Raw genomic sequence first — 70,728 nt, 5'->3', positions numbered from 1 at the left:
CCCAATAACAAGTGGTGGTACTGTTCCTTTACCATTGTCGACAACTGTTGGGTAATTGAAACAGTAAAATTCATGCGTTCTCAACTTTGTCAGAAATCTTTGACAAAGTTGCTTGTAATGTCTGCAGAGTTGAGGTTACATGTGAAAGGTACTGACAAGTTTTGATCCAGCAAATCCGGTTTTTTTGAAATTCAAAGAGTGATGACTCTTCGATCCTTGAATAAGCGGCCCAGCTTTTGAGGTTGACGAAAGTGTGGTAGTTGGGATAATGACCTCCACGCGTTTTCAACTTTGTCAGAGATCTTTGACAAAGTTGCACGTGTTATTTGAAAAGCCGAGATTGTGTTTGAAGAGCGTTGCCGAACTTTATGCAGGAAAATCCGGCTTTTAAGATTTGAAGAGTGGTGTCTCTTCAATTTTTTTTTAATCGGTGGTTGTGTCACCTCTCCTTTTATAGAGGTATCGATCACCTCCAACATGCACACTTTGAGGATTGCCCATTCGTGAAAATCGTCTCCGGTGTATTTTGTTTTAACGGTCCTTTGAGATTTTACTCCATCCAACCCTTCTCTTTTAACACCTTTGAAAATGGCTAACCCATCTAACATTTGCTTAGATTTGAGTCTCAGCAGTGATACGGGTGCGCCGCGTCAAGGTAATGTATGGCGCCCGTCTTTCTTATCTTCTAGTGGCCCTCTTACAGGTGAAGACTCCGTGATGAAGGATGCAACAACAGCTACAATAGTAGCTAGGAACGTCCTCACTCCTAGAGATAGTAGGCTGCTTTCAGGACGGTCCGATGAGTTGGCCGTTCAAGAGTCCCTAGCTCTCAGTGTTCAGTGTGCGGGCTCCGTGTCCAACATGGGCCAACGCCTACTTGCTCGATCCCGTCAAGTTGAATCATTGATGGCGGAGGTGGAAAATCTTAAACAAGAGATCCAACAGCTTAAGCGCGATAATAGAGGTTTGCACGTGCTTGCAAATAATTATTCGACGAGCATGAAGAGGAAGCTTGATGAGCTGCAAGAATCTGAAGGTCGAATTCAAAGTGACCGTCACAGGCTTGCGGCTTTCTTCCAGAGGCACCTTTTTCCTGCGTCATCTAGCGTTCTACCAAGTATTGAGGCCTCGAATGATCTATCTTCGATGCCTTCCGCTCATGGAGTTTTGCCAAGTAGTGGGGCTTCACGTGAACAACCTTTGTGAAAGCTCCATCTTTTTTTCTTTTTTTTTTTTTTTTTTTTTTTTTTTTTGTACGCACTTGTAATTTGTCGGAGATCAATGGACATGCTTTATTTTATTCAGTGTATTGTGCTAAATACAGATAAAACATATATATCACCAAGATGTGTTATTTCCCTTTTTTTCTTTTTTTTTTCAATCAGACTTTTGCAAGTGGTGCCATGCACCACCCTCTTCTTATTTTCTTCTTTGCAATAATTATGTCGCCCTCCCTTTTTTTTTTTTTTTAATCAAACTTTTGCAAGTGGTGCCGTGCACCACTTTCTCCTTATTTTCTTCTTTTCAATAATTCTGTCGCCACTACCCTTTTTTTCTTTTTCTTTTGACTTGCTAATAGTAGCATGCATCATCTTTTTTTTTTTTTTTTTTTCTTCTTCTTCTTTCTGTATAATTGCTCTCGGTGCGCCTGACACCATCAATACTTTTCTTCTTTATTATCATTTTGTTTATTTATTTATTTTATTTTATTTATATATATATATATGGTGCTCTGCAAGGCTAGGTTTGTGGGTGAAAACCCAGGCCGAGTCCGAGAAAAGACGAAGGAGCAAAGGGTGTACGTGCTGCTGAAGCTGATCGGTAGAAGGAGATGGCTCGCAGAGGAGGACGAAGACGGACAGAGAGCTGGAGTCGAGCTTGGAGGTAGTGCAAAGCGTCGAGCTTCACGATCGGCTAGTCGTTTGACAGCGGTCACTGAAGTTCTTCGCCGATTTTGACCACGGTGGCCGGAGTGAGGAGCTTGAGGTAGTTAGTGGATGCTGTTGTTGCGGCTATGGAGTTTGGAGAGCTGAAGCAGTGGAGTTCGGAGAGCTTGAAGATGGAGCACAGCCGTGAGGAGGTCAATGATCGAAGGGAGAAGGCCGCGCTGCTCAACCTTAGAGAGAGACAAACTGCCCATACAGCAGCATGAAGATCTTACTGGGGTAGATGGGCAGAATGGAGAGCATGGACGAAGAGCTCAACGAAGACGCTGCAGACGACGTCGCTGGAGAGCTATTGAACTGCTGTTGCTGTTTGCTACAAGGGACACCGCTCGCTGCGGAGGGAGTGCGCTGGAGCTTGTACCTGTGCAGCTTCCATGGCGTACATAATCTGAAGCAAGTTGCTGTCTTGTTGGTCAGAGACGAAGATTTTGACAGAGAAGTGAAGAGGCCGCCTGTGAAGTTGTTCGAAAACAGCATCGGCTTAAAAAGCCAGCCAAAACTCTCGAAGTCAACTTCAACTTGCATTTGATGATGATTGTGGACTTCCATGCAACTGTTGCCGCTGTGCTGGTGGGCAGAAGGGGATGAGCAGCTTGGAGTCGCAGGGAGACAGCTACAGTGCCGCTTCGTTGAAAGGAGTCCTTGGAGGCGAAAGCAACTCGAAGGTGAACCCGTCAGACTTCTTCACCGTCGTGTCCGTGCACGACAAGTAAACGTTGTTGTTGTTGCAACTGTTGATTAAACGTACCGCCGTCGTTACCGTCATGATTGTGATCATCAAGGTCGTCGTCCATGGGGAAACACCGCCATGTTTGATTCGGCGATTGAGAACCGACATGCTGGAGCCGGAGCTGCAGAGTGAGGTGTTAAGTGACGTGAAGTTTGGTGGCTGGCCGAGTTGGCGGGCGACGAGGAAGCTGGCCTGGTGGGCGCGGGCGTTTTAGCGAATTTGATGATGGATTTGGCGATGGAGGTGCGACACATCCAGGAATCTCGCCGGTCCTTTCAGTTGGCTAAAACGAAAGTGGTGAGACGGCGACTTAGGATGAGATCGAGGAGAACTTCTCAAGACACCCAACTCCCCCTGCACAGGAAAACCATGGCGAACAGAGACGGCGGTCAGAATATGCGGAAGTAAGCTTGACGAGGAGAACATGAAGAAGGCGGGGCGAATCAACAGGAGGAGGTACGGGTCTCGCAAGTGATGATGATGATGAATCGAACGGCGCGGCAACAGCAGAGGCAGCGGAGGTGAAGAGAAAGATGGGTAGAGGGACGGCAGCTTTTGGGACCTTGACGCGTCGACTCCGAGGACCCTTGACGGACTTGTCGGATCTTCACCGAGTGTTGGTCAAACTTGCCAGGAGCTTCAAGGCCGAGGCTTTGATGTCTTTCTTTGTTGGTCTGAGGCAATCCAAGCAGAAAGCTCGGCGCGCCGCTTCTCTTCCAGCCACCGCTCCCCGCTCTTCACATTGATGTCGATGGAATCAGGCTCTCTGCCATTAGAAGAGAAGCATGTAATCGTAGACAACCCAAACCTTCCTCTCTGTTTGGTGGGTCGGAGCTTGTTGGAGTGGAGCTTGGCCTAGAAGGTTTTGGCGGAAGATCGGTCTTGGTTGAGCTGCAGTTGCGTCTTGAGTGACACCATCTGGGTATTTCCAGTGACTAATTTCCGAGCTCGAAATTGAATCGGGAAGATTCAAGAGAGACAGACGGAGACAAAGGCTTGGAGCCGAGTAACGATGGGCTTTGAGAGCTGGGCCCGGATTTGTAGCTGGGCTCGCTGGCTTTGGAAAGAGGAATAAAAAGTTTTGGAGCCGGCCCTCTCTCTTTTTTTTTGCTCTGTTTTTTTTTGTAATCAGACTTTTTCCTTTAAAGAAATAAAATGTTTGCATTCTTGAATTTGCTCTTTATTCTTCAAAGTGTTTTTTTTTTTTTTTTTTGATGTGACTGTACTTGAAGTTTTGAAGTTTCAAGTTGCCTACGTACCCTTGGTTGAGGAGGGATCAAGTCATGACGTAGTTCAAATGAGTGATGGTTTTGATGATGATTTTGCCGTACACAGTTTATGCTCTTGCGGGCCAGGAGCGTGGTGCGTTTGCTTTAGGAGTAGTAGCGCTTCAAAAATCTGCCGTTGATGGGGCCGATCTTCAACCCGTCTTCTGCCATGATTAAGTAGGCGCCATTGGTGTAGATCTCTTGTATTACGTAGGGTCCATCCTACTTTGATGTGAACTTGCTTTTTGTCTTATGAGTTGTAATGATAGGCCTACGCAATGCCAGCACGAGATCTCTGGCTTGGAAAGACCTTGGGCGGACTTTCTTGTTGAATGCCTTGGATAACCGTGCTTGGTAGCATTCCAAGTGTTGTTGAGCTTCGAGCCTTCTCTCATCCAGCGCTTCCAACTCCTGAAGGCGCAACTTTGCATTTTCTTCATTAGTCAAGCCTTCTTGTATAGCCATCCTTAGTGAGGGAATTTGACTTTCGAGCGGTAGAACAGCTTCTACGCCATATACGAGAGAATAAGGTGTAGTTTGGGTAGGAGTCCTATGTGTAGTCCTATATGCCCAAAGTGCTTCACTTATTCTTTCATGCCAGTCTCTCTTTGTTCGGCCGATTACCTTTTTCAGGAGGTTGCACAGCGTCTTGTTGAATGCTTCCGCGAGGCCGTTGGCCGGAGCATGATACATGGAAGACTTGTGCTGCTTGAACTTGTATTTGTCGCAAAGCTCGTCCACGAGTCGGTTGGAGAACTGCTTTCCGTTGTCAGTGATAATGTAGCGAGACACCTCATATCGGTGGATGATATGCTCCTTGATGAAACGAACAACAGTTTCCTTTTTTACTTCCCTTAAAGGTATGGCTTCAGCCCACTTGGAGAAGTAATCTGTTGCAGCTAGGATGTAAGCTTCCCCTGCAGATAACTTTGGCGTAATTGGTCCTACAACGTCCAATCCCCATGTGTCGAACGGCCATGAAGCAACTGTATGGTGTAATGGTTCAGGCGGTTGATGTATGAAGTTGGCATAGAATTGGCAGGCTTGGCACCTTTTGGCGTGTTCCAGGCAGTCCTTCACCATGCTCGGCCAGTAGTAACCCATTCTTTTAAGCTGGAAATGTAGCTTTGGTCCAGATTGATGTGCCCCACACACACCTGAATGTGCTTCTTCCATGGCTTGATTAACTTCTTCCTCACCTAGGCATCTCAGAAGCACTCCTTCAAAAGAGCGTCGGTAGAGTGTTCCTTTGTAGTAAAGGAAGTGAGGTGCTCGTCGACGTATTTCGGAACGGTGTCTAAGATCATCTGGAAGCTTTCCGTGCTCTAAGTAGTCGATCAGCGGCTGTCTCCACTCTTCAGCATCGACTGGAAGTACTGAGATGACATTTATATCATCTAGTGACATTTCATTAACAAGCGGAATCACCCATCTTTGGCAAACTGGCATGTCTGCAACTTCATCTTTTCCTAGTGTCCTACTCGAGGCTAGATTGGCGAGAGCGTCTGCCATTTGATTTTCCTTTCTTGGCACATGTTCTAGTGTCACAGCTTCGAACTTTTGTAGTAGTTGGGTCGCTAGCCGGAAGTATGGGACGAGATCATCTTTCCTCACCTCATATTCAGTTAAGAGTTGATTGATTATGAGCTTGGAATCGCCATATACCTCAAGAGCTGTGATTTCCATGTTGATCGCCATTTGGAGCCCGATGATCAATGCTTGGTACTCAGCAACATTGTTGGAGCATAGCTCATTCAGTTGGAAGGAGTAAGGTAGTATTTGCTTTTGTGGCGACATGAATACTACTCCTGCCCCCGCTCCGTCTGCTCGTGCGGATCCGTCGAAGAACATCGTCCATGTCGGGAAGATGTCGATGTAGAACACCTCCTCGTCAGGCAAGTCGTCTAAGATTTTCCAATCAGCCGGGATTGGATGATCGGCAAGGAAGTCTGCTAACGCTTGTCCCTTGACGGCTTTAGCTGGGACGTAGATGATCTCATATTGATTAAGAAGCAAAGCCCATTTAGCGAGTCGCCCTGTCAAGACTGGCTTAGTCATAACGTATTTAAGAGGGTCGGCTTTAGCAACCAAGTGGATGGTGTAAGCATGCATGTAATGTCTGAGTTTCTGAATGGCAAACACCAAAGCGAGGCACATCTTTTCTATTGGGGAATAGTTCAACTCAGCGCCGGTGAGAGTTCGACTGAGGTAGTAAAGTGCTCCTTCTTTTTGGGATTCATTCTCTTACGCCAAGAGTGCTCCGATTGAACTTTCCTAAGCAGCAATATACAATATGAGTGGTTTCCCGGGCACAAGTGCCCCCAGGACAGGTGGACTTGACAAATATTTCTTTATGCTTTCAAAAGCATTATGGCATGCTTTGTCCCATACGAATGGAACATCTTTCTTCATAAGGCGACTAAACGGTTGACAACGCCCTGCGAGGTTGGAGATGAAGCGTCTGATGAAGGCTAACCGTCCTTATAGACTTTTCAGCTCGTGCAGGTTTCTTGGCTCGGGCATGTTTTGAATGGCCTTGATCTTTGATTGGTCTACTTCAATACCACGGTGCTTGAGGATGAAGCCGAGGAATTTTCCAGAGGTGACGCCAAACACACACTTTAACGGGTTCATCTTGAGGTTGTATTTTCGCAGCCTCTCGAACACTATTCGCAGATCCTTCAAGTGGTCTGATCTTTTCTTCGTCTTAACCACCACATCATCTACGTAACATTCTACGTTTTTGTGTAGCATGTCATTGAAGATTTTCTGCATTGCGCGTTGATACGTAACTCCAGCGTTCTTTAGACCAAAGGGCATCACCTTGTAGCAGTAGATACCTTTTGGAGTACGAAAGGCTGTTAGTTCCTCGTCTTCGAGGGCCATGTGAATTTGATTGTACCCAGAAGAGCCATCCATGAATGATAATGCCTCATGGCCAGTGGTTGCATCCACCATGATTTCAATGATTGGCAAGGGGAAGTCATCCTTTGGGCAAGCATCGTTGAGGTCTCGAAAGTCTACGCAAACACGTATTTGTCCTGATTTCTTAAGGAAAATGACGATGTTGGAGATCCACTTAGGGTATTGCACTTCTCGAATAAAGCCTGCTTCGATTAGCTTGTCGATATCGACCTCGATTTGTGGGATAAGCTCAGATCGATAGCGTCTTTGAGTTTGCTTTATCGGTCGTGTTTCAGGCTTGACCGCAAGATGATGAACAGCGATGATAGGGTCCAGGCCGGGCATTTCTTTGTAGGTCCAGGCAAAGACGTCTTTGTACTCTAACAACAGCTGATAATACTCCTCTATCTCATCTGTACTTAATAATGCACTTACGAAGATAAGCTTTGGTTCCTTGCTTGTACCTAAGTTGAGTTCCTTGAGATCATCGATCGTGGCTTGCCCCCCATCTTCGAGCTGTGGTGGTGCAGCAGTGACATCTTCCTCGGGGATTTCGTCTTCTTTACCTTCTTGAACCGTGATGTGGAAAACATCTTGGATCTCCTCTTTAGCGCTGTCTTCTCGAGCTTGTTGGCATAAGGATTGTCTGGTGTTCTGGGAGAGGCGTTCATCGCAATCTTCATAGGAAGGAGCCTTGACCGAGTAATTAAAGAAGTCTTCTGGGAAGAGGTCGCACATTGTGATGGGGATGGACGATCTTTGTGTCGAAATTTCATTATCTCCAACACTTTCACATTGTTCTGGAGGTTGGCGAAAGCTGTTTTCCCTCCTTTCTGATTGGTGCACTTGTGGAGAAGACATATGTTTCTCGTGCAGTTTCTTCGGAGTGACATGAGTCCATCCTTCAATTTCTCTTGACTTGGAGCATGCCCCCAACAGTCGAGGTGAAGACTTTGAGTCGAAAGAGCCAGAAGTAACATCTTTCTTAGGGATTTCATCTTCAGTGCCGTTCTCTTGGGTTTGTTGGCATGAAGATTTGCCAGTGTGGACGATGATGCGCCTCCTTACCTTCAGTGGTCCTTTTGTGTCGACCTCTAGGATTGCTTGGCGCTTCATCCTTGAAGGAATCAAGCTTCGAACATCGTCTTTTTCTCCTAACCCATCGAGCTTTTCTTCCTTTGGTGTTGTCTTCCTCTTTCCAAAAGGCTTCTCATTATCTTCAAATCTTTCTGAAGCTGATCGTCGCAGAGGAGAGATAACTGTGTTGCTTTGTTTCTTAAGCTTTAACAACCTTTCAAAAACAGAGCTTTGGGATGTCGGCGCGTTAAGCCTCTTGAAGACAGAGGTTCGGTCTTGACCACCAATGCGATTAAGCACTGAAGTTCTGGAGCTTGAATGGCTCATCCTATCGAAGACCGACGTCCGAGGGGAGGGTTTAGGCTCTTCTTGGTCTTGTTCAATGCTCACGCTGACGTATTGAGTGCTAGTGTTTTTCGCTTTGTTTGAAATCAACACAGGTGCATTTGGTGTGAAACCAAGTCCGGCTTTGTTGTTGTCAACTCCGTAACCATGCTTCTTCAACTTCTTTTGAGTTTTGGTGAGGTAACGTTCTTCGTCATTGACAGTGTTTGAAACCTTCTTTCCAGCCACCGCAGAAGAAGCGAAGTCGTACCCGGCCTTTGACATGAGTTTGTAGGCGTTAGGGTCGAAACCTTCCTCGGTCCTCTTGGTTGGAAGAAAGCTTGATTCCACCTTCTTTGGTAGAGCTTTTATGAAGCCTTGTGGTAGTCTTGCGACCTTAGCACCCCCTAGCTGTGTCAAAGGCAAAACTGCATTTGTCTTGAGCAACTTCACATTATCCGTGTGCCACTGTGTGTCGGCTTTTCTTGTTCCAGTTTCGAATGGAGATTGACCATTCTTTCTTCTTGACATCGGGATATACCGAAATATGGGTGCGTTCGGTTCTTCTGACGGCATCCTACTCCCTTTGGTTGTTGCAGGTTTAGCAAACTTGTCATCGTCTTTGCTTGAAGATGGCATAGTCTGCTCTTTTTGCTTTTTAGGCATGACTTGCCACTCCTGTTTTTTAGGTGCTGCTTTGCCCGTGGATCTGATATCTTCCGGAAGGGCTTCAGGTACCATGTCTTCATCCATGTAGAACTTGGCGTCTGCAAAGTGTGATCCGGCTTTGGTGAATGGCTTGGTATCACCTTGGATCACCTTCACTCATTCTCGGTAAAATTTTAGGCATTGGTGAAGGGTGGACGGCACTACCCCATTTGTGTGGATCCAAGGTCTTCCTAAGAGCAAGCTGTAGGAAGTTCTTGCATCAATCACGTGGAATATCGTGCTTGATTTGAGCTCTCCCATGGTCATCTCTACTCGGATCATGCCCATCGCCCTTTGTCCTCCTTGGTTAAAACCCTGGATCAGCAGACGGCTCAAGGATAGTTCATTCACCTTGATGCCGATTATGGTCATTGTTGATTTTGGCATGATGTTTATGGCCGACCCACCATCCACAAGCATGCGGTTGACTTTGTATTCCCTTATGTACCCGGAGACGAAGAGAGGACGGTTGTGAGGCTTTGATCCCAACAGTAGGTCTTCGTCAGTGAAGTTAATTACGTCATGGGTGGCACAACATGTGGCACATTCATGTGGCTGAAGCTTCGAGCCTTCGTCGTTACTTTCTTGCACTTCGTGGTCGCCGGGACCTGCCAAGACTGCTGCTAGTGCTCTTCGCATTTTTTTTGGCAATGGTAGCGCTTCCTCGATGCTAAAGTGTGTTGGCAGACCTTCCTCAGGTGTGAGGGTCTTTTCTACCTCAGTGGCGATAGCTTTGCCTTTTGAGGGCTCTTCTATTTCTACTTCAACCATGTGACAGGCCACGGTAGTGCACTGTTGGAAAAAGTCATTCGGGAAGTACTCACGCAAGGAAACGGGAATGCGTGGCTCCTGCTCCATAGGTTCCCTAGCATATGTTGTTTTATTATGCTTTATGTTTCTTTTAGGCTTCGCATTGTTGCGGCCGTGGTGATTTCTTCTTTGTTCCACATTTGGCTGTATGACTCGTGGTCTTGGTTTCCTTGTCTTTTTGTAGGCTACCAATATCCATCCTTCTTCATTATCAGCATGTGCATCTTGGTCACTTCCCTCTAGTGATGGTTGTGTAGGAGGTGCCGTGCAGCTTGAGCATTCACAGGAATGGTCAGGTGTCGCTTGGAGAAGCACAGGATTAAACGATCCAAACGCAATTGTAGTGGTATGCGTTGCGGCCGTGTCCTCAAGGTCGAGCTCGATTTGCCCTTGTTGTGCTAGCTTCATGATGAGTTCTTTAAGGACGAAGCACTTGCCAACAGGATGGCTCACAATACGATGGTACTTGCAGTACCTAGGATCGTTTGTGCGATTCATTTCTTCAGGACGCTTGCATTCGGGTAGCTCAATCACCTTTTTTTCCAGCAAGTCATCTAACATGGCAGCCATGTCAGAGTCAGGAAAAGGGTACGTTTTCTGTTCCAACTCTCTCAAGGTGCTCTTGTATCTGTCTTGGGTGCGAGAAGGCTCACTTGTCTTTATCTCCTTCGCTTTCTTCTTGGAGGAGATCTTGATGGGCGCTGAGGAGGTCTTGATGGGGGTAGTGTTGACGGTGAAAGCTTCCTTAGCGGGCTTCTTCCCGGTCTTGTCTACATTTGGGGCGAATACTTTATCCTTATTGAAGTTAGTAATCGGCTCCTTTTTCCCGTGATTAGCGATACTCAGCTCCATGTTGTGGGAACGAGTTGCTAGCTCTTCGAATGTTCTTAGTTTTATGCCTTGGAGGATGTAATGTAACCCCCAGTGCATGCCTTGAACACACATCTCAATGGCAGAGGTTTCAGAAAGCCGATCTTTGCAATCCAGACTTAAGGAGCGCCATCTATTTATGTAGTCGACGACAGGTTCATCTCTCCACTGTTTCGTACTGGTCAGCTCTAGCATGCTTACAGTACGACGAGTGATGTAGAAACGGTTGAGGAATTCCCTTTCTAGCTGGTCCCAACTGTTGATAGACTCAGGTTCGAGGTCAGTGTACCAGTCAAAAACATTACTTTTCAGCGAACGCACGAACTGTTTGACGAGGTAGTCTCTCTCTGTCCCAGCATTGTTGCAAGTTTCAATGAAATGGGCGACATGTTGCTTCGGGTTGCCTTTTCCATCGAACTGCATGAATTTTGGGGGCTGATAACCCCTTGGCATCTTCAAAGCATCAATCTTCTTGGAGTAAGGCTTTGAGTACAGTACGGAGTCATGCGAGCTTCCTTCGTACTGTGTCTTGATAGTGCTTGCGATCATCTCCTGTAGCTGCTGGATAGAGAGAGATCCCATGAATGCCGTTGCTTGGTCTAGCTTCGGCTTCTCTTCAACTTTCTCCGCTGGTGGCTCCTCTTCTTCGTCGACTTCTTTCTTTAATAGGCCAACGTTTGGGTCGACCTTCACGTCGGGCAGCGCATCTAGTTGGTTGACAAGTGCGGCAATCTGCAAGTCCTTCTCTTCCACAGTCTGTGTGAGCTTTGCGATTGCTTCATTCATCTGAGCTAGCTGCTCCTCGATTGAAGTTGCTCCAGTGGTCATGACTTGCATGGTTGTACTGCCGCTCGAATCAGCGTTGGAGAGTAGGGACTCTGAGTATTTCCTCGAGCTTTCCCCCCTTGATGCCCTTAGCGAGGCTAGGGTGATCACAGGCTCGTACCTCAGGTGCTCTTGTTCCTTTGACAGAGTTAATGCAGGGGTGGAAGCTGCGGCAAAAAGATCTCTTGCCTTACTTCGGGTTATGATGCCCGAAATATCACCACTTGCGGCGATGATGTTCTTGTTTTTTGCTTTGATTGCAGGAACAGCTTGATCCTTTCTTGATGCCATTTGCGTTTTTCGATGATTTGAGGATAAAGATGAGAGGTAGAGAGTATCCCACCGGGCGTGCCAAGTTTGTAAACACGAAAAATTCCTGAAACAAGAAACAAGAATACGTGTACAAAATAATATTTTTTGTGTTCAATGATTTTGGGGTTACGATCTCTCTCAAATTTGGTCCTCTGATTCTATCTTCGTAGGGTGTAGGTTTGTGGATGAGTTGTTGATCCAAAGGGCCGTCGGGGCTTGATCTAAGGATGAACAGTTGATGAACGGATCTTCAAGGGGCGTTGGGCTTGATCTTGAAGAATGGGTGTATGGGTTTGTTGAGGTTGTTGATCCAAAGGGTCGTTGGGGCTTGATCTTAGGATGAACGGTTGATGAACGGATCTTCAAGGGGCGTTGGGCTTGATCTTGAAGAATGGGTGTATGGGTTTGTTGAGGTTGTTGATCCAAAGGGCCGTTGGGGCTTGATCTTAGGATGAACAGTTGATGAATGATGAACATTTTCTTCAAGGGGCCGTCGGGGCTTGATCTTGAGTCGGTGGAAGTTCTTCAAGGGTCGTTGGGGCTTGACCTTGAAGGAGGATTTGACGAAGAACGAAGAGTGTTTTCTTGATTCTTCGGGATTTGCTTGAGAGCTTTAGAGTTTCAAGGCTTCAAGGTTTTGGTGTGATGTAAATTCCCTCTTTTCTTTCTTCCCCAAAATGAATGTCTTGGCTTCCTATTTATAGAATTCCAAAAATTGATTTTTGGATTTAAATAATCAGATGAAATAAATCATTTCTGCCAGGTATTGACACGTGTCCTATTTGATGACTTTTCCAATTTATTTCGATTTTTCGTTGAGTCACACGCTACATGTAAAATTTATGTGACACGTGAGTGTTGAAATTTTAATTATTGGTCAACATTCATTTCACCGAAATTTTGATGTCTACAATAATTATTTTGCAACTAAATCAGTATGCTGAGACATGCAATGCAAGGATGCATACCAAGTTTACCACTAAAATGTATGCCTTGAAGATTATAAAACCAATAAAAAAATGAACAGCCAGCAGATAACTGATGTTTAAAATAAGATGACATTTCCCAAAGTTTTAAATTCCAGTGAAATTATAATATGTTACACCCTGCAATAGATCTTCTTTAGCATTAAAATCCTTGACATACAAAGTGCACTTACTCCAGTAAAGACCGTTATGCCATCTTCTGCTTTAGATCCATTAATTGGATATGCTTCTCGCCACGTCTGCCAAATACCCCTCACGCTAAATTTTGGCATAAACTCAACCTTCAACAGCACAAACAGATATTACAACCAGAACTGTCATGAATAGCTCAGCAAGACATGTGCACAAAAACATGCACGCTCCACAGAAGACAATGGCAAAAGCCTACAGTTCACAAAGCAACCAAAGAAAACAAAAAAGACTACCGTGGAACCTGCGTAGAGAGGGGCAAGTACAGCATTGAAAAGCCCATGAACATGTATTTTGTAGGTTAAGGATCCATTAAAGCATGTTTCAGACCACTTGTCCAAGCCACATACCAATTAGATGCACAACTAAAATTTCGAATCGAATTTCTAACAGAAATAGAAGACACTGAAGACATCAGCTAAAAGTAAGCTGAGACTGCATTTGAAAACTTTACAATTTTGCAAGCGAATACATAAAAATTGAAGGATATGATGTAGAGGTAGACAATTCAAAAATTGATCAGCAGATGTATACCCCCAAGCTTCTGCCAAGGTTTGGACCTGAAATTGAGTTATCAAGGAAAAATTTAGAACCATAAGTAACACCAATCGATGTCCTACACCTAACCAGACAACCATTCTATTGGTGAAACGAAATATAGCTAAATCTTTGCTTGCAAGGATAGATAAAGTGCATACTTGTACATTGATGCTTTTGTGTGTGTGAACAACTCCTTTCGGCTTTCCCGTTGTGCCACTAGTGTATATAACTAATGCAGGATCCTCACCTGCACAACAAAAAATGACAGCATCCCAATACAGAAGATAAATTTACGTATTCTTAAAGACAAAAGATCTCTCTTACTTGATTGTTTTATATTCCGGTGAAAAATTGCATCTGCATCTATTCCTCCTACTTGTAAACTACCAGCTCCACTTTCTGGTGAAGAACTACTGGGAACTGGTGGAATAAGAGAAGTTTGGGCAGCACATTTAGCAGCAACATTTTCCATCAGTTGCACATGCTCTTCAGTACTCAATATCATTGAGACGTCCTGTAAATGTAGATAATGATTAAAGGCCGATAGATTTATGCCAATAATAAAAGACAAAAAGACAGGATGAAGATAAGGTATGGCGGCATGGATTAAGACTAGTTAATGTATATATAGGCCTTCTCTATTTCCAACTTAGGACGTGTTTTTTCAGAGATTATACCAAGTTAATCTATACAGCAAGCTTTCTGAATCTACACTTTAATGAAAATTTAGAAACAAAACATAGTAGAAACCTATGAAAGCACTAGTATGGTATTGGGCTGACATAATTCTGTTTGAATATGAACAACAACATTATTGCTCATGATCCATGTCCACTTCAACAGGTTTAAATCGAAGATTTCTAATTTAGAGATTACGAAAAATATGTTACTTCAACAGGTCACCTGGTACTTACCTGAGCGTCCACAGCGTCAAATCACATTTATGCATACTATATTAATTCAATGATCTACTTGTAAATCAATATGCATGGCATTTCTAAACATAATTTCATTTAAATCGATTTTCTGGGAAAAATCTCAAGTATATAGGTATATACGGAAAACCAAAAGCCCACTCACTGGTATGTGGAAGGGTCGTAGCCTCCAAGCCTCGATTGACTGCGCTCGTCCTAAGGATAGGTCTCACCTATATGCGAAACAACTATATAAACGTTATTTTAAAGCACATAAAAGAAACTAGCTAATAACTTCTCATACAATGCTCAAATGGGGTGTTTGAATATACCACCATGATCTACACAACCTCAAGAACATCCCCATATTTTTAGAAAAATTTTCCGATCACCCACACACTGGCCAAGGCGCGGCCACGTGCCTAGCACGCCTAACGAAAAAGTTAACGCTGTAAGGAATATTCCGTTAAAACTAACCTGACGCCGTTAGATGTCGTTAGGAATATTCTGTCAAAGTTTTTTCTTCTCCGGTGAACCACCGCCCGCCGTCGCCGGAAACTGGAAAAATATTCAAAGCTTCATTTCTCACTCGATTTTCAACCAAAATTCATGAAATTTTCACCAAAATGAAGCTTAGGATGAGAAGAACACATTCTTACCAATTTCAAGCCCTAAAATCTCCGGAATCTCGCCGGAGAACCCTCGATAATCCGGCCACCTCGCCAACTCGACTTCCCGATGTCCAAAACACCTCGTTTTTCTTCTCCGAACTTTGTGAGAGTGTTCTAAAGCTTCTTATAAGCTTAGAATCTTCCAAAAATTTCACATTTACGTGTGCATGAACAGTACCTCAAGTCGGAGGTTATGGTTCTCGGGTTTTCCAACGGCTTTACGTCCTAAAAATGGTATAGATGAGCTCATATGGTTACAAGGAATACGAATATGACATCAAAAACCTCGATCCGTGAATGAAATGTTTAGTTTGAGAGTTGTTTGTACAGTTGTACAGAAATGGAAGAAAATCCGAGAGGGGAAGGAGAGAGAGGTTACACGGGAGTGTGGTATGGGTGTGTGTGTGGTCCATATGGTAGCCAACCAAAACAAAAGAAAATAAAATAAACCTAAGTTCTAATTGGGTCCAAACCATTAGGACTTAACATATTTGGTCCACATCCAAAACAAATCACCCACAACATCAACTAACGTCCAAGGGAAAAATAGTCATTTCACATTGTCGATAAAAATAATTCGGGACGGGCTGTCACAATTACCACAAATTTAATAATCAATTTATTTATAATTTCAGTTTATGAACAAGTTTCGTAAATGCATTAAACATTATTAGAAGGGATTCCTTTTAGGAAAAATTACACATAAAGTATACTTTAAGTACTTAATTGTATATTGAGACGAGACTTTTTAAACATTTCAATGAGAGGCAAAAGTTAAAACATGTGAAAAATGACATCATTGTCTTTTTTTCCTCTGGAGTGCAAATTATAAAATTACCCTTTATAATGGAAAAGTTTCTTCGACACTTCTATTTCTTCAACTATTTCTCATTTCTCTCTCTTTCTCTATTCAAGAAATATTGGTTCAATTTAATTATTCGTTGAGCTAATTTCTATTTGAACTAATCAAACATTCGATTAGATTTGAAAAAAAAAATCAATTTAATCGGAAATTTCATATCTAATTATGTGGTCCAACATTTATCCAGCTTTTTTTCAAAAATGTTTGGATTTATAAGTTTTAGGATTCGAATAAGACAATTGCATTTGCAACAAGGTTTATTATTATAATTGCCATTATTGCCAATCTTTTTCAGTTTGGACTTCCAACAAGGTTTATTAGTTAATTCATATCCTGATCACTATATAATGATTCAGTGGGGCACTATTTGAATGAAGGGTAGATGCACCAAACTAGTAAATGGTTTCTTAATGAATGAATGACTTGTAGATCTGCGACCTCTATGCAGCGTACCATTCCATTTTCATTCCCAGTTGGACAATTAAAGTTTCCATGTAGTTTTAACTATTTTTTAGACGGGTAAAATTCCCTTCTTTCTCCCTTTTCAAGTTCAACGTGCCTTGAAATTGGATCAAAGCTTTTTGTTGCTGCTTTATATTATATGATATTCAAATAAAAAAAACAATTCATCGAAGATAACCTTCTTTTTCACAAATTAACAAGAAACCTCTCAGATCTGGTTCAATTTTGTTCCAATTTCTTTTATTTTTTTCATTGATTCGATGTTTGGGTCGTGTTACAGGCACAAATTCCTAAATTTTTTACTTTACTTTCTTCCTCACTTTTTCAGCAGCCACATAGAGCACAAACAAAAAACCGGAAAGGAAAAGCAAAAGGCACATATAGATGAGCAATGAAGAAGCCCTTGAAGGAGTCCTAGTGAAAGAGGCAAACACTGAACTGAAGCATGGCAAACTTCTTGGCTGAGTCCTTAACCTTAAAGTAGCAGACGTTGACACGGTTGAACTGATTCTACAAAAATGGTAGAAGACGGGTTAAACTGATTCTGAAAAAAATGGTCAAAGACTAATTGAACTGATTCTGCAAAAATGGTCGAAGACGGGTTGAACTGATTCTGCAAAAATGGTTGGGGACGGGTTGAACTAATTCTGCAAAAATGGTCGAAGACGTGTTGAACTGATTCTGTAAGAATGGTCGATGACGGATTGAAATGATTCTGCAAAAATGGTTGGGGATGAGTTGAACTAATTCTGCAAAAATGGTCGAAGACGGGTTGAACTGATTCTGTAAGAATGGTCGATGACAGATGAAATTGATTCCGCAAAAATAGTTGAAGATTGTTTGAATTGATTCTGCAAAAATCAGTATTCTAAAAATCGGCCTAGGTGGTTGCCTAGGCGCTGGACGTCAATGGATGGCCACAATTAACTCCTACTCGACTACAAAATCGAAAATAACATTAGGCGACGCCCTAGATAGGATTAGGTAGGACTAGGTGGAGACATACAAGTTTGGGCGGAGTTGGGTGAAAACAAATCGGGCATATAAGAAGACGCCAGAATCTTCAAATTTTGTTATTGCAGAGTCGGTCTCCATGAAGAAAAAGATAACTCTGTTCTCCAAACCTGACTTTAATTACACGATTTCGGAATTAGATCCCCTCATTGGGGATCCTGGGGATCAATGAATACCAATTGTTCATCAAAGATCGTGCAGCCACAATTTTTTCCTTTTTTACATTTTTCACATAAAACGATGCTGCTTTACTTTTGAAAATATAAAAACCATGTAATTGTGACCGCACAATCTTTGATGAACAGTTGGTATTCATTAAAGATTGTGTGGCCATAATTTTTTCATTTTTTACATTTTTCACGCAAAATGTTGAAGCTTTACTTTTGAAAATATAAAAAGCATGTAATTGTGATTACACGATCTTTGATGAACAGTTGGTATTCATTGATCCCTCGAATCCCCAGTGAGGAGATCTGGAGAGGATCTAATTCCCACGATTTCAATTAAGATGGTCCCACCATTTTTTCTCTATAGCAGCAACCTGCACGTCTTCTTTGAAATGGTCCCCACCATTTTTTTTACTACTTTTTATTACTTCATTTACTTTCTCAACTTTTTCTTCCATGGAAATCCAATGCATTCATGGGTGCTTTGCTATTGTTGAATTGAATTTCCAGATTCTGTCAAAATTCATGCCATTGAATTTTTTTTTTTTTTTTTGAAGAAGAAGAAGATTAGGCAAAATAGAAGACGCACACCTAGTGACACTTCCAAGTTCCATGTATGATGTTGGTATCCCTATATTTGATTTCTTATATGTTTCTACAGTTTGTTATAATCCTTCAGAAAGATGTGTACTTATGATTGAAGGGTTTTTTACCTTTAACACAATTGTAGTATTGATCCATGATATGTGGAATCTGATTTATGACATTTGTATTTTAATTAATTGTTGTTTCTTTTATGGCAGGCAACAACTTCATGAATAACAAAAGTCAAATTGCGAATGAGAGTAAGAAGGGAAATTCCAATATCTCAGAGATTGTTGAGGTAAGAATCTCAATATTTTGTTTGTCATCAACTATATAAATTATTTTTTTTTTATTTCTTTGGTTTTTTATGGAAGTTATGTTTAATGATGATTTATGTAGACGATCAGTTTCTTCATTGCTTCAAAATATATGTTTTGAAATTTTATCACGAAATTTATTTGTTCTTGAAATTTCAAGTGTATGTGATTGTGTTGTAACTGATTAACTCACTGTTTGTTTGATCTAATTCTCATCCTATTTTACTATTTGTTTGTTTTGGTATTATTAAATGCTGGCATATGAGTAGCACACCTAATCAAGAAATTTTTATTTAATTACATTCTCATTTGTTAAGATGCCTTCTATTCATTCTTTTTCTTCAGTTTGAAAGTATTATTAAATGCTGGCATATGAGTAGTAAACCTCTCAAGCCTTATAGAGATGAATTATCAAAGTTTCTTGAATATACAATTGAAAGTAGAGATATATAGACAAAAGTGTATAGTATTTATGATGTACATCTTACATCTTTTTCTATGATGCCTACAACTATCAAGTATATCTAGAATTAATAGTTTCAAACAAAGTGTTCGTGTCTGGCATGAAGACTAAAGTGACAAACTTAAAGAAAACTTTATTGTAATTTCTTAGTGAAGACCGTAGCTTAATACTAATTGCCAACCTGTTTGCAATAATAATTGGATAGTTTAATTTCTCTTATTTCAATTTTAGTCGTTCTCCAGAGTAAGTGTGCATACTATTTTTCTAGCTATAAATTTGTATATGTTTCGCTATGTACTTTTTTTACATGAAAAAGCCTTTTTTGAAATGCAATATGAATTACATGGTATGTGGACAAAATTCTATGAAGGTATAAACGACTTTTGGCTTACGAGATTGCATAAGGATTGCTTGGCTAAGGAACTTGAAGATTCAAGACTTTTTAGTATTTTGTCCCGTTTTGTTGGTGTTTGAAATGATTTGTTTTAATGCATTTTTCTTCTAAATTCCTAACAATTCGTAATCTAATTGTATCATTTCTTTTTGTTAATTCAAGGTTTTAGAATAATTGAGCTGGTCATCTCTAATGTTTTTATTTCATTGTCATTACCAATTAAAATATTATGTACAAATGTTTAAACTTGCAATACAATATCTATGATAATGTGATTTGAAAACAAGCATTGGCGTTGTGGCGTTATTGAATAGACAAAGCAGTTTGCAGGTGGAATGAGAAAGTGTAACATATATCAAGAAAAAAAAATAGTAGATATACTATGAAGCCACAAACCTTTCAACTCATTTTAGCAATTTTTTCTATGATAAACGGCAAGGAAAAGATGATATATATGAAAATCTTGGTTCCTTGCTGTATTTCTTTCTTTATTAATTATTAACCTTTTCAAAGGTGTTATCGTGCGTGTAAAGATTCTTTCTTTTCTTACACATTTTACACGCGATTTAATTATGTTTTATTTCCTTTTATTTGCAATGTATGTTGTATTTTATTTTAAGGGAAGAGGAAAATATATATATATAATTGATGACAAACAAATTAAAGAGATTCTTACCTTTAAACAATATTTGAGATGTGAGAGTTTCCCTTATTACGTTCATTCTCAAGCCATCAATACTATAATTGTATTAAAGGTGAAATGCCTTTCAATCATAAAGTGCATATCTTTGTGAAGAATTATAACAAATTGTAAAAACATATAAGAAATTAAATATAGGATTACCAACATCTTACATGGAACTTGGAGGTGTGAATGCATGGACGGAGCTGGCTTAGGCCCAGCAGGGGCGGATGCCCCCCATCAATTGTTTTTTGTTGAAAAAATATACTCTTTTTGACATACCCCGACTGAAATCAGGGCGTGCTGGCCGTCACCTGGCCTGGACCACTTCCCGGGCTCCGACTTCATCGTAGCACAATATTGTCCGCTTTGGGCCCTCAGCACACCTTCACGGTTTTGTTTCTGGGAACTCACACGAGAACTTCTTGATGGGTTACCCATCCTGGGAGTGCTCTCACGCGCTACTCGCTTAACTTCGGAGTTCCCATGGAACCCGAAGCTAGTGAGCTCCCAAAATGCCTCGTGCTAGGTAGGGATGAGAATATACATATAAGGATCATTCCCCTGGGCGATGTGGGATCTTACAATCGACCCCCCTTAGGAGCCCGACGTCCTCGTCGGCACACCACAGCTAGGGTTAGATTCTGATACCAAATTGTCACATTCCGGCCCGGGATGGATCACTTCTCGGGCCCGACTCCACCGTAGCACGATATTGTCCGTTTTGGGCCCTAACCACGCCCTCACGGTTTTGTTTTTGGGAACTCACACGAGAACTTCCTGATGGACAAAACCGTGAGGGTGTGGTTGGGGCCCAAAGCAGACAATATCGTGCTACGGTGGAGTTGGGCCCGGGAAGTGATCCGCCCTGGGCCGAGATGTGACAATTTGGTATCAGAGCCTAACCTTGGCTGTGGTGTGCCGACGAGGACGTCGGGCCCTTAAAAGGGGTGGATTGTAAGATCCCATATCGCGCAGGGGAGTGATCCTTATATATATATTGGGAAGTTCTTGTGTGAGTTCCCATAAACAAAACCGTGAGGGCGTGGTTGGGGCCCAAAGTGGACAATATCGTGTTACGGTGGAGTCGGGCCCGGGAAGTGATCCGCCCCGGGCGGGGATGTGACAATTTGGTATCAGAGCCTAACCCTGGCCGTGGTGTGCCGACGAGGACGTCGTGCCCCTAAGGAGGGGTGGATTATAAGATCCCACATCGCCCAGGGGAGTGATCCTTATATGTATATTCTCATCCCTGCCTAGCATGAGGCCTTTTGGGAGCTCATTGGCTTCGGATTTCATGGGAACTCCGAAGTTAAGCAAGAAGGGGGCTAGAGCAATCCCATGATGGGTGACCCACTGGGAAGTTGCTCGTGAGTTCCCAAAAACAAAACCGTGAGGGAATGGTAAGCCCAAAGCGGATAATATCGTGCTACGATGGTGGAGCGGGCCTGGGAAATGATCCGCTCCAGGCGGGGATGTGACACTTTTTGTTGCTTGTGATATTAGTATTAACTTTTTTTTATGCATTATTGCCATCGTTGAAAAGCATATTCAGCCATAAATTTTTTGAAGATCAATTGGGAAATTGGATGAAAGATCAATGGGTGAATGATAACATGATTATTTTTTATAGAGAGAGATTTGATGGTATTAGTAATGAAGTTGTCATGCAACGTTTCAAAACATGAAACGCGTATAGAGTTATTGTAATAAGTTGTATAAAAAAAAAAAACTTATGAATTGATATATAAATGTTTTGTTGAGTACATTCTTGAATTTTTTTAATTTGTGACTTTGTTATTTAAGGATGCCCCTATCCATGCAGATCTCTAACTTCGTCCTTGCGTGAATGGGTGAACTTCTTTTCTGCCTAATCTTCTCCAAAAAAATAATAAAAAATAAAAAAATTTAATGGCATGAATTTTGACAGAATCTGGAAATTCAATCAAGAATGGCAAAGCACCCATGAATGCTTGGCATTGGATTTCCATGGAAAAAAAAAGTTGAGAAAGTAAAAGAAATAATTTAAATTGAAACGATAAGAAGAATTTACAAACTGAATTTAAAGAAAAGAAGTGAATAAAACAAAAAACCTTATGATCAGACCATTAGAGACTTCATGCTTTCGGCAGCAATCATGGAGAAACAATTTTGAAGTGTGATCCATAACCACGGAGAACGATGAAAGCACTTGTAATTATAAAAAACAAAATAATGATTTATAATTGAAAACTCAAAAAATAAAATATAGCCTAAAAAGTAAATTTAAAGACCTGCACCGCAACATTTCTACATTTGAATGAAAATTTAACTTCATACTCAAATCAAACTCCAAGAAAAGAGAAGAAAAAAATGTAAAAAACTTGATACCGAAAGACTGAGCTAATCTAGATTTTGCACGATAGAGAAAAATATAAACCCAACCGTAATTGCTCATAGCAGTTTAAAAAATGACACCCATATTTATCCTCTCCTCTTTTGAACGGTTTTACCATTTGGTTTGGATTATCTCTTTATTTTTTATATATTTTATATTTGTTTTGGTTGTGAAGAAGACAAAAGGGTATTTTAGGGTTTTCAAAATGTTTCATCATTTTGGTCTTCTCTCTTTATTTATTTATATATATATATATATATATATATATATATATATATATATAAATATAATAAATTTACTTAAATATGCCTAATACACCTAGATCCCCACCTAGCAACCTAGGCGCGAGGCCCCATCCTACCGCCCGACTAGCGCCTAGCGTATTTTAGAACCTTGGCAAAAATGGTTAAGGACGGATTGAACTGATTCTGCAAAAATGGTCGAAGACTGGTTAAACCGATTATGAAAAAATGGTCGATGACAGGTTGAACTGATTCTAATAATAAAAGATACAAACTAATTTTATATATAGTTTCAAAACTGATTATGTAGAAATAGTCGATGATGGGTTGAGCTTGTGGCATATATTAATTTTGTTGGAGTTGTGAGAGTTGGGTTCTATTAACAGCCCTAAAGCCTTAGGGGTATGATTGGTATTTTAAAACATTGTTTTCATTTTTTTGGGGTAGGCTGGGCTTCAATTATTTTTATGTTTTTGTCTCCCCGTGACATGTTTAAAAACTAGTGGAGTTTTTTATAATATAGTGAAATTTTTTGTCTCTAAATATAAAGCTCCATTTCTTTGAAGTATAAAGTTATAGAATAAGGATCCTCCTTGTGAGGATTCAAATGATTCTTTAATCGTATCTGTTCATTATAAATCGTGCGGTCAGTTTTCATCAGATACTATTTGTGTTCAATTTTAAATAAAACTTTTAAAATGATTTCTGACCGCATCATGTACAATAAATGGACACGATTAAAAGATTCTCGAGATTCTGACTAAGAGGATCTAGAGATGACCCTCATTCAAAGTTAAAAAGATGTGGGCTTTTGCACTCTTTTATTTCTATGCACATTCATATTCATTTTTTTTTATCTTTATATTGAACAAAATTAAAGAAATCAAGAGGCGTGAACATATAATCCATACACTTATTTTTATTTCTCAATACATTTTCAAATTTCATCTGTCTAATCAAATGAATTAAAAAAATCAATAAACAAAATTATTAAGGTTGTGGGATAAGTCAAATCCCAATATTAAAAATTTTTTTTCCTTCAAAAGGAATTCTTTTTACTTTTAGTTTAATGAAAAAACGGCTTGTACCTTGTCAAACTCAGAGTACTTCGAATTTCTAGTTTTTACGAGCAATCAGAATTCGGATTAACTCTCTCTATCTCCCTGTCTCTCTCTCACTTCACCGGTTCGGAAACTAGACGCAAATCACAGAGAAGCTTCTTCCTTCAGCTCAACGAAGCATCCGCCATGATTTGATCCCCAAAGCCGCCGGCATTAATCTGACCCCCACAACCAGGTTCATTTCTCTTCCGCTCCTCTCCGATTCCACCCGTTTCGAATCGGATCCTGATCATTCTTTATATTTTGTTTCAATTCCGATCGGTTTTTGTTTGTTTGGTTCTTCGAAATTGAATCTGAATCTGATTTGTTCGTTTTTGTTTACAGAATGGCGTGGTTCAGTGGGAAAGTGTCTTTGGGGAACTTTCCCGATCTCGCCGGGGCCGTGAATAAGCTCCAGGAGAGCGTTAAGAACATCGAGAAGAATTTCGATAGCGCCCTCGGGTTCGAAGACAGAGAGAAAGCCGAATCCGGCAATGAAGGTACTTCTCAATCTCACACATTGTTCATATTTGTCTCACTTTATCTATTTTTCTGTATCTTGTTACATGAGTATTATGATATTGCTTATTGGGTTGAAAAATGAGCTACATTCTATGCTTCACTGAGTAAAATGGTGTCATGGTTTGTGTTAAGCAACTTAAAACTGCTTTGCTCAATCAACCCAAAAGGAAAGAATGCCGTCTTTAGGGCTTATATGGATTGCATTTTCGGTTAATGGTAAATTGTGATTTCTCCCAGTGCGTTTCTAGGAGATGAGTTTTGTTTTTGGTTGGAAGTCGTGTACACTATAAGCGGCTAAAAGAGATTTTAAATACTTGAAAATTATTCGGTAGCTATTTATGTTCTCTGAGTCTCTATTTTGGACGGAAATTGAAACGTGATATCCTCTCTATATGTATGACAGCTTCAGGATTATGGCCTTCATCTACTGAAAGGATTATGTCTTTTATGGGGCAACAAGATGAGGAAAGTAATGTTGAATCATCAGAGAAAGCCGGGTCTTCTGAGTTTCCACCTAAGGTTGACAAATCACCTGGGGAAACTGAATCTCTACAGCTAACATCTACGGTTGAGGAGAAAGAAGGGGCCAAAGCTGAAACTTTGCAACAATCTACAACTGAACAGACGGCTGCTAAAGAGGAAAATGAAGTTGTCAAGGAAGAAAAAGATGATAACCCTGTTACGGTTGTGGGGGAAACAAGGACTGTGATAGCAGAGTCTGAAAAATCTGAATCTGAGTCTTCTTCAGTGGCAGTTGAACAACCTGAATCCACTGTTAAGAATTCTGGCCCATCAGATTCTGTTGATTCTCAAGAACACAACACGATTTCTATGGTGGGACCCTCAGAAAGTTCAGAATCATCGCAGGAAAAGTCAGGATCTGTTGATGCGGATCAAGTTGAGGAAACTAGTACTGCTCTGCTGGGTGAGGCACATGGTGTAGTCGATGTGCATGAGAAGTTGGATGAACATAGACCACAAGTAGAGAAGGATGGACATATGACGCAGGTTGAAGAGAATGTTGATATGATTTCTCCAGTCGAAGCTGAGTCATCGACTGATAGTCAGCCTAGAGGTTTGGATGAGCCCTCCTTCTCAACGGAGGAGATTCACAGTGTTGGTAGATCTTCTACTAATCAACTACCCGATGTGCATCCTTCTGATGATGCTTTGGATACAGTTTCTGAATTGGTTTTGAAAGAGCAAAATGCTGTTGTTGAGGAACCTGAAGTTGATCAACGAGCTGATGATAATGAAGCTGACGTTAAAGAGCAGCATTTGAGCTCGGGAGAAAATGCATCTGGCTCTTCAGATGCTTTGATTGAATTGGAGAAGGTAAAGATGGAGATGAAAATGATGGAAGCTGCATTGCAAGGAGCTGCAAGACAAGCTCAGGTACACAATGAAATGAATACGTAGCATCTTATTTGAGAGCTTTTAATACTTTGACCATTTGTTTATTGTTACTGTCAGTTTAGTGGATAGACACTTCAGACACCGCTGCTGAACTTCTTGACTAAATCTATTTTAATATATTAGTGGTGTCTAGTGTCAATATATATATATAGGGTGGTGCTATCCACACACCCCTTTTTTCCATCCACACACCCCCTGTTTAGTTCTTTCCTTTGATCCTCTTCATTTCATTCGATCCAGTGACACACACTTTTGACGCACATTCTGGCACACATTTTTGTGGGGCCCACTCCATAATGTGTCCACTCCATAATGTATTTCAATGATCCGAATCGTCTATCTTTTAGGTCTTCCCTCAAAGATCACGTCTGCCAAAAATTACCCAAATCCGAAACCATATGACCGTTGGATTAAATTTAGCGTTTGTTTGTAGAACCGTATTCGGCCATTTTCTTCATTACAAATGAATGTGTTACTGTTTTGGATTTGTCTAATTTTTTGCAAGGATGATCTATGATGATGTACTAAAATATAGACATTTCAGGTCGTTGAAATACATTACAAAGTGGGCCCTACAAAATGGGTGTTAAAAACCTATGTCCCGGGATCCTAATCCTATATATATATGTGTGTGTGTGTGTGTTTATGAAAGTTGGATAGTTAAGCTGAAAACCTCGCATTTTCAGGTTACGTGTCTGTGTTGATTTAGGAAAAAGAAACATTATCCATTTGTGTATATGGGAACTAGATAAGGTACCTAAAAATACAAAAAACAATAATAAAATTTCTTATGCTGTCTATCCATTGTGGTTCTCTTGGTGCATTTATGTTTCATTGTTCATGTTCATTTCATTATTTGTCTTCTGTTCTGACATCTAATATATTTGATTGCTTTTCCAGGCAAAAGCTGATGAGATTGCAAAGTTTATGAACGAAAATGAGCAATTAAAAGCAGTGATTGAGGATTTGAAAGTATGTGTATTTGTACATTTTTCATTCTTTGTTATTTTGGGTACATTTGATAATGACTTGTTCATGTATATTTTTTCTTTGATTTGTTCACACTTGGTGTATGATGCACTTGTATTCGCTACCATCTTCCATATATAGCCTTCTCTTCACATTTGTTTGTCCGCAAATAAGGCCAATTTGGGAAATTCTCAGACACAGGCAGTTTTCCCATTGGCTTGTCACTGAAGCATTTATTGAAAAAATATGGGCGAAATTATATCAGCCACATTATGCTAATTCTTCGTATCATTACTTATGTTGATTTATTATTTTAAAATTTAAATGCATTATTCTATCATTTGTGATTTATTTATTTTTATGTAAATGAAACTTGAATGCGTATATTTTATTTTGATTATTCATTTTGTATAGTGGGAATCATTCATGATGCTTTATCATTTTCAGTGTAATTTATCATGTTATGGAATTATAAGTTACCAGTTTGCACATACAATCTGATGGTTGTCCTTATTTATACATTTGATGTTTAGACAAACTTCTAGTCTTTCTTGAAACCAACCATGGCTGACTGGTTCACCTTGTCATTATCAATTTATTATTTTTCCCCGAATTGCTTTATTAGCCTTGCAGTTTTGCATTGTAATAAAGTACGTTTATTATAGATTTTCACATTTTAACTGGTGAAAGTAATTGGACAGAGAAAATCCAGTGATGCAGAAGTTGAGTCTCTGCGAGAGGAATATCATCAAAGGGTTGCAACACTTGAAAGGAAGGTAGTTCTTCCAAAAAATTCTTGTTTAAAGTTGTGCTGGGATTGATCTAACTGTTAACTGTGCGCACTATGTTTTTGATCATATGCTAACTTGGATTTTGTATTGTTTGTTTAAATCCTTACTGCTATTGTATTGAATTGATATTTTATATTCCTTTGTATGATTTCAGGTTTATGCTCTTACTAAGGAAAGGGACACACTTAGGCGGGAGCAGAATAAGAAAAGTGACGCAGCTGCTCTTCTGAAGGAAAAAGATGAAATAATTAATCAAGTTATGGCTGAAGGTAAAAATATTATTTTCCCTCCATATTTGGTTCAGTTTACTACATATTCTATATATTTCTTGACAAAAATGTATTGGATTTTTTTTTAATATATATGAAGCTAGTCTGCTTATGTTTAGGTATAAATGTTTTCTTGCTAGTTCCCAGATTTGTCAATGACTTAGAGCAGTTCTATTAAGTTTTCTTGTACAAGATGGAAATTTATGGAAGGAGTCTTTGTCAAAGAAAAAATTTATTGTTAAGTATTCTGGGAAACTGATAATAATCCGGTTCGGATACTTGATCAAAGTGATTTGGTTAAGGTTGCTGCATTGGTCATTATGTGCATTTTGAGTTGTTCCAATGATCTACAGTTGCTTTCATGATATTTCTTGAGTAAGATTGGTAAAGTACAGCTTTCAATAATTTTTTTCTTTCTTAGTTAGATATTGCTTCATGGATGACTTGATCCGTGTCAATGGAGCAAACAAACTACAAAGTTGTAAGGATGAGAAGGGCTACTTGGCTTTAGTGTAGGGTAGGAATCATAATACAGCAGTTTACAGTTGCTTTCATGACATTGGCTCAAGTAAGTTTGGTTATCATTTTTCTTAGAATATGGCTCCATTCTGTGTCGATGGAGCAAGCAAATAACAAAATTGTGAAGGATGAGAGGGGCTACTTCGCTTTAGGGTAGGGAGGAGATGATTGCATAAAATGTAGATAGAGAGCAAATGACAAATCGGACAAAAAGTAGGCTTGGGATGGATTGTGAAAATCATTGCATCTTCATTGATTTGAAAGGCAAAAATGAATTTGGCCCTTAAGCATTAAGAATTTTTAGTGAGCTGACTTTTTCTGGAGTCTTTAAGAACATCTCTCTCTCTCTGTGACATTATGTGTAATTCATTGATATTGTGTGTTATCTGCTAAACCAGAGGACTTCTGACTAGATTTCATATTTCAATCATTATGAAAATTCCTTCATATATTCAATTTTTGTACCAGGCGAAGAGCTTTCAAAAAAGCAGGCTGCTCAAGAGGCTCAGATTAGGAAATTAAGGGCTCAGGTATGCCAGCAGGTCTACTTATTGTCTGATCTTTCATTCTTTAGTCCTTCACTGCTAGCTATTCTTATCTTTTTCTACTGAATACTAGATCAGAGAGTTGGAAGAAGAGAAGAAAGGGTTGAGTACTAAACTTCAGGTAATTCAAGTTAGAATCTTTAAAATTGTGGTTCTCTGATTTAATTTTTCAAAGTAAACTCTTTCAGTCATCATAGAATTTGAAATGACATTGATGTTATGACACTTAAATTGGTCAGCCCTCGTTTTTCTTTCAAAGCTGCAAGGTTGAAACAATCAACTATTTAACCAAAGGAACATTATTTTTCTCACTCTTATGTTTATATGGTAATATACATATGGATAATTAGTTTGCATCTAGTGAATGGTCTTCGTTCTTTGGTGCAAAAATGGCTGTCATTAGTACTATGTATGTGGTTCTTCCTTCAGGTAGAAGAGAATAAAGTAGAGAGCATTAAGAAGGACAAGACAGCAACAGAAAAGTTGCTGCAGGAAAGCATTGAAAAGCACCAAACAGAACTCGCATTACAGAAAGAGTATTATACTAATGCTTTGGCTGCTGCCAAGGAGGCAGAAGCTATGGCCGAGGCACGTGCCAACGATGAAGCCAGATCTGAACTAGAGAAGCGTCTAAAAGAGGGTGAGGAACGTGAGGCTTTGCTAGTTCAGGCACTTGAAGAGCTGCGGCAGACTCTAACTAGAAAGGAACAGCAGGTTTTTTACTTGTCTATTGTCATTGGTTGTTTAAGCTGACCTGCCAAAAGTTGTGGCCTAAGTTACCTGTTCATTTAATTTCAGGCAGTATTTAGAGAAGACATGCTTCGCCGGGACATTGAGGATCTTCAGAAACGTTATCAAGTCTGTAAAGCTTCCTTTGATTGTCGTTCGCTTTTCTTCTTATATATTTTTTTGGCTCCAAGTTTTGCAAATATATTGCAATTTATTTGATTTATGTTGTTTTTTTCTAGGCAAGTGAGCGCCGATGTGAGGAGTTGATTACCCAAGTACCAGAATCTACTAGGCCTCTTCTTAGGCAGATTGAAGCTATGCAGGTGAATGCAGAGTTGAATGCTTTTTTAGGGCATACTTTGAGAATTTTAGTGCACCTTGGATGCGGGTCTTTAATTTGCTTAGAGTCAGGCTCATGGAGTTTGATTACAGTCTTGACTCTTCGTTGTTTCCTTGGTAACAGGAAACAACTTCAAGAAGAGCGGAAGCTTGGGCAGCTGTTGAGAGGTCTCTTAACTCTCGACTCCAGGTTTGTGGAATGTCTTGGCAAGTTATGATTTAGAATTTGAAATATGTATAGGGTCATTTATCTTTAATGCTTCTACAGGAAGCAGAGGCCAAAGCTGCAGCTGCTGAGGAAAGAGAGCGATCTGTTAATGAGCGCTTGTCTCAAACCTTATCTAGAATTAATGTTCTTGAGGCTCAGGTTGGATTTCTATGGGCTGTATCAGTGGGAATTATCAAATTTTTGTCATTATTTCATTAACTTATACTGGATATATATCTCAGATTTCATGTCTTAGAGCTGAGCAATCCCAGTTAAGTAAGTCTGTTGAAAAGGAGAGACAAAGAGCCGCTGAAAATAGGCAGGAGTACCTTGCAGCAAAGGAGGAAGCTGACACTCAAGAAGGCCGTGCAAACCAGCTTGAAGAAGAAATTAGGGAACTCAGGCGAAAACATAAGCAAGATTTACAAGATGCATTGATGCACAGGGAACTGCTACAGCAGGTGATGCTTCTTGGTTCATTGATAAATATATTGTATTTCAATTCTATGAACGTGGCCTCTCTCCTCATATTTATTTGTCTGATTGTTAAGTGAAATTGCTCCATAATATTTGTAATAGCAAGAGTTGATTTGATGTATCTAAATTCTGAAGTGACTTTGTAAAAAAAAAAAAATCGGAAGTGACGAGCAAGGAAACTGAAAAGAAATTGTTGAACCATATGTGCTTAAATTGTTTAGAAAACTCCCATTGTTTCGGTTCGATTTATTCCTCTCCTCAGTCGCAATCTTTTAATCTTGGCAGTAAGAAACAGAATCCATTAAAACAAATAGGCAGTAAGACACAGGAACTTCTCCTGATAGTGTTAGAAATAGTTTATTATTATTAGTATTTTATTTCGGTTACAAATTATGATTAGTATTTCATATTTGATGCAACAAAAAAGTTATTCATACCAAAAACAATGTGTAAAAGGCAGAAGCAGTTGATCTGAAACTAATCTGAGCATACAAAATTGAGTTCCTTGTTCAGTATATAACATTGGTGATCATTAGCTTTCCTGACTTAGGCTTTTGATTTTGACAGGAGGTAGAAAGGGAGAAAGCTGCTAGGTTAGAGTTGGAAAAGACAGCTCATGTCCGTTCTGCTACTGTATCTGATCAGACTACTATAACAAGGCACAATTCAGCTGTAGAGAATGGTTTGATGCTTTGGCTTATGTAAATTATTAATTATGTTACATCAGTTGTCTGTCGGCTATGCTATAATTTTGTTTACTTTTAACAGGAAGCTTGAGCCGAAAACTCTCAAGTGCTAGTAGCCTGGGGAGCATGGAGGAAAGCTATTTTCTTCAAGCATCTTTAGACTCATCCGATGGTTTCTCTGAGAGGAGAAATGCTGGAGAGGCAACCATGAGTCCGTACTATATGAAGAGCATGACACCTAGTGCTTTTGAAGCTTCTCTTCGTCAGAAGGAGGGTGAACTAGCATCTTACATGTCTCGTTTGGTGCGTATTAATTTCAAGCTCCTCATATACAATAATGTCACTGAGATCTACATCGCATGTTATAGTATTGTTTGCTTTGATAATTAATATTCTGAATTAATATTCCAGATTAATTTAGGCGTTACACCTTGAAAAAAACAAAACACTAAAAGAACTAGCATGGAACCAGCATGGACTCTTAAGTCCCCTAGAAAATGTTTGTTACTGTGTTTTGTCTAATACGTTTTTCATCAATTTTACTTCAGGCATCCATGGAATCTATTCGTGATTCTCTTGCTGAGGAGTTAGTCAAAATGACAGAACAGGTGAGTTTGAATCTGAATTAATTATTGTGTGGAGGTATCTTGCTTATAACTGAGCTAGAGATTGATCATGTTGCTGCAGTGTGAAAAGTTAAGGGCAGAGGCTGTCATGTTGCCTGGTATGCGAGCAGAGCTAGATGCGCTAAGGAGACGGCACTCTGCTGCACTGGAGCTAATGGGCGAACGCGATGAGGAGGTACATTTAAGTTTCAATTTTTTACCTATAAATTGTCTAAATGATTCATGTGTATGACATGTAATGCTCGGCCTTTAGAGATCTTGAAAAAGTCGTTTAAAACTTAAAGTGTAGCTACTGTGTGCATCGATGGGTTAATAAGTTTTCTTCAGGTGTCAAGTTTATCAAATATAGCAGCAGTTAAATTCACAGCTAATAACATTAATTCAATTGACATTAACATAATAGGAATATTATGTTTATTAAGGAGGATTCCCCAAATACCTAAAAGAGGCACAGAGATCGACCGCTTATTACTATATACAATTTTATTTACTTGTTTTGGCAAACAAATGCGATGGTAGATTAGATAAAGCCTCCATCTATCCAATCTAAACTAATTTTTTTCCTTCTCCAAGTTATACAGCACGAGTCTTGACTCAATTAAGTTTGTCTAAGGAGGCTACCTTCACTTCTCTGTTTAATAAAATGTTAAAAGAGAAAAACAGAAGCAGCACTAGCTGGAATAGATTAAAAGTGCATAGAAAAAAACTGATTTAGAATTAAATTTTAGCACTCTCTCAGACTCACACTCCGTCTCCTAATTTCCATCCGATTTATAAACTTTGAAAACGAGAGAGAGAGAGAGAGAGAGAGAGAGAGAGAGAGAGACCGTCTTAGTATAGCACATATGACTAGTTGCACCGATGGGAAGATTCCGTCTCCCTTTCCTTAATTGTCATTTTCCAATTATTCTGTTTATCTACTTTTAATTTGGGAAGCATGAAAATTGATATTCTACGGCTAGTCCTGATTTTAAAGTGGCTGTGTGTGCCTAGCTGGAGGAACTTCGTGCGGATATTGTGGACTTGAAGGAGATGTACAGAGAGCAAGTAAACTTGCTTGTCAACAAGGTAATATTGTGCTGATTGAAGTCCGATTTTTCTCCCCCTAAAAACTCATGATGTTTGTTTTCTAATGTTATACAATTATACATGCCCACGTATATCTACAGATCCAGATAATGAGCTCATCCGTTGGAGCCTAAAAGGTACGTTATAGCGCTCGTCTACTAATTCATGATCTTCATGGTCATATATAATGTATACTGGGTGAATGGGAATTGTTTGTTCAAAGATGTACTCTCGGGTTCCGGGTGTCCTAAAACTTTGTTTTGGCCAAAGAGTTCGGTAGCAACTACCGAAAGCGTAATACGCGCCCGCGCTTGTTAAACATGTATGTAATTTGGGGGAATTGCTGTATAGCATGAATCCTGGTGTCAGATTTTGCCAGGTTATAAGGTCTCAAGTTTTGTGTTACTATATTTACCCACAAATAATATGAATTCAGATTTATTTTTCCCCACTTTGCCCTACGGGTGTTTATTCCCACCCAGCATTCATGCTTTTCCTCCCCAACCAAAAGTTTGAGCTCCCATGTCCTTTTGAATTTGGGCCCTTTGAAAAATTGTGACTTCTCAAGTTTGGGCCACTATGCGGGCATGTAAAATCTCTCACCACAATAAGTTTTAATATTGTTTGATAATTATTTTGTTTTTAGTTTTTCAATTTTCTGAAAATTGAAAATTTGTTTTGTAATAACTTTCGGTTTTCAGTTTAAAAAATATTGAAAACTGAAAGCTAAATTTAGAAAACTCAAAAAGTGGTTTTGGAGTTTTTTTTTTATTTTTTGAAAATTGAAAACTCAAATTAACTACGAAACAAGTTTCTAGTTTTCAACTTAACAACAGAGTGAAAAAGTGAAAACGAAATAGTTATCAAATGATCTCTTTAATTTTATAATAAGCCAATTTGCTTCTATTGTCAATTTTGGAAAAAAAATGAAAGGGCTGTTTGGTATTTTTTTGGATCAAATTTTTTATTTTTAAAGGTGATAAATATAGCTGAATTACTTAGTTTCCGTGAACATTTCGCAATCTTGATCAAACACATAATCATAATAATAATAATTCCCATATAGTTATTTCAATGATGGCACCAAGGTTTTCTAACTACGTCAATCGACATCTCGACAGAGATGTGGTACCGAATGAAAAAGCAAAAACCCCAAGGAAAATGTCTTGTCTTCTTTTCTTTACAAAGTCTTTTAATTTTTCAATTGTTTTCGTTTGTTTTAATCGATTTGACGGTCAAAAATAAAAAATAAATATGTGAGGTGTAAAAAAAAAAGTGTGAAAATTAACTCTTAAGCATAAAATGAAAACTAATTTTGGTTTTTGCTAGTCTTGAACATGCTGTTAAAAAATGTTAGTTGCGATTAAGTTGTTTCAAAAAAACATTTTCATCAAATAATATTTGAGTACAACAAATAAGGTTCAAACTCACGTCATAGTGCATGAGCAACACTGCTTTCTACCATCATAGTAGAGGGCCACTTGCCCGTTGTATGGTTTGATATGCTTTCATGGAAATAAGATTTTGAGTAACTAAAACATTATCGAATGATATGACAATTTAATCTCTAAACAATGTTACTTTTATGGACAATTAGCTGGAATAATCAAATTTTGACATTCGATTGCATAAATGGTTAGTTTTTAGCATGTTGTGATTATATCATCGTTTTACAATTGTTATGTCATCGATATATGATCAATATGTCGTCATTACAAATAATTAATTATTTGTAAAACTAAATGTCAACAACTAATCACTCCAGCTAATTATTTAACGATCAAAATTGATAATCTAGTAAAACATTGGATGACTTGATTATTTAATCTCTTTATATTTCTTTTCTTAATATTGAAAGATGTCTGAGGACACTTTCCAGTGGAATGACATAAATGTTTCAAATATATTTCTCTTTTTTTTTTTCTTTTTTTTTTTTTTATGAAATATAATTAGATAAAAGATAATGCTAAAGAGATTAAATTTTTAAAACAAATTTAGTAAACCAAATGATGTGATTAGTGATGAATGGATTATCACTCTAGTGTTTATTAACGTGCTTATTTCTTATTAGTGACAAATCATTTGATTTGTGAATTTTAATTTAAGAATTTGGTCTCCCTAACATTGTCCTTAGGTAAATGGAGAATCAGTACTTTAGTTGTTGGTTGTGTGTGAAGTGTCGCCATGCTATTGGTGGAACTAGATTTGGTTGTGACCTACAAAGGGTGCATTTTGGCTCACCACCATAAACTATGTTATGTTCACCGTACACCTTATTATCTGACCTGTGCCATTTCACTTAACCATAATTAGTTTTTTATTTTTTCAAAATTTGAAACACAAACATTTAATATTAAAGTTAACTAGAGTTAGTTAAAAAGATAGGTGTATAGTGAGCATACATCATAATTATGATGATGAGCAAAAATGTTCTTGACCTGCAAAACACAAGATCCACCGCCGCTCAACACGAGAATATTTTTGCTCACCAGCCTCAAGTGATGGTAATGTTTACTTTAACGAAAAATCATATTTTTACACTAAAAAATCAATCCTGTTACTATTTACTTTACCCTTTATTTTGTCTTTATCGTTAAAACTCAAAGTTTTCAAATCATTTTCATTAGTTTCCTAATTTAAAATTTATTAAATTAATGAAAAAGCACTTGACACGCACACCCGCAAGCGTACGTTAGCACGGACCCCGTGTCCCCTCCCTTTTTTTTTTTTTCCTCTCCCTCCCTCCGGATACACGGGACGGTTTCGAAATGCTCGCTTAGATTTCCGTCGCAGAGCTGACACTGACGCATAAACAGTCCCTCTGCTTGTCCTTTCACCTCCCCCACATCCGGCGCAGTTTCACCTCCTCCTCCTCTGTCTTCTTCAATCTCTCTCTCCTCTCGCTGTCAGATCGTTTTCCACCTCCGCATTTTACACAGGTACTCAATTTCTCTCTCTCTCTCTCTCTCTCTCTCTTATGTAAATGCATGTGTATACATACGTATATGTGTTTGTATATGTATATGTGCATTTTGTAGCTCACGGTCGGATTCACGAGAATCCTGGAAAATTCTGTCTGCAATATGTAGCTGAAACTTCTCTCTGTCTCGACTTTTTCTTTGTTATTTATTTATTTAAAAAATGGTGAGTTTTCTGCTTTCCGTTGCTGGCCTTCAAAACGCGGCCGTTTTTTGAGTTTGAAGCTCATTTTCTTTGGCTGTAGCAGAGGATCTCTCTGCATTTGATCCTGATTTCTAACATTTCCGCCGAATTTTTGAATATTTTATGTGCCTGCATGAATGTTGTTTGTATGATGAATCGATGGTGCAAATTTGACATTCAGTCCGTGATCTACCCGGATCGGATATAACAACATTCTATCACTCAAGTTTGTAATTTGTACTGTGATTTGTGTGTTAATCTGGCAATGCAGCTCTTGGTTTTCCAGATTGGTTAGCAATATATGATATAATAAATGATGAATTGGTTAGAAATTTGATTGGTCAGTGTTGTCTGGTGTTTGCAGCCGGCGGCACAATTTTCTGTGTCAAATTTTGGACAAGGTTTCTATAATTTTGCTATGCGGGGTCGTCATCTCGATGCCTACTCGGCATACAAGCGTGTGGCGTCCAAGGACCCTATCAATGCTTATGATAGAGAAGAAAGTGCAGGTACTCAAGGATTGCTCTGTCACCAGTTTTGTTTTCTGTTTTTTTCTACCTCCGGGGTGCTACATTGCTTTAGCTTTTACACGGTTTGTACATTATTATTTAGACGTTCCATTCAAGTGGGATTTTCAATAAATTTAGAATGTAGTCTTAAATAATTTGGTACTGTAAGTACTTGCGCTTGTGGCTGATTCCTTGTGTGGGTTTTAGTAGGTTTAGTGAATGGAAAAGGTATTGGAAACCCTTCATGGAAGCGCTCCTTGCCGCATATGCTTGTTGCAGCTCTTTCTTCGTTCCTATATGGCTACCATCTTGGGTGACATCCCTACTCCTGAAAACTCAGAATTCTTTTTATGCCTTTCTGATTTATGTTTCTTTAACTTCAATAGTATACTCTTTGTTGGTTTTGCTACTGCAGAGTGGTTAACGAGACACTAGATAGCATTTCTTTGGACCTTGGCTTCAGTGGGAATCCTTTGGCGAAGGGTAAAAAGTGGTATTGGATTTCAGATCTTTCCTCAGCTAAATGCATTTCATAATTTTACCTGTTGTTGTTTCTATTTCAATGAAGGTCTAGTAGTGAGTACCTGTTTAGGTGGTGCTTTTGTTGGATCTATATTTAGTGGTTGGATTCTAGATGGAGTTGGGCATCGAAGAGCATTCCAAATGTGTGCATTGCCGATGATAATCGGTGCATCAATGAGGTAACATTGTTATCACAATATCAATCATGCGTAACCCCTTTTTTAAAATTAAGTGTGCCCAACTGGGTAATGTGAAAACTTAATTGGATGATTCACACTGAAATTGTGTGAAGAGAAAATAGAACATAGACGAATTAAAGAATCAAGTGTTATATAACCAATTTGGATTTGTGCCAGATAGGTTCACTAGTGGGTAGGGAGAGTACTTATGATCACCAGAATGAAATCATTAGGGTTTATGACCACCCCAAAACCCCATAGCCCAAACAAAGTACTGAGTATGGCACCATGAATTACTAATGACCCCATTTTCATGATCCGACATTGTCATGCTTTTCCCTGTTATTCCTTGCAGTCAAAGGTTTCCAGATCAACAAAATGATAACTTTCTTGCTTCAACTGTTCTTATGTTCACATTTTACATGATCCAAACTAGCATGTTTTTCCTTCTTATACCTCTCACTCAAAGTTTTCCTGATAAAAAAAGTATCCCCTTACAAAAATAAGAAATTTGTTTTACTTTTTTACACCCGATACAATTAGAGAAAAGATCGATATCACAAACTCCTCATATAGCAATCCATATTAGTCATTTTAAATAATTTTGTATGTGAATTTGCAGTGCAACAACCAAAAGTCTATGGGGCATGCTTCTAGGGAGGATATTTGTTGGTACTGGGATGGGAATTGGCCCACCTGTTGCTGCTATCTATGTGTCAGAGGTATAATGAATTATATTTGTTGTTTTCTCTGCAACTGTTAATTGACATTGCTTAGTTTGCATCTAATCTTATTAAGTATTTAAGTATGCTCTGTTCACATAAGCAGATTTCACCAGCTTTTGTACGGGGTACTTTTGGGAGCTTCACACAAATTTCTACATGTCTTGGACTTATGGGGTCTCTCTTTATTGGACTCCCAGCCAAGGATATAATGGGTTGGTAAGATAATCTTATGGGGTTATGGAGATCCTGAAAACTTTTTCTCAAATTTTTATCCATTTTTTCTTATGTTAGCATCTTATTGTATTTCCCAACAGTTATCTAAAGAATACTGTTTTCCATCAACACCATTGATGCATAGGTGGCGGGTTTGTTTTTGGGTATCTACTGTTCCTGCTGCAGTGTTAGCTGTTTGCATGGAGTTCTGTGCAGAGAGTCCTCAGTGGCTTTTCAAGGTTATATGCTCTCATTTCTTAATCCCCAACCTTTGAAACATTTGGTCAAGTTTGTATCTCATGTTTGGACTCAATATAAATTGTCCTATATGAGGTCTTGATTGCTGAATTGGTTGAGCTCTATGCAGGTTTAGGGAAATTCGGTTCTTGTTATTTTCTGATATCTAAGAAGTTAACATATTATTACGTGCATATAGTACTATATATATATATATATATAGATTTTGCACTGCAGTGATCTGGATTAATAATTGTGCTTCATGATCCAGTTCTGGATCAAAGGGGGATTTGAAATTTGTTTTTTACTTTTCTTCTTTTGTCTTTCTTTCTTTTTCTCTGTTGTTGCAAGTACAGAAAAGGTTCATTTTCTCTTTGTATTGGAAGTGTTTGATGTTAGTGCTCCAAATTATTTCTTGGTGCAGCAGGCCTCTGTATCTTTGTTTTTTAGCTGTTTTTTTCCCTCCCAATTATACATGCCTTTTGGGTGATATTATCCAAAGGATTTAAGAGCTTTCATCATTTACTTACCTTACAATATTTGGTATGAGATAGATATGAGTGTACTTCATTTCTTTTTGACCCATTGAAGGCTTCTTATATATATATTGATGCTAAAAGTTGTTTTTGGATTGGTTCAGAGAGGACGTGGTACTGAAGCCGAAGCTGAATTTGAGAAACTTTTAGGAGCAGCACATGTTAAATTTGCAATGGCAGAATTGTCAAAGTCGGACAGAGGGGATGAACTAGAGACAGTAAAGTTCTCTGAGCTACTGTCTGGCCGACATTTCAAAAGTATATATTCAACTCATTAGTATGTGAGTTGTTCAGAAGTGACATACGTGCTTCCTTCTGCATGATTACCTTATTGCTTCCATATTTTGCAGTGGTTTTCATTGGGTCTACCATTTTTGCTTTACAACAGCTGACAGGCATAAATGCTGTGTTCTATTTCTCTTCAACTGTTTTTAAAAGCTTTGGGGTGCCTTCAGCTCTGGCTAACGTATGTGTTGGAATCGCAAATCTATCGGGTATGATTGGGTTTACTCTCAAGCATCTTATTTGTCCATAATTGAGATTTGCGTATATGTTTCCTTATGTATTCATCATACTGTTCTTATCTTTTGGTCAATTTCTTATACTGTTCTAGGGTCAATTCTTGCAATGATATTGATGGATAAGCTTGGAAGAAAGGTGCTTCTTCTTGGAAGTTTTTCTGGCATGGTAGGCTCCTAAAAATACTCCGAATATTTGATGCAAACTTTTGAGCTAAAATATATGTCTGTTTTGTGGAATCTGTGGTACCAATGTTGCATGTTCTCCTACTGAGGTTCTCTCCTTGATTTCATCAAGTAGACTAAATATGATATGTTTTCTAACCCTTTGTGCATTTCTTGGTTTAGGCAGTGGCAATGGGTCTTCAAGTAACTGGAGCAAGTTCTTATACATCAGGGTCTGGAGCATTGAGTCTATCTGTTGGCGGCATGCTGCTGTGAGTAGTCAGTGATCCTTAATCTTGTTTGTAGAGTAGAGGAAAAGCTATGTTATAATAAGTATGGAATTTAAAATGGGTCTTTCACTGGGATGATCAAAATGGTATAAGTGAATTCATTTTAGTAAGCCATTCTGGTTTTCTTCTTTTTCTATTCAAACTTAATTCCTGCCTAACAATATTATAAAAAAATTGGCACAATTGAGTGAATATAACATATTGTAATGTTATGCGCCATTTCTCCATAGATTTTTTATTTTAATGCATTATGCATGCATATCTAATTATCTATACTTCCACATACCACATTTACATGACTTTGAGATTATAAAGCAAATCTGCACAGAAGCTTTTGGGTATGATTGTTATGATATTCTAGATTATGTAATGGTTTTTGCAGGTTTGTGTTCATGTTTGCTACTGGTGCTGGTCCAGTGCCTGGTCTCCTCCTATCAGAAATTCTTCCTGGCCGTATTAGGGCAAAAGCAATGGCAGTTTGCATGGCCGTGCATTGGGTAATTGTCATCTATTGTTCTTCCAGATATGGTTCATTTGCACCTTTTATTTTCATGATTGTGGAGCTGACAGATAACTTGTCCTACACACATACCAAACATATTTTTATGAACGTGATATCCGACAAAACTTTTCTACTTGATGATCACTTTTAATCTACGAAAGCAATAATCTGGTGTTAATACTTTGTCATGGCTGCAGGGCCAGTCAGTCTAAAACAGCCCACGATCTTTGTGTATACAGCTCATCCACAGTGCATTGAATTTGACGATCAAATGAATTTTTTTTTTCCCTTAATGATAAAGTGTAGGGTGCTTTTTCATCTACAATGACAATAGAATTCATGCATAATATTCCTTCTCAAGTTCTCATCTTTAATTAATTAACTTGAACAGGTATTGAACAGGGGTGAAGGTCTTGGTATCCTAGCCTAATTTTTGGATTTACATAAGGACAGGTTTAGCTTTAGAAAATGCGAATTAAGGGGATTCTACTGAAATCTGACAGTTTATTGAATAAGATCAATTATTTTTTCTTTGGAAGTTCAGTCCAGCACAATAACTATCATGGCTGGGCCACTGCATGGGTGATAAAGTAGTACGCTAATAGTCTAATATAATTATGGTTTGCTGCAATTATATTGGTTGATTCGGATATTATCCATTGTTCATAATTAATTTAATATCCTTTTCTGCATGGTTACTGTTGTTCTTGTAAGAATCCATTCTTGAGAGTTGCATGTCGAGGTCTCAATGAAATTGCTTCTTGTGTTTGCACAAATTTCTAATTTTTAATGCCATCTCGCACTAATGAACTTTGGTGCCTTCAACAGGTGATAAATTTCTTTGTTGGCCTGTTGTTTTTACCGTTGCTGGAGCAAATCGGGCCACAAATTCTGTATACAATCTTTGCTACATTTTGTCTACTGGCCGTCCTTTTTGTGAAGAGAAACGTAATAGAAACAAAAGGAAAGTCCCTCCAAGAAATTGAAATTGCACTTGTTCCACCACAATGAAGGTATCTATTTTGTTATTTTATGAGGCAGTCTTTATTTTTATGACATCAACCCGTTACATATCTTGGTTTTAGTTTACCTCACAATAGGTAGTCGCAATTTGATAGTTGGTATTCCCTCATGTTACCTGAATTATAATTATATAATTGTTTTCTCAGTATCATGCACTATTACTTTTTAGCAGTTATCATGTAAGGATTACATTTTGAGGATTTCTTGGATCTAAAGGGACGTAGTTACTGGTTGCTTCTTTGGCAGAGCTATGAGACGGAGTTCGGTTTTTTGTCTGCTCATTGAGCTTCCATTTCCCCTGAGTTGAGGGCTAATTTTTTCAGTAACCTTATCTAATATCTTTTTATTTGATTATCTAGGGAACACTAATTAGAGATCATTTATGTTACACAAAGCTGAAGTCCCTTTTTACTAATGAAGGAACTCATGACTCACTTTTGCCCCTAGTGTATTGCCATGCTCAGTTGAGTGTCCAGTTACCGTTTTTCCTTAACATCCTCGGTTACCTGAATAATTTTTTAGACTATCAGAAAACATGACATTCTAGAAAAGAAAGTGTCTGGGTTACAGCTCCGAGAGGGTACAGTGAAGGGGATACTTTAGTTTATGTCTCTTCGAATTTTGTCTCGTCAGTCTCCTTTGCAATTTTAACTTTCAGAGTAGGTGTCTTGAATCTCCAATTAGTCCCCATTATTTTGCCAACTAGATGATTGGTCACAAAAAGTTTGTCAAGTTCTACTAAATGTCTAGGTTGCCAATATCTGCTGTCAAATTATTGGAGTTGGTTTCACGACCTTGAAGTTGATTCTCTACTTGAAGCTCTGCTACCTCCAAATGATCTCTGTACTTTAGGTTTAGCTGAAATTTCTTTAGTTAAACTCACTAAATTACAGACGAAAAGAAAACTTGCCGGATGGTGGAAACAGAGTTTATTTATTGATTGGTGTGTGTTTATATTCTTCAGAATTCATGTATTGTGTTGATTTGCAGGGAGATAGTGAACAATAAGCTAGTCTGGATACGTCTGCCTGAATTCCCTTTGGAAGATCGTCGCGTTGTAACCTGTAGCTGGGGAGTTTGGGTACTAATTTTCAGGTGCTCACCCTGCACCCTGGAAGGCCTTAAATTACGAGAGCTGTTTTCTTCCTTGAATATTTGTGAGCCTACTGAAACTTACCGTGCAATGTAATACATGAAGGACCCGACTTCCACAATAATTGATAATACAACTGTTCCATCAAAATTATGGCTTGATTCTTGGAAATAGTTGACCTGATTTCCGGAGGGTACTAATCTGGTTCTGATTTGAATTTGTCTATCAACGAGAGTCGAATTTAAGACCTACTTAAGAGTGATAATTAACCGTATACACGTTCTAGGAACATAATCGTAAGACGCTTTTTTATAGTATTTAAGGCTTTAAATCACAAATGATCTTTTGATTCTATCTTAAGATTATGTGTTCTGATGGATATAACGGATGTTTCTTTTGGTTAAATGTTTACGTGCACTTTCTTTGGTTTGAGATCTTCAACAGTTTGGTGCATTTTTTTGGAAAGGGATCCGGATCCCTTCCACCAAGTCCATCAAGGTCACAAATCTGAGTTTTTAAAATTTGATCTAATTGTTACAAATAGGGGCTCATTTTAAAAGTTATAATAACTTTAGCCGTTGAATCAAATTTCAAAAATTCGAATTTGTGGCCTTGGTGGATCCCTTCAGGTTTTTTTCCTTTTTTCCGAGTTGCTTTGGCATGAAACCGGCTTTATATATATATGTATGTATGTATGTATGTATGTATGTATGTATTTTTTTTTTTTTTTTAATTTCTTTTTACTATTATAAGGGGGAGAGTTTGAAGCTATTACAATAATTTAGGAAATGAGAGTTTTGAACACGGAATACATGGATAAAAATCCAACACCCTAATACTACTTACTAGGATATTGAACTACATGCTGAAACTAATTAAACCCTATATCTAGAAGGCTGGATCCTGTTCTACGAGACATGAAATAGCTGGTTGATGAGCCTAATATTTAGCGAAATGAGATTATGCTTGAGAAAATTTGTGTTAGGTCAACCAATAAGAAATGTCACACGTTAGTTACTTGCTAGGTACACTTAAATAGACAAATATATCAACAACTATGTAATCAAAATATTAATAATGTCAAATAATATAATATGAACCGACATATCGACAGCTATGTTTCATACAACATAACGTAAATTTTCTTTATAAATAATTGATTATTAGAGCAAGCATATTAACGTTCATCAGCTTACGTTTTATTTATCTGAAAAAAGAAGAAGAGAGGAATAGAATAGGCATCCCCTTAGATGTCGTCTATGCATCCTTTACCATCTCCCCATATTTTATATATCGTTATATGTGCCCCCTCCCTATTTTGAGAGAGAGAGAGAGAGAGAGAGAGCAGATGGATCATCATATCCCCTATATTGAACACTAAATCCTATCTATTGATCGAAAGATTTTCGTCAAATACCTTTTTTTAGGAATTCCTCATATCCAAGGTAAGCAAGAGCACCTCTTCTCAAAATCTCAAAAGGAAATGGGTTGAGTCGAAATCCCATTCTAAGATTCTTGTGGTTCCGAAGGATATAGCTACAGGAGAATTAGAAACGTAGAGTTTTCTGACATTTTTCACGCGACTCTTTGATCTTAAAAATGCTGATTTTAAAAATAAGTGATTGCCCTTCTTCGACCCTTACTGCCCAACTCGAACCTTCCTTTCATATGTGATCCAATTGCGCACCCACTGTTCCCAAGCAACATGCATAAGTGGGTGACATGGTTGCTTTTCCCCGTACAACATGCATTGAGTGTTTAAGGACCCTTAAAGTGGAATTCTCCATGAATTTTTTGTCATTTTATAGTTTAATGTTAATTTTGTGCCAATATTATAAGTATTGTGCTAAAAACATGAGGTGATAAAGAATCAATGAAGATTCTAACTTTTAAAATAGTCTCATTAGTATTTATCAGGTAACCAACCCTACTCATATCTTATTTACGACATCATTACTACACATCAAATATTTGAGGTCCCGCAACTATGTAATAAGTGTATTAATTTTGTCAATAATATGAAATAAATGTCCATAGTTGATGGCGTTGATATGCTTATCATGTAATAAGATTATAAGAGTATTAATTTTGTCAAATAAAAAACGTCAACATCTTATATTGATTTTTGTTTTTTTTATAGAAACAATAAGACATCAAGCAAAGTGTGAGAGAATGGAAGGGAAGTGGATGAGAGTAGGAGATGAGAGAATCTTACTCCAATTCTCATGACACTCCTCCGATGGAACTCAGGACTGCAGACTTGATCGGAGCACATAGTACAAAAAGCCTCAGCCCTTTCAATAAGGTTTATGTTATCCACACGCTCATTTTTTTACTTCTCACATACACACCTCTTAATTTTTGACATTTGGATTGAATGAATAAAAAAATCAACGGTGAAAATTTAAAAAGGTATGTGAAATGCAAAAATAAGTGTATAAATAACATTATCCTTTAATAAAAGTGGAGCGCTAAAATTTTTCAAACGACGACAGCATACATTTGATACGACTGTCGTTTTACATTCAAATCAAAGCAAACTCAAAGCACGACAGAATTTTTGGGAGCGTATCATCTCAGTTTCAGCTCAGGTACGCCGTACGCGCCGGTTCTCTATTCTTCATTTCTTATCACCTGTTTGTTTGCCAAGAAAATGCCGAGAGAAAACTACGTAACAATTTCACTTGTCTTTCATAACTCAGTCAATTCTCAAAAGTTATAAACAACATATAGCGGTTTTGATCGATTGTTGGATATGTTGTTTTTGAAAAAATAAAATGCACGGCAACTGTTTGATGAAATGTCTCAGTGAAAGCACAACTGTTTGAACTTTGTTTAATTGCTTATTTAATTTTATTTATTTATTTATTTATTTTGGGCTGATCGTTGGTAGATTTGAGATCTTGAGGCCCGATACAGAACAATGGGTAGCGAAGAGGACCCGGTGAAGAAGTCTCAGGTGGTGGATGCCCGGGCTCGGAACATTAGTCATAATGTTCGATGCACTGAGTGTGGGAGTCAGTCCATTGAAGATTCACAAGCGGATATTGCCATTTTGCTTAGAAAGGTATTACATTTACCATTATGTTGAATTTGAGATACATTATTGATACAATCCATGAAAAACCTATTGACATCCAATCTATGAAGCAGTAGTGAACCTTAGAGAGAGAGAGAGAGAGAGAGAGAGAGAGAGAGAACAGTAAAGAATCATTACATATTATGATCTGGTTTTAGACCAGATATATGCTATACAACCCTAATTATGATTATTAACAAGCTTGTTGATGCATAAAATCAGTGATACTTTGGAAGTGTCAAGTTTGTGACCTTTGCTCGGTTGCTCCGGTCATCTAGAGAGGATAATATGAAAAGAGATAGAGGTAGGGAAGCAAACACAAGATGTACATGGTTCACTCTAAGTTTGGCTACATCCACGGAGTAGAGGAGTTCTCATTAATAGTGAAGGGTTTACACAAATACATAAGTTCAAGCATAATCATCGTTAGTGGGTTCTAATGACTAGTTTAAGTACAATAATGACATTAGGGATTAATTGTAGGAGAATGGTCTCCTTTTATAGTTGAGGAGAGTCTCCGGCTTTTGTTCGTGGTTGATGTGGGACTCTAGGAGCTTTATTCTGACGTTGACACGTGTCGTGTTGTGATTGGCCTACTGGTTGGAGGGAAACTCTTGTGCTTCGGTAGGGGTGCCTCAGCATGAACCCTTCAGTGGGTCTTTTAAGGTATGAAGTTGACTAGTGCTTGATAGTTTCGGGATTGGTCAAGTATGGTACAAACAAATCTCAACACAACAGATTAATTGAAAACCTAACTAATTACGTTTTGCACTAATTGACTTGCTAAGCTTTCACTTTGGTTTCAATCCGGGTGCTTGACAATCCATGCTAACAATTATTAGGTATATCATTAGTCAATTTGCGTATGGTTCAATTACGCCAAAGTTGAGATACCTATCAAAACTTTTGAGAAACATCATGTTAGTAAGTAGCAAGTAGCAGCTACTAATCACTTAGATGTCCAAGTTAGCCATATAAGAGGTTTTTATTTGTTTCTTATGTACTTATAAGTTATCTGTGAATGATAGTCTTCAACTATTCATGTCTGAAATAATTGCTTCATAGAGAAGATGGAAATATTTGCGATGAGTGAGACTAATTAATGGCCAAAATTAGGCTAGTCTTGTTTAACCCAGATGTACTAAGTGGTGGGATATTTGTAACAACACTACATTTTAGGTGCATGTTTGTCAATTTCATTTGTGAACTTATTTTAGCATATTACTTTCCATCTTGATTGTATGAAAAGGAATTTATTTTTATTTTTTAACTTAATTAACTTTTCGTACTGTAACATAATGATTATTTACAAACTGTCAAATACCGTTTGAACTTTGCTAGTATGGCTTTTCTCTAACCATCTTGATTGCTGTTTGTGAGAAGGAGTTTGGGAAGTCCATAAACTTTTTGTTACATAAATGACCATGCACCTTCTGTGTCATAAAGGTTTACCTAATAACGTTAATGTATATGATATTTGTGTAGTTAATTCGAGATGAAATTCATGCTGGGAAGAGCGATAAAGAGATATATAAGAAGCTCGAAGAGGATTTTGGGGAGACAGTACTTTATGCCCCAAAATTTGATCTGCAGACTGCAGGCTTGTGGTTATCACCGGTAAATTAGAAAACCTTAAACACTTGAACTTTTCTGCTGGAATCTTAAATTTTGATTTATGCTCATTTGATTGTTATTGGGTTTTGGAAACAGCTTGTCGTTGCTGGTGCTGCTGCAGGAATATGGGCATATAACAGGCACAGGCAAAAGACTAATGTCCACATCATGGCCTTGAACCTTGTTAGAGGTGTTCCATTGACCCCGAATGAGAAGCAAACCATGTTAGACCTCCTCACGCCTCCGCCTTCACGAGGAACTCCTTCCTCCTTGTGGAGGAGGTGGAGAGAACAATGATGCATCCTCTTCCACAAGCCTTGGTTTTCCATTTTATACTGGAAACTGTGTGGTAGAAATTAATGAACTATAGCTAAACAGGGATAGGGTCCAAAGATGTAAATCGACTTGTTAAGTAGTTTATTTTCTTTGAGTACGCTCTGTCAATGCAAAATAAATCTGATTTTCATACAGTCGTACATAGCCGGTGATCACGTTGATTGTTTTGTTTACCAGTTGATGTCTTGTTATTTGACTATAATTTAAAATTCTCGTCCATGTTTTGGTTAGAAGTTTTCCTCCGAGGTGCTTGTACTTATTTGTCTAATTCTTTCTTGGCCAAAATATCTAAACGTTTCTTTCAAGTTTCAGCTATCTACTGGTTGCAATGAAGCTCCTCTTAACATTTAGTAGATTTGTGGAAGGGTTCACTTGAGTTCACACAATTAGCTGGTTAACTCAGTCTTCGTGAATACGTATGCAATTACAAAGCCTCGTAGATAAGGGTTTAGTTGCTCTTGTAAGTGACTATTAGCTGTTGATGCATTAGATCCGGTAATGCACCTATGGCTCATTAGTCATGTCACATCCCGCCCTGGGACCCCACCACATCCCGGGCCCGCTCCACCACCGTAGCATGATATTGTCTGCTTTGGGCCTCGACTACGCCCTCACGGTTTTGTTTCTGGGAACTCACACGAGAACTTCCCAGTGGGTCACCCATCATGGGATTGCTTTCGTGCGCTACTTGCTTAACTTCGGAGTTCCAAAGAACTTCGAATCCAGTGAGCTTCCAAAAGGTCTCGTGTTAGGTAGGGATGATAATATACATATAAGGATCACTCCCCTGGGCGGGTGGGATCTTACAATCCACACCCCTTTGGGTTACCCATCATGGGATTGCTTTCGCGCGCTACTTGCTTAACTTCGGAGTTCCGAAGAACTTCGAAGCTAGTGAGCTTCCAAAAGGTCTCGTGTTAGGTAGGGATGATAATATATATATATATATATATATATATATATATATATATATAAGGATCACTCCCCTGGGCGATGTGGGATCTTATAATCCACCCCCCTTAGGGGCCCGACATCGTCATCGGCACACCACAGTCAAGGTTAGGCTCTGATACCAAATTGTCACACCAACAGCCTCTATAAATACAAGTTTATTAACCTACGCGGTAATTTGAAGAGTAAAATTTGCTACTTCACAATTTCGTTCTCCAAACTATAAAATTTAATAATATAATTAGGGACACACATTCAAAAGAAACTAAATAATGATATGGAAACAACTTAAACTTTTGGTTTTGAGTACATGTTTTTGGTCTCTAGTATAAGGAGGTATAATTAGGTCAAAAATCTGTCATGCTAATTCCCCAGTTGCTTCTCTCTGCTGCCAAAATTTTCGTCTTCGGAAAATGCATGCAGCTTTCATATGTTCTGCGTCTCAAAGGCTAGGGTTTTTAAGTGCAGATGTTCTGAAATCCCAAGGGCTTCTTCTGCTCGATATTTTTAACCATGTTTCCTACGCCAATCCCACCTGTTAAGTTGAAAAGAAAGTATTCACTTTGTCAACAGAAATGCATATCTTCACTGGCCGGAATATGACAGGTTCAACTCACTAAGAGAAATAGAGTACGAGGGGATTGTGCATACCTAACGTTACTGAACTCACAAGTATCGTGGAAGCGAGAACGAAGATAATCAAAGATGCTCTTCCTAGTTTCTTGATCACCTTTCCTGCCACATGCTGCCCTACGACTGCGGAAATAGTAGTCACAGCAGCAAAGTAGAGGGCTGCAAGAGAATTACAAAGAAAAAAGCCAACGTTTTATTTGAAAGTATAACCAAATTGTCTTTTAAACAATCACAGAGACTTGTATGGCTAAGAAAGCTACCGTAGGGAACAGGAAAGCGTTTTAGGAGGTAGTACTCTACAACGGACATGGACGAAGAGAATGTCATGGCAAAGGTGGCTGTGGCACTTGATACCTGAGGAGGGATTCCCATCTCCAAAAAAAGGGGACCTAACATGAATGCTCCGCCGAGGCCAAGCAATCCACCAAGGATACCAGCTGCTATACCACCAGCGCAATAAGCAATAAGCTTGTAAACTGGCCACTTTGTGCTTGCTTCTCCCTTCGATGCAATTACTCTGCGCCCTTTGTACAGATTAACTGCCTGATATGAAGTTACTCCAACAGCCACCGGAATCTAATTTATACGACAAGAAAAAATTCCATCAATGGGAGTCTCATTTTGGTCATATATCTGGCTATCTGCAGGCACAAAGAAGTTTTTCTTTTCCTGGTACAAGAAGCATGGAAGATGTACGTACCTGCAAGAGTTCTATCAACCAATATGTTCCAGAACATTTCTTCACATAAGTCTGCACCGACAAGTAAGATTCACGTTAATCCAATTTCTTAATGCAAAGAAGTGAAGGAGACTACAAATGGAAAGATTCGGTGTAAGGAAAACCGACTACGTATGACACTAGATATAAACCTTAGCAATCTGCAATGCAAGTATTACAAGCCAGACCGCTACAAGAGCTCCGAGTTCCTTCCAGCGAACATTATCAACAACAGAAACCTGGGAATGTCACAGAAGTTAGTACCTAAAATATTGCAGAGAAAAGTTTAAGCTTCAAAAATTTTACCTTCGTTCTTTTAGTTTCATTCTTTTCTGTTAGAGTTCCATTGGTTGCGCCTCCAGGAATATATTTGTCTTCAACATCTTCACGAGTAACGAGACAATTAGCCTTCCAAGTAATACTAATAAGATAAATATCAGAGCTTAAACAGGCGACAAGAACAAATTGTAGACCAACTCACCATTCGATTGCAAGCCTTCGGAAGCAACACGTTTAGTCTAAAAATAATTAAACAAGTTTCAGAGTTAGATGGATCAGTTGTGCAGAATATAAGATGAATTCGGTAGAAATCAAAGTTTAAAGCCTGCCTTTTTAGTTACGGTTTCTGCTTTCCATGCCTTGACACCCTTGAAGAACGACTTAGTTGATACCGCTGCAGATCATGAACACTCAATGACGCTTGTCCAAGATGTGAATGAAGAAGAATTGTTAAGAAATTGTTACCTAAGAGGACAACAAATAGTAGGATTGTGATCATCCAGTCAGAAAGAACCACATTCAGAGAAACGCCAATGCTGATCCCTAGAACCAACACTGGTTGGAAAAGAAGTGCGAGATCATAGTCGATGATGGGCAACTCAAGTGTAGGATGCCTTCGCCTTAAATTGTACAGGACCGTTGAAGTTGCTGTACCCGTGATCATACCTGACTAACCGCAAAGAAGCGACATTCAGATTTTTCAATGGAAAACATAAAAAGAAAAAGGTAAAATAGCATCGGGAAAGAGATGAATTAAATAAAGCCCCTCTGTGATATATGAAACTATATACTTACATTTGGATATTGCTATTGCTGATTTCTGATCAAAGCCAATGATGAGGGTGAGCATTGGGATGAAAAAGCCACCCCCACCAACACCTCCCACACTCCCAAACGCTGCCCCAACAAATGCAATCATCGTACCAACAGCAATTTTCCAGCTGAATCTGATTTCCTACACGTAAAAACTACAATTCAGCTTTGAACTATTTCGACACTCGAAGTACCACTTAAGCTTGAAAAAGTGAGTTTTGCTTATGAGAGAACAAAGGTATATAGTACATTGTTAATTGATTGTGTTGGCTGGGAAGTACAACTTCAACACACACAAATTCAGAAGTTTCATGCCTAATCGATCACCCTTGTGGCGACGTGCATTTTCTCAGAAGCCAAACACTTCATGTATATCACAATCAACTTAGAACAACATGCATTAATTAACTTAGACAACATTAATCCCAATAAATTTTATTCGAAAATTGGACATACCGGCCACACATGCTTATATCCCAAGTTTGCTACCACCTCTTTCCCAGTATTATTTTCATGCCTTGAAGGTTGTGACTCCACCAGTTCTTCATGCGCGGAAACTGCTGCTGATGATAATGCTAACAAAACCAGCAAACCCAGCAAACCAAACCGAACGGTTCCAATCATACTTGACATCTTTTTTTTTTTTTTTTTTTTTTTCTTTCAGAACTTGCTCCTCCAATGCAGCAAGCGAAACCGAAAATTATAGCAGAAGAAGGTATCTGAATGCATGTACTTGTATAGAGATACAATCTTGCTATAGCAGGATCTCCAAAACGGGTAATTTTTTTATTGCCTTTATTTTTTAAAGATTCGGTACTGGACACTGAATGATGATTGATTCTTATAAGATTCACAAGGCACGATCGAGTTGATTATTTTCCAACTTTGAACCTCCCTAATTATTCCTCACCAATAGTCACCCATATATTTATTGCTTGTTGGAGCAGCAGGCGTGTATTTATTATACAAACCGGGACCTAAAGGTTCACACCGATATATTTGTTACTGTTTTCTAACCAAAACAAATAAATTCAATTTGGACGGTTCGGATCCCCTCTCCTGTTCGACAAAGGCACGATTTCGAAATTTCACAAATAAGGGAATGTCAACTTGCTATTTATTTGAACTCGAAATAAACTTTTTATTTATTTGAAGGGTTAATCTCAGTTTACTATTTTAAAGGTTTTTTGGTTTTCAACATTCTGTTTTTTTTTTTATCTTAGATTATTATTTAAAATCATAATTTTGAAACAGTCTCATACATTTTTTAATTTTATTGTTAAATTAACCGTTAATTAGTGACATAACATTCAAATAGACAATAACTGAACTAGTCATTATGAGCCCATGTGGATATTTAAAAAAAAATAATAATAAATAAATAAAACCTAAATCTTCCACCGCCATTTTCACCCCAAACTGCTGCAAATGCAGAGTCCCTACCCCATGGCCGCCCTTCCATCCTCATTCTCCAACATCTTCCAAAAACCTTAGCCTTTTCCTTTTGCCCTGCGCTTGAAGCAATACAGGTACTTTATTGGCTTTATTTGTCTCCACCACTGCAATCGTAGCGGGCATTCCAATCTTACCCTCTTTCTGATTTCCCCTTTTTTTTTTTTTTTTTTTTTTTTTTTTCCTCAAAATCCAGATGGGTTTTCGACAGATTCATCAACGGGAATCTGTCTCTCTGGAATGCAATCCTTGTTGTGAATTTTAAGGGTCGGTTAATTCGACGAAGTTCTTCGGAGTTACATAGATTTGAGGCAGTGGAATGTCATGTTGGATAGCGGCGCCATTACGTTTGGTTTGAAACATTGTATCGAGTTGGGTATTTGTGGGTTCTTCGCTTAGAGGAAGAAGAGCAGAGAGTTATGGAGGTTTGGAGAGAGAAGAAGAGGAGAGCGAGAGAGGAAGGAGGAGGAAAAGGAATACTTTCATGGTTTAGGGAGTGTGCGGAAGCCTGAGAAGGTGCTGGGTGATAGTGAGAGGGAGAGAGTGTTGCGGCGGTTATGGGTGGAAGGGTGGCCATGGGGTAGGGGCTCTGCATCTGCAGCAGTTTGGGGTGAAAATGGTGGTGGGAGATTTGGACAAGGATTGTCTTCCCTCTCACTTCCGATCCCATATTTTCTTACGATTAAGTCACGTTAATATTTTATATTACTATTTATTTTTATCTTATTATCTCTATAAAAAAATAAGATAAAATGTTGACGTGACTTAACTGTGATCACATAAAACAGGAGGGCATGGGAGGGCACCGAAAGTGGGAGGGCATACAATCATTGTTCGAGAGATTTAGAGCCTGTTTTGTGAATTCAACTTTTTAAACTCAAAAATAATTTTCAAGTTTTAGACCTTAAAAACTTGTTTAATAGGACTATTTAAAAAAAACTGAATTCAACGTTAACATAGAAATATAGTCTATTTTCTAAAAACACAAAAAATAAATTTTTGAGTTTTTAAATTTAAACTCACTTTTTTTTTTCTCTCCCTCCTCTCATCTCACTTCAAATTTATCTCTTTCTTTTCTCATTTTTCTCACCTTTTTTTTTTAAACATTTTTTGTCTCTCTTTCAATCCGCTCTCTTCATTCTCTTAGTTCTTTCTCTCACTCCTCTTCCTCTATATCTCTTCCGATCCTATTACTTCTTTCTCTTTCCTCTAATCATCTCTTACTTTCGTTCTTCCTCTCTTTACTTTCTATTTTGACCTCCTCTTTTTGGATATCTTTGTCTAATTTAAGTTGTAAGATTTAAAATTTTTAAATTGCATACCAAACAAGTTTTTGAGTCTTAAAGAAAATTGTTTTCAAGAAAAATTCTTACGAGAAATTATAAAAATTTTCAAATAAGATATATACCAAAAAGGTTTTTTTTTTTTTTTTTTTTTTTTTTGTTATTTTTTAATTTTTTAATTTTTTAATATTCACGTGGCCCTATAATGAGACGTGGTGTCCATTTATTGTCCACTTAGGAACCACATCACCAGTTAACGGTTGACTTAATAGTAACCTTAACGAATGTATGAGATTGTTCCAAAATTATGACTTTAGTTACCACTCTGCGATGAAAAAAACTTCATATATCAAATGTTGAAAATCAAGAAACTTCAAGGTAGTAAACTGAGATTAAACCCTTATTTGCAAGTACACACCAAACATTATAAAATATATAAAAAAGGAAATACATACCAAACTAGGTTCTTAACCAATGTCGATCGATGACCACATAAATAATAACACAAATAAGTCGGAAGGTTTTACAAATTTACACCATGTAGAATTGAGATTCTGAGAGATTTTAATTCTGTTAATAAATTTAGAAGTATTCAATTAGGATTTTAAAATAGTTTATTAAAATTCTTAAAAATCCGGTATATTCAATTAGGGTTTTAAACAAGTTTATAAAAATTTCAAGTATATCCAATTAGAAATTTATTTTAAAGAATTTTTAAAAGTTGAGGAATTTGAGAAATTTCGTAGTGTATTTTAAGCATTGACAAATCTTACCTCCCCTGAGTTTTCGAGGAAATTGAATCAATATTTTATATGAAATTTTTACAAATCAATTAAACTTTATAAATCAATTAAAATCTTTTAAATCCCAATTAAATACATCTCTATTATTCTCTCCCGTGCTCACCTAAGGTCTTCAAAATAAGGACCTGCGAGGTCCTATTGAATATTTAATATACACAATTAATTTCAAGCAAAATTTAAGGGGGAATTAATAATTACAGAAAAAGAAATAAAACCTTAATGTTATAAATTCATTGCCTAATGTATAATAATAACAAACCATGCCTAAAAAATTTTACAGTTATAAATTCATTGCCTAATATATAATAACAACAAAACATGCCTAATATGTAATAATACATGCTTAATTAAGTGAAATTATATTTATAGAAAACTTCATCTAATCCTTGACAAATATGACTTTTAGACTAAAACCATGAGTAAGATCAAAATTGACACACCCTGACCTAAATCAGGGTGTGCTGACCGTCACGTGAGAGTGACGTAACCATGTACACAGTGCGGAAGCAATAATAATAATAAAAATGCGAATAAATAAAAACCAACTACTAGCAGCACTAGCTAAGAAAAGGTGCTAGTGTGAGATTAAGTGTGAAATACACAACCAAAGCATAAGTACCCTAAGTGTAGTATGACTGGACAAGTACTAATTAAACAACATCCAAAGGTGATCCTACATTTGCACAAGTGACGCAACCTCATCCTACACCTCTAAGGTATGATTTAGAGTTTGCTATGCCTAGAGGGGAGAGATGTTATGTTGATGGACGTTAGGACCCTAAACGGGGGGTGGATTGTAACATGTCACATCATCCAGGGGAATGGATCATGTAAGCCTTATATGTAAATTCCCATATTTACCTAGCACGAGGCTTTTTGGGAGCTCACTGGCTTCGGGTTCTATCAGAACTCCGAAGTTAAGCGAGTAGTGCGCGAGAACATTCCCATGATGGGTGACCCACTGGGAAGTTCTCATGTGAGTTCTCAGAAACAAAACCGTGAGGGCGTGGTCGGGGCTCAAAACGGACAATATAATGTTACGGTGGAGTCGAGCCCAATATGTGGTGGGGGCCTGGGTCGGGATGTGACAAAAATACAATTTTAGTCCCTTGATACATTAATAGCCTCATTTATTAATTGCATTTTGAATTTTGAATTATTTCTCTTTTTCTTCCTAATTTTAATGTATTAATTTGATTTCATTATAATTATAATTTTCATTCCATTTATTGTAATGTATTTTGTTGTAAACATTTAAATAAACTAATTTTTGTTATAAAATATATTTCGATGTACTTTATCCTTTTCATTTAGGTACATTAAATTCATTATTATACATTTCGGTGCATACATTTAGGTACACATATTTTGGTACATACATTTAGATACAAACATTTAGGTACATTAATTCAATATAATACATTTCGATACACACATTTAGGTACATTAATTTAATATAATACATTTCGGTGTATATATTTACATACATTTCGGTCTTAACATTTAAATACATTAGTTCAATATAATACATTTCGGTACTTAGGTACATTAATTGAGTCTTTCAAGTTTGAAGAATGTTAAATAAAATTAATAAATTAAAAAAAATTGGTCAAAAAATAAATTAAAACTTGTATATTAATAAATTTAAATATATTTAATGAGAGACATTAAATAAAATGCACATTAATTATTTGAATTAAGGACACATCAAGGGACTATAATCAATATGTAATCTAACACTAGGTTTATTTTAAATTTCAATCTTCCTGAAGAATTAAAGTAAAAACACCCCTTATATTTGCATATAATTTAGGTAATTATTTTACACACACTGGAGACTTACATGCTCCAAACCATATTGATTTGGAGATAGGTAGTTTGGATGTGGAAAAGTGAGTCAAATATTTCTCTTCGGACCTATTCTCAAAACCATATTGATTTGGAGATAGGTGGTTTGGGTGATGCACTCCACTGGAGACTCACATCCTTTTATGGTTACCCAAGGGAGACCGACATACATAAATCATGGAGACTACTCGAACAACTCAATGAAAATGCAAGCTTGCCGTGGTGTTGTATTGGGGATTTCAACAAGACCTTGAAAGCTGACGAGCAAGGAGAGGATTTACGCAGTGAGCGATAGATGCATGGTTTCCGCAATGCTATCAATGTATGCCAACTTATTGACTTGGGTTATCACGGAAACAAGTTTACATGGGAAACGACGCGTGGAGGGGGTACAAAAGTTCGTCTAGATCGAGCTCTCACAACTTAGGAGTGGTTAAATTTATTTCCCAAAGCCAATGTTACTCACCTTAAGCCAACTTTCTCGGATCACCTACCGATTTTTCTTGATTAGGAGGCAAAAAACACAATGAAGTTTAAAAAGGCTTTTAGGTATGAAGAAGCTTGGACAGAGAAAGAGGGTTGTACAAAGGCGGTAAAGGTGGGGTGGGCTGCGGAATGCAATGGTTCTCCAATGTACTTAGGGCTGGTTTGGTATTGCTGTGCTTTGAAAAAAAAGCTGCTTCTGCTGTGCTGTGAGAATAAGCAACTATGAAATAAAGCAGCAAAGTGTTTAGTAAACTTTTTTGTAAAAGTGCTTTTGAAAGAAAAAAAAAAAAGCAGTATTATAGTGTTTGGTAAACTTTTATGTAAAACAGATGTGAAAAAAAGCCAGTTTTTCAAAGCTGGGTTTTGCAGCTTCTTGTTTTTGGCTTTTTTTCACCCAAAACTGTGAAAAAAAAGCTGAAGCTGAATGTTTACCAAACACAAAAAAAGCTCCCAGCTTTTTTTGATACCAGCTTTTTTCAGAATCACCTCAGTACCAAACCAGACCTTAGTCACGGAAAAAATCAAGGCAACTCGAATTCAGTTGCTCAAATGGGCAAGTAAAGAAACGCGGAAAATTCCTGGGGAAATCGCAGCGACTGAAGACAAGTTAAATAGCTTATTTGGTCAACCATTTAATGACACCACCATTGCCCAACGAAAAGAACTACAATTACAACTCCATTCCTTACTAGCTCAAGGAGAGACTTTTTGGAGACAGAGATCCCGAGAAAATTGGTTACGTCTAGGTGACCAAAATACAAAGCATTTCCATCGGAGAATGAGTCGTCGGCAACAAAGCAATGGTTTACATGGGCTATTTGATGAAAACAGAAATTGGCATAATGAGAAACCAGGTATGGAGTGTATTTCACAAAACTCTTTGATTCTCAGGGAGCGACAAATGCTATGGAGGTTCTTAATACCGTAACTCCAAGGGTGGGGCCGGAATTAAATGAAGAGCTTTCTTTGCCATTCCTGGATGAGGAAATAAAGCATGCTCTCTTTCAAATGCATCATTCTGGCTCTGGGACTGGATGACATGTCCCCAGGTTTTTACCAAAAACACTGGGATACAGTTGTGCAAGATGTTTGTAATGGCGTAAGGTCTGTACTTTGTTCCGGAATCATACTTCAGAAAATTAACTACACCCATGTGACGTTGATCCCCAAGAACAAAGATCCAACCGTAATGACTCATCTCAGGCCGATTAGTTTGTGCAATGTCATTTACAAGATTTGTTCAAAGGTTCTTACCAATAGATTAAAGCATGTGCTACCAAAGATTATCTCACATACGCAAAGTGCTTTTGTTCCAGGACGTTTAATCTTGGACAACAGTATGATTGCGTCAGAGATTGCTCACTTAATACGATTGCGTCAAAGATTGCTCACTTAATACATAAAAAGAAAAGTGGATGGAATGGTTGTATGGCATTAAACCTGGATATTAGTAAAGCATATGACCGTACTGAATGGAGTTTTTTGGAGCAAATGATGAGAAAATTGGGTTTTGTCGAGTCTTGGGTTCATCTGATTATGATGTCTATTACTACAATCACTTATTCGTTTAAGTTAAATGGTGACCCAGTGGGTTATATTCACCCAAAAAGAGGGATTAGGCAGGGAGATCCTCTTTCCCCCTATTTATTTGTAATTTGTGCAGAGTGGTTGTTCGCGTTGTTCGAAAGCTGGGAGAGAAGAGGAAAAATTAAGAGGATTACCATCTGCAAAGGTGCACTGAGTGTAAACCATCTCTTTTTTGTCGATGATAGTTTTATTTTTGCTCAAAGTTCATTTCAGGAATGTCAAAGGGTGAAGGTGCTAAAAATATATGAACAAGCTTCGGGTCAAGCGATAAATTATGACAAGAGTTGTGTGGCTTTTAGTGAAAATCTCACAACTGTGGATAGGCAACTCCTTTCGACTGTTTGGGTATAGCTCAAGTCGATTACCATGACCGCTATTTGGGTTTACCAGTGTTTGTGGGGAAGGTCAAGAAAGCCACGTTCTCATATGTAAAAGATCGTTTATGGAAAAAATTGAATGGGTGGCGTGGAAATTTGTTGAGTAGTGAGGGTAAGGAGCTGTTGATTAAGACAATGGCTCAAGCAATCCCACTCTACACTATGCAGACCTTTCTTTTGCCTAAAACATTGTGTAATGAGTTGAACCAAATGGTGGTCGAATTTTGGTGGGGACAAAAACAAGGGCAGTGGAAGATACACTGGATTAGTTGGAGAAAATTGTGTAAGCCAAAAAGTGAGGGAGGATTGGGATTCAAAGACTTGTACGTGTTCAATTTGGCTTTGCTTGCAAAGCAAGGATGAAGATTAATCCAAAAACCGGATTGTCTCGTGGCTCAGTTATTAAAAGCCAAGTATTATCCAACTCTTGACTTTATGGAGGCTCCTATTAAGAAGAATGCGTCAGTTTACTGGAGGATTATCTCGGAGGCTCGAAGGGTTGTAAGAAAGAGGGCGATTTGGCGTGTTGAGGATGGAATGAATATACAAGTATGGGGTGATAGTTGGATTCCGAGAAAAAACTTTTTCAAGGTTACTAGTCCCATTCTTCTGGGGTTAGATACTTCTTTTTCTATGAGACATTTGTTTGATGAAGGAGGTCTTTCATGGAACAAAGAGCTTGTAAATGCGATTTTTTGTGCTGAGCAAGCACAACTAATCCTTAGTATTCCTATAAGCCGTCTTAAACCACCGGATCTTCAAATTTGGCATGTTGAAAAGAATGGCATGTTCTCCACAAAAAGTGCGTATCAGTTAGCACGTACTTGTGGTGAGGAGAACGAACGAGTTTCGAGTGGATCGTCATTGGGAAACGAAGTCCAGGTGGTATGGAAACATTATGGAGAGCGTGTGTGCCTGGAAAAGTAAAAATTTGCGTGTGGAGAAGTTGTTTGAATGAGTTGCCAACAAAAGAAAATCTGCTCAAAAGAAGAGTCATTCAGGAAAACTTTTGTGCATTTTGCAGTGAAGGTGTGGAAATGGTCGAGCACGTCTTGAGAGACTGCTCGAAGTTAGCTAGGATATGGTTCTCCAGCCTGTTGGGTTTCAGAGTTTATGACGCAGGGAATATTGGCTGGGTGGAGTGGATTGCCAATTTAGCAAAGTCTTTGGCAAAAGAAAGTTTCGATCTTGTGCTGCTTTTTATATGGAATATTTGGAAGGACTGTAATGTGCTTATTTGGCAAGGCTCGTCAAGTTCAATTGATATCCATTACATGTCACAAGCGTGGCTGTTAGAATATAAAAAGTGGCATGGAAGACGGATAAAGCATAACCAACAGTTTGGGGCAGTGGAACGATGGAAAAAACCAACAGTACGGTGGTTAAAATGCAACTTTGATGGGTCTTGGAAGGAACAAGAAAAAAAAAAGAAGGGGGGGGGGGGGGTGATTGGGGTGGTGATCAGAGATGAAGCGGGGCATTTTATGGCGGCAATGGCAATGAAATGGGAAGAAGTTGCAGCTCCATTGGTAACAGAACTGGAGGCAGCACGTGCTGCAGTTATGTTGGCTCGAGAGTTGGGCACAAATCAGCTCGAATTAGAGGGAGATGCAGCCCTGGTTATTGATGCGCTCTCTCTTCAAAAGGATGATGATTTGTCTTTGTGGGGAACTATAATTTAGGAGACACGTTATTACCTTCACTTCATTCCACAAGCCATAATCAAGCATACGCGGAGAGGGTCGAACGAGGTTGCTCACATATCGGTGCAGTTGGGATCTACTCTCGTTCAAAGACGAGGTTGGTTCGAGGAACCGTTTGATGTAATTTATGAACTCCTGATAGAGGATACTTAATTTATTTTACTGAAAATATGACTTTAGTCTTTTTTACTCTAGAAAAACCCAGTGACTAGGATCCACATAAGCGATTTCATTAATTACATTCAACTTGACACATTTTACATATTTTGGATGCCGAAAATACCCCTATTGTATGTTTGATTTATAAAAATTAATTACATGCAAATTATATGGGAGAGTTAATGACTTTGAGAAATAAAAAAAATAATAAATCAAAAGACATTAATGTACGAAATTATGGAGATGAAAGCACAAGAGGCGAAATTAATGTGTATCTAGATATAGCCGAATCAATGGTGCATTTAAACTAATTACATATTAATATGGAATATGAGAATGAATGTCTTAAAAGCTATACGATTTTTGAATTGTTTTATGTATTGAATGACTTTATTAATTTAAATGACTATATTAAATCTTGAATATTTATGCATATTTTTCTCAATTTCAATAATAACGAAATTAAAGAATCAGATATTTAAATCTTGAATGTTTATGCATATTTTTCTCATAATATATCATGTTGGAAACTAACATAATAGTTGGAATACATTTTATTTACCGTTTCCAAACTCCATATAAGGAGTGTTTTGACATAAATGTAGGACTTGAATATTTATGCATATTTCTGAATTCATTGTCTATATTTTTAAATTTGCATAAAATTAGGCATTTTATTTCAATTTTTTATCTTCTTACCAAATTTAAAATATGAAAAGGCACTAATTTTGGTTTTTTTTGCTTTTATTGCATGTGTTTATCTTGGAATTAGTGTAGTTCTAGTTCTATATAAATTCGAAAGTTTATCAGGTTGGTCTCACATTGGGTTTTTTTTTCTATATTTTTATCATTTATACTTGAGTCCAGTGCGGTACGTAAATTGTGCAGTACGTAACATAGAAAATAAAATAAAAAACAAAAAAAAAGGGCCCGCAGTACTCAATACATAAGGATGAAAATACTGAATCTAATATGGGTGCAGCATAAATTTTTTTTTTTTTTTTTTTTAATTTTTTTTTTTCCGGTGTATATTGAAATTATTTATTTTGCCTACACATTTATTTCTGCCAATCCTTTTCCAATTACATTGCCTTCAAATTGACGCCAAAAAAGGGATATATAGATCAGCAGTTATTTGGATACATTAACCTTTTGACATAAATGTAGGATTGGATCAAGCTTGTAATTTACCTACAAGCATATGAAAAGGCACTAATTTTGTTTTTTTGCTTTTATTGCATGTGTTTGTCCTGAAATTAGTGTAGTTCTAGTTCTATATAAATTCGAAAGTATATCAGGTTGGTCTCACATTGGGTTTTTTTTCTATATTTTTATCATTTATACTTGAGTCCAGTGCGGTACGTAAATTGTGCAGTTCGTAACATAGAAAATAAAATAAAAAACAAAAAAAAAAGGGCCCGCAGTACTCAATACATAAGGATGAAAATACTGAATCTAAGAGCAAGTCCAGCCCAGCACATTTGACTGGCACCCAGTGAAGAAAATAGCCCGGCATGGCATTTTTGAGCTCCAGCCCGTGTCAGTCAACAGCCCAGCCCAAAATGGACAGACCCAGGAGCCGGTCAATTGCTTGGCCCGTGCAACACACGCGGGTGCCCAGGCGAGTAGCCGACAGGCTTTGCAGGCGCTGGGGCCCACGTGCAGGTCCACTTGCAGTCATCCGGGTGAGGCCTACGTGGCCTTCCTCAGAGCCGTTTGATTTCCAACGGCTAGTTTTTGTAGGCCGTTGGATTTCCAACGGTAAAAAAAATTTAAATTTAAATTTTAAATTGGACCGTCCGATCACAGATCAACGGTCCACGTTTATTTCACCAAAAATTTAAAAAAAAAAAAAAAAAAAAAGGCCCAACGGTCAGAAATTTGACCGTTGGCCACGTGGCATCGTGTTGGCTGTTGGATTTGATTATTTTTCAAATCCAACGATCTAGATTAATTACAACATTAAAATTTATTAAAAATTAATTAAAAAATGTCAAAATTTTTTTAAAAAATACAGAAAAATTTTAAAAAATTAATTTTTTTTTCTATAAATACCTAACCCTCATCTTCCACCTTACACTACATTTCAATATTTTCTACACTTTCTACATTTGAATATTTTGTACACTTTGAGAGAAAAAAATGACTTCGTGGAAGCTCAGTGAAGATGTTACGTTGTGTGAATGTTGGGTTCGCACTACTCATGACCCGATTACGAGTAATGAGATGGATAAGCGAGAAATGTGGAGTAAAATTACGAAATCGTTCAACAATGTACATGGAAGAGATGTACATGGAAAAGATACCAGATCTAGTCAAGGTCTTCAAGGTCGTTGAAAAAAACTCAACGCATCCTTTACTTGTTGGAAAAACGCCCTCTCTCATGCTTCTGGTAATTTGCGTAGTGGGACAAGTTTAGCGGATGAGGTAACAATATTTTTATTTATTTATATGCATTCCACCCACATCAATATTTTAATTTATTTAATTTCTTATGTAATTTTTATGTAATATGCATTCCACAATACTTATGTAATTTTTATGTAATTTTTATATAATTTTTATGCATTCCACAATTCTTATGTAATTTTTATGTAATTTTTATAGACACTACAAGCACAAGCATTCTACAATGCAAAGAACCATAACAAATCATTCAACAAATGGGAATGTTGGCAAATTGTCAAAGATTGCCCTAAATACCAAATTGTGGCAACCGGTCCAGAAGTTGTCATGCACGGTATGGGTCTACACAGTTCGCCAGAAGCAGACACAGCCGAACAAGAAGCCAACACATTTGAAGACACGGAAGGGATGCCTGAACAAGTGCCAGAGACCCAACCGACTCGTCAGTCCAGGCCTCAAGGTAAAAAGGCATCAAAGAAAAAAGGTAGTTCTTCCAAAAATGACTACACTAAATATATGGAGGAACTTACTCGTCAAGGTGAACTGAACATGGCATGGGAAAAGGCTAGAGATGAGGAAAAAGCTAAAGATATGGCAGCAATTATTGCAGCTACTGAGGCTCGTGATGCGGCGGCTAAGAGACAAAGAGAAATAGTTAATCGAGAGAACGAGATGATTAGAGAAGCACTTCATCAAGAGAATGAGATGCTTAGAGAAGAAAGGATGGCTCAAACAGATCGTGACACTATGAACAAGTCTCTAGTAGGACTGTCTCCGAATTCAAAATATTTTTGGACTTCAGAAAAAAGAGATGTCGTGCGAAGGAGGCGTGCAAGAGATGCCGAAACAAGTCAAGGGGGTTCCAGCTACAGAAATCCTAGCAACCAAGATCCTAGCACCACATATCCTAACTCCACAGACTTTATTTAATTTCTTATGTAATTTCTTATTTATTTTTAGAACTTTATTTAATTTCTTATGTAATTTCTTATTTACTTTTAGAACTTTATTTAATTTCTTATGTAAACTTAAAACACCAAATAAAATTACATAAAACACCATTTAAACTTAAAATTACATAACCTCACCATTTAAAATTAAAACACCAAATAAAATTACATAACCTCACCATTTAAACTTAAAAAAAAAAGCAAACACACTAAATAAGATTACTTAAAAAACAATACACTTTATTCTTCAACCACAAGCCTTATTTTAATTATCTTCGCCTTCGTGCAATCTCCACTGATGGTCAATCAAGTCATTCTGGCGGGCTATGTGCCAGTATGGCTCTTGCAATGAAGTGTATCGTTGAACGATCAATTCATTGTAACGTCTATCCCGTTCCAACGGCTTGTGTTGCACGGGATCTTCGGTCCCGTCATGAGCATAGTAGATTTGTGTTCTTGAGTTGTTCATCGGATCCGGCTCATATTCATCGACGGCATCATAATCATACTCGTCTTCAACAATCATGTTGTGGAGAATAATACACGTCATCATGATGGATCGAAGAGCCTCGACATCAAACATTCTAGCTGCAGCCCTGACAATGGCCCAACGAGCTTGCAAGATACCAAAACAACGCTCGACATCCTTCCTACACCCTTCTTGACACTTTGCGAAGTGTTTCTCTTTTTCACTCTGCGGGTGTGGCACTGTTTTGACAAATGTTGACCACCTTGGGTAAATACCATCTGCAAGGTAGTATGGTCCCTCGTACTTATTACCATTAACCCAATATGTGCATCTCGGCCCATGCCCTTGTAGCAGTTCGTCAAACACTGGAGATTGGGCAAGGACGTTTAGGTCATTCTGAGCTCCTGGAACACCAAAAAAAGCATGCCAAATCCATGTATCAAAAGAAGCCATCGCTTCCAGAATGATGCTTTTGGCTCCTTTTCTGTCACCATAAGCTCCTTGCCATGCACTTGGACAATTTTTCCATGTCTAGTGCATGCAGTCGATGCTTCCAATCATGTCAGGGAAGCCTCGCATCTCACCCTTCCTCAAAAGCCTTCGCATGTCCCTTGTCGTGGGTTGCCGAAGGTACTCATTGGTGTAAAGGGCTTCAATTGCAGAGCAAAACCGCATCAGGGACTCCAGAACTATTGTTTTTCCCATCCTTGCGATCTCATCCACTTGATCTGCAGATGCTCCATATGCAAGCATTCGTAAGGCAGCCGTAATTTTTTGCTCAGGAAGAAAACCTAGAACATGAAAAACATCCTCTTTTTGCACAAAATATGGATCATGGTTGCAAACATCACTCATGATTTTAGCGAACAAACTTCGTTGCATTCTAAAACGACGTCTAAAAACATGATCAGGATAAACGCTGTTGGGAATAAAATAATCTTCCAAGAGATCTTTACCTCGTCTTTCCCTTCTTCTATCGATGTTTGCCGCATGTCCGGGTTTGGCTATCTGACCCATAGCTTCCATGATACGGCGGGAATGTGAGGCCCTCCGCCTTCTATGGTGATCATCCTCATCCTCCTCCATTGCGAAGGCCTCATCTCCACCTCCACCTTGGTCAAGATTGACCAATTCTTCCTGTTGTGCCAACAACCTTTTCTGATGCTCTTGCAACTGTTTATACGCTCTCCTTGAAGAAGACATTGTAAGAACTCAAGATTTGAAAACGATAAAGAAGAATTCTGAGCTAAAAAAAAGGATTGAGTTTAGTGTGAGGATGGATGTAGGGATGTAGGGTTTATATGGACAAAAAAAAAGAAGATGAGGTTCTGGACAATGCCACGTGGCACTACGTGATTGGTTGAAAATCTTAGCGGAAATCTATTCAAAAAATAGTACGTTCGGATAATGACACGTGGCGTGACGAGATTGGTTAAAAATCCTATCCGAAATTAAAACTATTTTTTTATTTATTATTTTATAAAAAAATTATTTAATATTTTAAATGGACTGGGTGCCAGCGCATTTTGTAGGGGTGGAGATCGTTTGTGCCAGCGCATTTTTAGACTAGGTGCCAGCACATTTTTTTTGGGGTGGAGATGCTTTGGCCTATTACTGTTCATTGAGTCTATTACTGTTCAATTAAGTGGATAAATGGGTTGGGTGCTGGCGCAAAGTGGATAGGGGTGGAGTTGCTCTAATATGGGTGCAGCATAAATTTTTTTTTTTTTTAATTTTTTTTTTCCGGTGTATATTGAAATTATTTATTTTGCCTACACATTTATTTCTGCCAATCCTTTTCCAATTATATTGCCTTCAAATTGACGCCAAAAAAGGGATATATAGATCAGCAGTTATTTGGATACATTAACCTTTTGACATAAATATAGGATTGGATCAAGCTTGTAATTTACCTACAAGCATATGAAAAGGCACTAATTTTGGTTTTTTTTGCATGTGTTTGTCCTGAAATTAGTGTAGTTCTAGTTCTATATAAATTCGAAAGTATATCAGGTTGGTCTCACATTGGGTTTTTTTCTATATTTTTATCATTTATACTTGAGTCCAGTGCGGTTTTTGAGTGATTGTGTTATCAAAATACGGATCAGGCAGAAAAAAGAAACAAGGTATTTGTATCCTTTGTTTTTATCTATGTTCATTTTGTTTTCTTCATATTGTTTGTTAATTAACCTACCATATATTTCACCAACTGACATATATTTCATTGTTGTTTTACTTTTAGGAGTAAAATGGAGGGTGCCATCATTGCAAGATGTGTTTTCAAAAACACATCAGCAGCAATTCCAATGTGATATCCCGTTCCTAAAATTATTATTTTATTTTATTTTATTCTTGACGTATTTCGAAAATTTGATTAGAACTAGTTCTTTATTTCTCCAAATTTGAGAAAAACGAAGTGAGGGTTACTTTAGTCATTTCCAATTTTCTCGACCTTTTTGGTCAACTCTTGAATTGGTTAGGTAGAGTTTGATTCTATGAGCGCGTAGGCGTAAACAGATCTTATTTCCGAGTCCGAACGGAGAAGTTAGAGTCGTTTAAAGTTGGTGGCATTTTGGTAATAGTACCAAAATGCTATAAATGGGAGGGAAACCTCCAGAAAACGGGAGGTTTCTGAAAATGGGAAAAAAAGCTGTTACTAACCCGTTTTAGGGAGATTTTGACCCATAAACCCATCAAACTTGACCCGCTTGTATCTTTTTCATCCGAGCTCCGTTTTGGATGATCTTGGTGTCCATGGAAAGCTCTTGACGAGTCCTACATCTCTGTGATGTTAGATTTTTCCATTTCTTTTCTATCTTTGCAGTTCGAGGTCACAAAGTCCACGACTTTTCCGGCGGTTTTATCATTTTTCCGGCGATTCCGGCAACGATTTCCTTCGAGTGAGGTATGAAACTTCATCTACTCTTCATAATCTTCAAGTGGGTATGCTTAGTTTGTGCTTTCGTATTCATTTTAGAGTTGGGTGTTTAGAACCTTAGAAATCTGGTTTTCTCCAGTGAAATTGGACGGTTTTCGGTTAGAATTTATCGTCGGCCTAGTTGTGAAAAGTGTTTCCCTTGTTGAGCTCTAGCTACCACGTAAATTTGAGCTCATCTAGTTAATGTTGAAATTCGGGGTTTGTAAACCCTCCATCTTGACTTCCACCACGTGTGGTGGTGCGTGGGATCGTTCACGAGTGTTGTCTAGGTTCCAAATACCTTCTAGTGACCATGTGAACCTATGTCTAGCTTGGTTTCCAAAGATTCAATTGTTTGGTGTGGTGATCAATTTGGACTGCGACTTGTTTGTGTGATTGACGACAATTCGACCATTGGATCAAAATGAAACTTTAGTATGTTATCCTTGAAGCATAATGTGGACTTTAGGAAGTTATGGATCATAAATTTGATTTGCAGATTGTTGTGGACCCCATCGTTGACCGAAAATTGATTTATGGTCAACATGTCTCGGAATGTTCTAAATAATAAAATTAGTACTATGGGAGACTTAAGTGAAGTCTAATGGGCCTACATTGGTTAGAGAGTGACTTGAACGTATGTGATATGGTTATTACCTTTATTTCTTATATTGGTATCATCTGTGAATTTGACTTGGTCTTATAATGTGATTCTATTGAAATGTGATTATATATATATATATATATATATATATATATATTTAGCCATAGACCTATGTTTATCAAACATGATTTGGCTTGTGTACTGATGATGATCATGGTATGTGAATTGACGTGCATATTTGAAAGGTGTTTGATGTACATAGATAGTATGTTATGATGAAATGTGAGTGACTTTAATATATGTGAATATGAAATGGTTTTATAATCATTTTTCCTATAAATTGTTAATTTTCATATTTAGCCAATGATATTGTTATATGAAGTGGGATTTGACGTGCATATTGGAAATATGGATTGTTTTGTTTGATTGGCTTGATTTGATGAAGGTGAGGGCTAGTGGTGGACCGTTAACCCATTGTCATGGGGTTTGTTGCTTTGAAACATGTGTCAGTGCTCGTTTCATTATTTCATTTCTTGTTTTGTTGAGCCTTTATAACTTGAGCAACTTGATTCATGTGTTGTTTCATTGATTGGTGGTTATGCAATTTATTCCGCGATTCCGTTGAGTGATGGTTCGGAATCGTATCCTGGTTTGGATTCCGTTGAGTGATGGTCCGGAATCCTTCCTACTCCACTCTGCGATTCCGTTGAGTGATGGTCAGGAATCGTATCTTGGTTTGGGTTCCGTTGAGTGATGGTCCGGAATCCCTCTTACTCCACGATCCCATTGAGTGATGGTCCGGGATTGTATCCACATTAGTTCATTGAGTTTAATTTGAGATGGTTACAAAGGTGTAGGCTTTGGATGAACAGTGTCGCCCTAATTCTACTTTCATTGTGTGTATGTGAATATGGGTGTGAGATGTTATAGTTGTTTGAAATGAACTTTTGGATGTCTGGGTGACTCCCTCGGAGTTTTCAAAAGTAGGGTATTGATTTCTTATGAAAGATTTACATTCAAGGTTTATAAATTATGATTGATGGCTAGTTTTATTATTGTATCACGTGCTTATTTTATTGTCTCTCACCCGAGCCTCTCAGCTTGTCTGGGTGCCTGATTTGCCAGTGCACCAATTCCATAATATTGGCATTGACTTTACATATGACAGGTCTGGGTAGATTATGAGAAACCGCTTGATATTTTGGTTCCATTGAGTGGTCCGGAACCCGATGTTGTTGGATTCCGTTGAGTGGTCCGGAATCCTTGCTCTTGTTCATTCCATAAGGTGATCTTAGAATCCTAAATTCGAGTAGATGGGAATTACCCCAATAAATATTGTGAAAATAAATTAGAATTAACATGTTATTATTCTTAAACCAAATTGGGAATTATGTAGAGTTCTTTAATTAAATTCGTGAAATGATATGTTATCTCATTGACTGATTAACGTAAGTAAATATTAATATTGTGCTTCATGATTCCTTGATATGTTACAAGCTATGTATTGAGATATAATGTTGGAAGTATAGTGATTGGTATGATGAAGTGAAATGTGATTTGACTTGTGTATTGGAAATGGTTGAGACATGTGATTGAAATGCATATTGAATTGCTTGGGAGATGTGAGGTCTAGTAATGGATCGATAAGCCATTGTGATGTGGATTTGGTGCTCGATATTGTTTCGTTTCGTTGAGTTTTTGGGAATTGAGTAACTTGAATCATGTCTTGTTCCTTCGAGCTGTTGTTATGTTTCTTGGACTTCCGTTCAATTCGGTTGGGTGGTCTGGAACTGAGTTCTGTTTGGATTCCGTTGAGTGATGGTCCGGAATCCCCTTTGGAGCCTTGGTCCGTTGGGTGGTCCAAAATCCCCTTTTTCCAAAGATGTAGTCTTCAACTGAATTGTGTTGCTCTAGCCTTGTGTTTCAACTTGTTGTATGTGTTATTGATGATGTGATGGTTGACATTATTGATTGATGTGATTATGGAATGACGTTGGATATGAGTGTGGTTATCATGAATATTTTAGTTGATTAATATTTCTAGAGAATCATGTGTACTTTGTTAATTCTTAACTATGTTACACACTATGAAATGCGATTTTATGTGGAAAACGTGATGAATTACGTGATGGATGAAGTGGAAAGGTTAATTGTCATGTGGGATTATTATGTTGGATATCATGGTTATTGTTATGATTAGACTTGTGATAAATGTGGCTAGAGAATGGTATTGTGCTTCGTTGGTTCTTTGAAGTGATATATGTTGTGAATTGAGGTATCATGTTGCGACATAATGATTTATATATAGTTGGAGGGGAAATCATGTTTTTCAGATGGGTTTGTTATGTAACCCTGAGTCTAGTATTTTCATGCTTGTCAAGTTCTTTTGATTGATGGAGAAATGTTATACCTTTCGACTTAATCGGACTGTGTTATATGTCAATTATTGTGCATGACGAACTACGAATGGCTTGATCCCTGTTAAGGGTACGTAGGCAGTCTAACAGGGAGGTTAGATGCAGCCATAAAACATACGAAAAATAACTATGCGATTCGATTTTTGGGTTATGCTTACCCATATCCCGAAGGTGGGATATGATAGATACAGATTTTTGGTGACGTCACGTGTCAATTCTGGACGTATGTTGGGATTGGGGCGTGACATCCAATATATGCCGACACCT

At 38.1% G+C, this 70,728-nt stretch overlaps 4 protein-coding genes and 1 pseudogene across 7 annotated transcripts; 3 read left to right on the top strand and 2 right to left on the bottom strand.

The window, feature by feature from the left end:
• Nucleotides 1-15,324, bottom strand: part of LOC137708972 (probable CoA ligase CCL8) — a 20,414-nt pseudogene extending 5,090 nt beyond the window's left edge.
• Nucleotides 15,325-23,740: 8,416 nt separating this feature from the next.
• Nucleotides 23,741-33,351, top strand: LOC137707898 (golgin candidate 5-like). Of its 2 annotated transcripts, none has more exons than XM_068446838.1 (20): nt 23,741-23,935; nt 24,085-24,239; nt 24,671-25,656; nt 26,578-26,649; nt 27,348-27,422; nt 27,592-27,706; nt 28,694-28,755; nt 28,844-28,891; nt 29,200-29,484; nt 29,569-29,628; nt 29,739-29,822; nt 29,963-30,028; nt 30,107-30,205; nt 30,289-30,507; nt 31,091-31,205; nt 31,292-31,512; nt 31,758-31,817; nt 31,897-32,010; nt 32,829-32,903; nt 33,005-33,351. In XM_068446838.1, the coding sequence occupies exons 2-20, from the start codon at nt 24,086-24,088 to the stop codon at nt 33,035-33,037; spliced, it is 2,943 nt and encodes a 980-aa protein (XP_068302939.1). In that variant the 5' UTR covers nt 23,741-23,935; nt 24,085; the 3' UTR covers nt 33,038-33,351. The 2 variants fall into 2 exon arrangements, with proteins under 2 accessions (XP_068302939.1, XP_068302938.1); XM_068446837.1 differs by having other exon boundaries at nt 24,665-25,656.
• Nucleotides 33,352-35,663: 2,312 nt separating this feature from the next.
• On the top strand, nt 35,664-42,876 carry LOC137708616 (probable plastidic glucose transporter 3). Of its 2 annotated transcripts, none has more exons than XM_068447734.1 (15): nt 35,664-35,842; nt 36,430-36,574; nt 36,785-36,887; nt 36,990-37,057; nt 37,143-37,275; nt 37,898-37,997; nt 38,104-38,216; nt 38,359-38,452; nt 39,091-39,244; nt 39,337-39,480; nt 39,600-39,673; nt 39,853-39,941; nt 40,342-40,456; nt 41,290-41,474; nt 42,475-42,876. In XM_068447734.1, the coding sequence occupies exons 2-14, from the start codon at nt 36,484-36,486 to the stop codon at nt 41,470-41,472; spliced, it is 1,461 nt and encodes a 486-aa protein (XP_068303835.1). In that variant the 5' UTR covers nt 35,664-35,842; nt 36,430-36,483; the 3' UTR covers nt 41,473-41,474; nt 42,475-42,876. The 2 variants fall into 2 exon arrangements, with proteins under 2 accessions (XP_068303835.1, XP_068303834.1); XM_068447733.1 differs by having other exon boundaries at nt 36,782-36,887.
• Nucleotides 42,877-45,111: 2,235 nt separating this feature from the next.
• Nucleotides 45,112-47,740, top strand: LOC137709346 (cytochrome c-type biogenesis CcmH-like mitochondrial protein). Of its 2 annotated transcripts, none has more exons than XM_068448430.1 (4): nt 45,112-45,168; nt 45,471-45,644; nt 47,142-47,273; nt 47,367-47,740. In XM_068448430.1, exons 2-4 carry the CDS (start codon nt 45,501-45,503, stop codon nt 47,565-47,567), a joined length of 477 nt encoding a protein of 158 aa, XP_068304531.1. In that variant the 5' UTR covers nt 45,112-45,168; nt 45,471-45,500; the 3' UTR covers nt 47,568-47,740. The 2 variants fall into 2 exon arrangements, with proteins under 2 accessions (XP_068304531.1, XP_068304532.1); XM_068448431.1 differs by having other exon boundaries at nt 45,164-45,248.
• A 1,017-nt stretch (nt 47,741-48,757) lies between these two features.
• On the bottom strand, nt 48,758-51,782 carry LOC137749151 (sulfite exporter TauE/SafE family protein 3-like). The gene is made up of 11 exons (XM_068489265.1): nt 51,457-51,782; nt 50,983-51,142; nt 50,653-50,853; nt 50,517-50,581; nt 50,390-50,426; nt 50,215-50,291; nt 50,061-50,147; nt 49,891-49,941; nt 49,451-49,766; nt 49,209-49,349; nt 48,758-49,092 (listed from the first exon to the last, which is right to left on the bottom strand). The coding sequence occupies exons 1-11, from the start codon at nt 51,631-51,633 to the stop codon at nt 49,016-49,018; spliced, it is 1,389 nt and encodes a 462-aa protein (XP_068345366.1). The 5' UTR covers nt 51,634-51,782; the 3' UTR covers nt 48,758-49,015.
• Between the last annotated feature and the right edge of the window lie 18,946 nt (nt 51,783-70,728).

This window comes from Pyrus communis, chromosome 11 (assembly GCF_963583255.1).
Source record: "Pyrus communis chromosome 11, drPyrComm1.1, whole genome shotgun sequence".
NCBI lineage: Eukaryota > Viridiplantae > Streptophyta > Magnoliopsida > Rosales > Rosaceae > Pyrus > Pyrus communis.
Note: the sequence above shows the minus strand (reverse complement) of the source record. Positions and strands in the feature narration are given on the sequence as shown.

What these genes read in the sequence shown, in the direction of transcription:
- LOC137707898 (XM_068446837.1), top strand. Translation starts at nt 24,086, where the DNA reads ATGGCGTGGTTCAGTGGGAAAGTGTCTTTGGGGAACTTTCCCGATCTC. An exon ending in AGCCGAATCCGGCAATGAAG is followed by an intron (nt 24,240 to 24,664) that starts GTACTTCTCAAT and finishes TATGTATGACAG; the next exon opens with CTTCAGGATTATGGCCTTCA. An exon ending in CTCTTAACTCTCGACTCCAG is followed by an intron (nt 30,029 to 30,106) that starts GTTTGTGGAATG and finishes ATGCTTCTACAG; the next exon opens with GAAGCAGAGGCCAAAGCTGC.
- LOC137708616 (XM_068447733.1), top strand. Translation starts at nt 36,484, where the DNA reads ATGCGGGGTCGTCATCTCGATGCCTACTCGGCATACAAGCGTGTGGCG. An exon ending in CTATATGGCTACCATCTTGG is followed by an intron (nt 36,888 to 36,989) that starts GTGACATCCCTA and finishes TTGCTACTGCAG; the next exon opens with AGTGGTTAACGAGACACTAG. An exon ending in TGGGAATCCTTTGGCGAAGG is followed by an intron (nt 37,058 to 37,142) that starts GTAAAAAGTGGT and finishes ATTTCAATGAAG; the next exon opens with GTCTAGTAGTGAGTACCTGT.
- LOC137709346 (XM_068448430.1), top strand. Translation starts at nt 45,501, where the DNA reads ATGGGTAGCGAAGAGGACCCGGTGAAGAAGTCTCAGGTGGTGGATGCC. An exon ending in TTGCCATTTTGCTTAGAAAG is followed by an intron (nt 45,645 to 47,141) that starts GTATTACATTTA and finishes ATATTTGTGTAG; the next exon opens with TTAATTCGAGATGAAATTCA. An exon ending in CAGGCTTGTGGTTATCACCG is followed by an intron (nt 47,274 to 47,366) that starts GTAAATTAGAAA and finishes TTTTGGAAACAG; the next exon opens with CTTGTCGTTGCTGGTGCTGC.
- LOC137749151 (XM_068489265.1), bottom strand. Translation starts at nt 51,633, where the DNA reads ATGTCAAGTATGATTGGAACCGTTCGGTTTGGTTTGCTGGGTTTGCTG. An exon ending in ACTATTTGTTGTCCTCTTAG is followed by an intron (nt 50,582 to 50,652) that starts GTAACAATTTCT and finishes CATGATCTGCAG; the next exon opens with CGGTATCAACTAAGTCGTTC. An exon ending in ATGAAACTAAAAGAACGAAG is followed by an intron (nt 50,148 to 50,214) that starts GTAAAATTTTTG and finishes TGACATTCCCAG; the next exon opens with GTTTCTGTTGTTGATAATGT.